Source organism: Argopecten irradians, chromosome 8, assembly GCF_041381155.1.
Source record: "Argopecten irradians isolate NY chromosome 8, Ai_NY, whole genome shotgun sequence".
In the NCBI taxonomy this organism is placed as follows: Eukaryota; Metazoa; Mollusca; class Bivalvia; order Pectinida; family Pectinidae; genus Argopecten; species Argopecten irradians.
In genome coordinates this window covers 12,643,035-12,715,123 of record NC_091141.1, presented here as the reverse complement: position 1 = coordinate 12,715,123, position 72,089 = coordinate 12,643,035, and the positions used below count along the sequence as shown (strand labels likewise).

Below are 72,089 nucleotides of genomic sequence, written 5' to 3'. Positions count from 1 at the left end.
TTCATTTGCGTACTCAACGTCCAAGTACATCTAGGTCGTTAAAGATTTTTAACAAAACAATAGCACATTGGTCTAGTACACTGTAGTCATCCGCAAAAGTGTAGTATCACAACGAAATTCCCCACCAAAGAAAACCTATATAAGTTCTTCATTGTATTTGAATGAATATGTTCTTGAAACGACATTCATGATAGTAATAAAAGTATCAGTTACACAAACCTTTGAATTATATTGTATGCTTTATTGTTTGATATATTTGAGCATAAAAGGTAAATTTAACGTTTGTTAGTGTAGTTTACTGTTCGTATTTTACAAACATTTCAAAAATGGAATCTTAGGTTTTAAATGTATTATGTCTTATTGCGGCGCTCTTAGTATAGTAAGTCATCGTGGGGATGGAGAGATTGGGGGAGTGTAAAGGGCTCAATCTCTCTCCTCGAAAAATCAATTGGCAAGACTAACACTCCAGTGACCCTTCACATGCAAATCAAAACACTCGGGGGTAATAAATAATAGTTACTTTACACCATCGTTACCGTCTTGGGGAAAATATTTAACCATCTTTGTATTAAATAAGTCACAGGACACAGCATAAATTATAGTGTTTAGGCGCCATGTTAACGGTGGGTGACAGTCTGTCACTGATACAGTAATAAATGGGTAAATAAGTATTTCTGACTGACAAATATGATTCAGGAATGATGTTAACAAGATCATTGAGGGAATTGAGTGGGGATTGGGGTGGGAGTTGCTGTGGTTGGCATTTACTGTTTTTATCTATTTTGTCAATACCGAAATAAAGGCTCTGAACCTGAGGACACAAAGGCATGCATTGTCATTCACCTAACATATTGCTTGTTATAGTATAGTCTTTCATTGTTTTTGAAGTTTAACGATCGTTAATACTTTTTCATCTACAAAGAAATCAAATAATACACTCATTATTAATGGTGTGATAACCTAATCAATCAAAAGCAAATGATTAAGAAGTCTATAAAAAACACGGAGCTCCTCCTTTATCAGATAGGACGTTATGAATCTTATTTTCTTTAGCCAAAATTAAACAAGTACGGAAATTTACTGACAACAACAACAGCAGAACCTAAAATATAGATAATCTATATAGATTAAAAAACCAACAAAAAAAACCCCAACCTTTTTATACAGTAAAATCAAAACCAACCATAATCGCAAATTCGGAGGGTTTTTTTGTGTTTTTTTTTTGTTTGCTGCTTTTTTTCTTGTGTGAAGACTAGATTATCCTTGCAGGTAGGAGACTCCAAATCGCGGGAAACAATCTATTTTTCATACTTGAAAAATGTTCTCAACCTTAAAGTTCCTTTTGATTACTGTTGTTTTTTTATATAAATATGCAGTATACATGTATTTGATATATATTCAAAATTCACCAACTAACACCGTTACAATATTAACTTGGCACCCTACAGAAAGACTAACAGAGGGAGAGTGAATGGGAATGAATGAATATGTCCTGGCAAGAGAAAGTGAGAGAAGATCTAATATTATAACAAAACTTCTTTATTAGCTGCAGTAAAGTGAGAAAGAGAACGAAAGAGTATAAATGAGGAGAATACAATCTACTGAGAAAAAAAATGAAAAGAAAAGAATAATAATAAAAAATAATAAGACAGAAAAAAATGTACAATGATGAAATGGCTCTGTGCCAGAGGCACGAAATATAACATAAAATACATTAAAAACGGGTTTTTTTAAACGAGTATTACTTATATATGATATGACTATATGTAAATATACTATGTATAAATTGTATTTAAATACATGACGAGCCAATTCTGAGTACAGCAAAAAAAGAGATAAAAAATAAGTCTATGAAAACTTTCGAAAAACTGCATAAGGCTATACTAGGGTGTTCACCAAATGAAAAAGCATTCCTTGCCTTTTTCTTCTTTTACGAAAATGAAAGAAAAATTAGGTTTAAGTTTCGGCTTCACTTCGAAAATATTTGCAAGTTTCGCCCCTTTGTTGCCATTGGTGTTTATAGGTGAGTGAATAAAGGGTTTGCCAATGTAAGAAACTATGATATGTTAATATCAATATTTATCATTATGCTAGTTTAGCATTCTCCATTCAGCATTTACTGGTACTGTGCTGTAATTTATATGAAAAATAACAGGAATGGAGCTTTAATAATTATCCTTTAATATAGAACCTACTGTGTGATACAAGAGTGTCGCCGCCTTTTATCTTTTTAAAGTCATTGCATATACAAATGTATTTAGGCCAACACGGATACAGAGTGAAAGTCTATCAGACGAAAGTGACGCAGCGGTAATTTCACGACGAGTGGATAATTAAGTATAGCGGTCACTTTGTATAAATAAATGCGTTAGTTACACGCAACTACTTCTCACTTTTGTCGTTCAATTTACTTTATAGTTGCAGAAAGTCATCTGTTTATCATTTCATTTCCATTTACAGCTATTTAAGCCCTATTACAGTTTCTTAGTTCAAGAAGCGTGGCGACATTTTCCGAGCCAAGTAAGTGATATGAGTATTATTAGGATATTGGCTATATATTTATTTGATCATGTGGGTTCAATGTAAAATAAACAGTGGCAATTGTGCTTTCAGAAGATGGTGATGTGGTTGTGATCTAATTAGACACACTTTTAAACTATACACGCATGTATCAATACAAGTCATTAACAGCCGACTAAAACTTTCCCATATGACACGAAAGGTTGTCGCTTTGCTGTTATTGAGATCGATGGAATCTCCGGAGAGTTCTCTTGTGTGCAGCGTTATTGGTCATTGTATATAAAAAAAAAGCTAACATCAGTAAAGATAAGTAATTAATATGACTCTTTCATTAGGCTACAATTATCATAAGCATTGAAAAATTTCAAATATCACAATGTCGTGTCGTAAAACCTATCGACAAAATCTTAACATGATTAGGATTTATTTGAAAATCCGGAATATGGTAATACGATTATAAATATGATTCCTGTTTTTTTATGCTTTAAATCAACTGTGTTCTTGACAGTCCATTTTGACATTTGACATACTCGGCCAAGCACCATCTGGTAAATCCTCCATTTACCTCTTATCCTTCTCGTCCTTCCTATTTACTATAAATAAGGAAGTAGGCGTAACAAGATATATAATCAATCAGAATACGATTTGACCTTAGAATGTCTATCACTGTTATTGTCCAATGTAAGTAAGGATATGACCGGTGGTTTTATTTAATTATTGGCAAATTGATAATGAATTACTAATGATTCTTTCCTGTGTCGTCGATCGATGGTAATGAAGGAGCCATGGTCAGTGTACTGTTTCAGTGCCTTGAAATAATGGATGGGTTACTAGTAAGTAGGTACATGTGTACGTATTATGGTCACCTCGACAGCATTTATCACCTGTCCAATTCATCAAATGGTGTCAGGAAAAAAATGGCCTCTCGATGGAGTCGGGAATTTATCAAGACAAAACAATGCTAGTTCTGGAAGCAAAATAATTCCTAGAGGATATCCAAATGCCAACATTGGTTCATACATTTTCATTACAGCTGAAGCGGTTTGTGGTCAAGGAGAGGTCAGTATGCAGTTCAATCACACCTGGTGGTTTGTCAAACTGATTGACAGCCAATTACATTGTAGACATTTCCTCTTCTCGCGTGTCCATAGCGGCTTTGTTCCGTGACAATGGGTCAATGATGAAGTGAAGTTGTTTGCATGGGAAGACGACCTTGTTCGTGTTTTTGTACTCATAAGACAGTACATTATTACGTCTTTGTCATACAAATGACCTGAGTTTTATATGCTTTTGTATTCACATGACAGTACATTATTACGTCTTTGTCATACAAATGACCTGAGTTTTATATGTTTTTTCTATTCATAAGACAGTTCATTATTATGTCTTTGTCATACAAATGACATGAGTTTTATATGTTTTTGTATTCACCTGAAAGTACATTATTACGTCTTTGTCATACAAATGACCTGAGTTTTATATGTTTTTGTATTCACCTGAAAGTACATTATTACGTCTTTGTCATACAAATGACCTGAGTTTTATATGCTTTTGTATTCACCTGAAAGTACATTATTACGTCTTTGTCATACAAATGACCTGAGTTTTATATGTTTTTGTATTCACCTGAAAGTACATTATTACGTCTTTGTCATACAAATGACCTGAGTTTTATATGTTTTTGTATTCACCTGAAAGTACATTATTACGTCTTTGTCATACAAATGACCTGAGTTTTATATGTTTTTCTATTCACCTGAAAGTACATTATTACGTCTTTGTCATACAAATGACCTGAGTTTTATATGTTTTTCTATTCACCTGAAAGTACATTATTACGTCTTTGTCATACAAATGACCTGAGTTTTATATGTTTTTCTATTCACCTGAAAGTACATCATTACGTCTTTGTCATACAAATGACATGAGTTTTATATGTTTTTGTATTCACCTGAAAGTACATTATTACGTCTTTGTCATACAAATGACCTGAGTTTTATATGTTTTTGCGCTACTTAGTGTCCTATTAACAACCTGGGTAACTTAAGGTCATGCTAAGTTTAAGATGTGGAGAACAATTGGAACACAAAGAGAAAAAAACCTGACATCTAGGAACTGCCCAAAATAGATTTCGAAATAACACCCAAAGTTTAGCGGACTAGTGATAATAATAGTCTAAACATTTTAACCAATCGACTAATGCAGTTTCTATTCCAGTTTCAAAACTTTCATATCAAATTGCACAACGCGTTCCTTTTCTCTATTTTAATAATACATCTTCATGTTCCATCGATATTTAGATAAAATCATTTTGTCACTGTCTTTCTTCTGTAATACAGGTAAACGACATTTAAAAACACTACACCACACCTATATATAATGGTTAATTAAAAATACATTAAGGTCCATTACCTTTCCGAAACTGCTTTTAATTTTAAAATGGAAATATTAAACAAGATTGATATTTTTTGTCACAAAAGGTGTTAGCTTATTGCTAATGCTATATTTCTCATCATCTTCTGAGCAAATCAATTAAATCAAATCAAATGTTAATATTCAAAACGCGTGTCGTTTAATGTTTCCTGCCGTCGTCCTAATTACCGTGCGTAAGTTACCTAGCCAGACGGCAAAACAGCTAAATGAATTTTCACTATTAACATAGATTACACAGGAAATCATGCCTTTGTTATCATTGTTTTAAAGATCTACAACAATTTTAAAAACAAAATTAAAAGGTTCGAATGTTGGTTTTTCACGCACAGAAGATATTAAAATTAACAAATATGAATGTTAATTTAGGGACAGGACAGATTCAATTTCTTCGAAATTTTGACAGAAGATGCATAAAAACAGATGTATTTACAGTGGAACTCGGTTAATACGAACTCGAAGGGACCGAGATAAAACTTCGAGTTATCCGAGTGTTCGAATTAAGTGAGGTCTCATCTCTTTACTTGGTATATACGTAGACCAGTTCCATGTCGTAAAATGATGTGAACGAGAGAGATGTCAAAATCACCGATTGTAGTTGCAAAATTATAACAATAAAACCGAGATATATAATTTGAAATACTGTTCTACAGCAGATTTATAGAGGAAAAAATCGGTTGATACGAAATCGGATAATTCGACAACCCGGCTTAATACGAAGTACTTTGCCGGTCCCGGCCGAATTCCCTCTTTATCTTTGTTTAAAGAACTCGGATAATTCGAATTCGGAAAACTCGAAGAACTCGGATAATACGAAGTAAATTTTGGGTCCGAATGACAAAAATCATACATAAAATGTTCTTATAACTAGAAATGAGATTTTTTGGACAAGGAGTTCGCCGAAAATGCCGATTTTTTCCTCCATAAATCTTATTTAGTTTTATTGTTATAATTTTGCAACTACAATCGGTGATTTTGACATCTCTCTCGTTCACATCATTTTACGACATGGAACTGGTCTATATATATATACCAAGTAAAGAGATCGTCAGTAAAATAAAATAAAATTTTTATTTGAAATGGACATTATTGATATATGATCAAATTGAAAAAAAAATATTTTGAAAATTATTGAAAGGTGTCATTAATATATATCAAATCAAACTGTAGCGATAGCATTCAACAATCGGAACTATATCTTCGGTCGATCCTGACTACCGTAGTTACCCAGCTTAGCAACCAACATCGTTTTAAATTTGATCACGAACATGTAAAAATAGATATATTCATGTAAATATATAGACACAATCAAAATACTGTTCAATCTGTATGTACACAATATTGAACTACAAGAAACATTTGGTGCATGTGAGACAACCACCTGAAGACACTTTTGTGTGTCAGAAATGTAGTTTGCCTTTAACCACTGGACTAGTAAGTACACATTAATTAGTGCGGTGAGGTGTGCATTCCTGACTTTGATGGGGAGTGTGATTACCGATGTATTGATTATATACCTCATCTCATTTCATCAATAGCTATCCATCTGTTGGTTAATTAGTGAAAGATTCCATGTCTATATAGCTACAGAGAGTAAAAAGTTGACGAACTAAAGACAGTAAAAGATTGACGAATTCCATGTTTATATAACTACGGACAGTAAAAGATTGACGAATTCCATGTCTATATAACTACGGACAGTAAAAGATTGACGAATTCCATGTCTATATAACTACGGACAGTAAAAGATTGACGAATTCCATGTCTATATAACTACGGACAGTAAAAGATTGACGAATTCCATGTCTATATAACTACAGACAGTAAAAGATTGACGAATTCCATGTCTATATAACTACAGACAGTAAAAGATTGACGAATTCCATGTCTATTTAACTACAGACAGGTTTTTATAGTGTTCTTGTATTTTACCACCTTTTTGGTATCTATTTAAAATAACAACAACAACAAAAGAACAACATAAATTATTAGTAAATGTAAACTTTTGCAATGTGAACGATACATGGTATTTAATAATTTCCCATTTGCACATAATCGTTCCCCTCCAAAACGTATGACGTTACGCTCCCAAACACATGGCGTCACAATCAATACCTACCCGCAAGTGCAGATAACTCTGTAATATGCAAATTCGGAATACATCGGGTCTAAACTTAGGTATTACTATTGTTTTGTAGCTAGTTGTGTTGCTTTTAAATATTGGCAAACTGAAATGTTGTTTCAGTCTAACAAGTCCACCTAAAACTGTACTTCTAATCTCAAAGGAGAATTGTTATTGACACAAGTTTAAACAATGGACGGGTTAGCGATATCAATATTGATTGAAGCTGATCTTAAATAGAATATGCATTACACCTACCACATAAAATATCTTTGTCAAGTATTTATTTAAAAATAAGGGTTTGGTGTATAAAGGTGATGGATACTTTAACGTATGATAACGGACTGTGTTGTCAGCTTCATTAGATAATGTTCGGTTTGTCATTGCTGATATATACGTTACATGAAGGACATTTTCTAATAAATCAATGATTATGCTCTTTTAAGATCCAGTCTAATTTACCCAACACATCAGATTCCCAATATATTTGCAGATAACTGAAAAATGCACAGTCATGTAGAATAACTTTAATCAAACGTTATTATAAAAATCAACCTGCTCAGCCTAGGGTCAGTAACTCCGGATCCAGTCATAGGCTATTTAATAGCTGAACGGTACTTGGTACACTGACTCGATATTTTAATAATATTTTCCAGCTATTTGTTCATTTTATGGAAACTAAGTTATTATATCAGGTTTTGCGGCTAGTGAGAAACTGAAGGTTCACTTATCTAGTGCTGAAGCTAATCCCACGTTGTAGAACTGAGTCCAGTTCAGTGCATCTATATGCAGAATGCTTAATTCTGATCTTGTTGGATTTTTAACAGTACCTGTTCTGGCCTTACTCTTATTCTATTCACCAAAACAAATATTGTGAGCGGTGCACTGTTTGTTCATGAAGAAAGGCCCACAAAACCTGGAATCGTGATCTTTTGTGCATAAATGTTGACGTATTAACCTTTCTATTGGTTTCCTATGTTGTTAGTTGAACGACAGAGTATATTCCTCGTTTCTTGAAGAATAACAGTTTTTTTCCTCAATTTCAATATGCGAAGCACGAGTGAAAAATATAAAAGTTACCATAATACAAAACGAAACATAAAAATGTTACTCTTTCGAATAATCCGCTTGCTATTTTAGTTTCATGCATACAAATTTCGAAGAAAATGAACTTAATATGTTCAAAAGCAACAAATCTATCCCCCAAATAAAATGTACGGTTAACGGGAACAAGAGCTGTTGGAGAACAGCAAAGCTCGCCTATTCAGAAGAAGTTGATGTTCAAGTATTTACTATTTAAAAATATCAAGCAGTGCCCTCAGTCTATATTATTTAAACATGGAAATATGACAAATTAACAGACTCAAAAACCCCCTAAAGGGCCCCAAATTGGTTGTATTATCACGTTCAGCATCCATAGACATTAGGAAAATAAAATCATAAACATTTATGATGACTTAAGCTTAAATAATAGACAAAATAGAAACTTGCTCAAAAACTTTAACATGGAAATATGACAAATTAACAGACTCAAAAAACCCCTAAAGGGTCCCAAATTGGTTGTATTATCACGTTCAGTATCCATACACATTAGGAAAATAAAATCATAAACATTTATGATGACTTAAGCTTAAACAATAGACAAAATAGAAACTTGCTCAAAAACTTTAACGTGAAATGGGACGCCAACGCTGACGCCGACGCCGACGCTGGGGTGACAACATTAGCTCCCCCTAATCTTCGAATAGGCGAGCTAAAATGATTTAATATCTAAAAAAGGATTCCTGCAAAAAACAATTTTTTTTCGCTGTAAATACTGTAATTGTTCAATATTGAAAATATCAAAACTTCACTAGGGTGAAAAATAGCATATTTTTACCACAAAACTTTTTATGATATTGTGAAATGTAATTATTTGTACAATGTAGTTTTGTGCATATTGTTTTGAAAATTTGCTCAATGGCTTTCCTATTGTTGTACATGCATTTGCGTGGGCCGGGAATGAGAGACTTCCTGTCTTTCAACGCTAAGGCGCGTGAGCTAATTATCACAAAGCTTTCTTGTTTCAGAAAGTGTAATTTTAGATTATCAGCCTAGCCATGAAAACTTTAACAAATTAGTATATTATCTTTCTCCGCTACTTCGTACTCAGATCACGGTGAACGATACAAACAGATAAACCTTTCTCTACTCCAGATGCGCCGCTACACGACGAATGTGGTCGGAGAGTTTCCATCGCTGTCACCGAAAGTCTAATTCTCCGATAATTTGTAGTGGAGTCAGGCCGCTTGTCTATATGCTATACTTACATAGGACAATGTGTCCATTAGCCGGTGTAAAATGCTATATCAGTCTGTCAGACAATCTATGCTAACGTGCCGTGACTAAAGAGTCCTAATTCGCCACTGTTGGAATGGATGTGTCAACGGAAATCGGAATAACAGCGGAGCGAGATGGACTTTTACCATAAATAAGTACGGTATATTGTGTTAACAGTCATGAAGCAGCGTCTAAGATTGTACAGTACTGATATAAGACACCGTATATAATGTTTGTTGAAACACGTTGCTGTTAATTACAGTGTTTTTTATCATCAGTTCTTGGCCGCCGTCTTTACACGCCTTTACCTATCACCGAACGTATTATCAATAGATTTCAAATAAATGGATTTTATCGATACATGAACACATTGGAAATGCTTGATTCGTTAGCAATTTTGACCGGAATAATCTTTTCTTAGGAACACTGGGATAAATCGATCGTGTCTCTAGACAACTGTTTGACGGTAACTAAGGATGAGATAGCGATCACGATCATTAAGTGTTCTTAGGAACATGATACAATAATCTTCGCTGTCTTGTTACATAACAATATATTGTCTTTGCCATAAGATCTTCGTTTAAATCAACTTTACGAAATCAATAGAACAAATAGCCCCTGGACGCGTTACAAAATAAGTCTGTTAATGTTGTTACTTTCATCGAAGTCATTGTTCAAAACCTTAATTCAAATCTTTTAGTGTTGAGAGATTCCACCAAGGGACACATACGATATATCTTTAGGCATGCGCAATTCTAACAGGAAATGGCCCGTTGGCAGATTAATAACATTTCCATGTTTCTATTATTAGGGTTATAATATAGTAACATTTTTGTTTTCATATTTTCTCTAATTAGTTTCTTATCACAAAAGATAACGAAAAGAATGAGCGCACGAAATCGATGGTGTGAATGGAATTAGGCGAATTTTCTTTTTTATCTTATTTCATTTTTATTTTTTGGGGGGAATCTGAATTCATCACAAATTTTAAATTCAGATATTGATACCATAACAATAGGGCCGGGGGCTTTGAAGGTTATCTGACAACATCTCATATAATATTAATAAAAACACATACAGGATTTTTAATCATTAATAATCCCCTTTTGCAGCCCCACCCCTTTGTAATTGCCCTTACCCGATGATGTTCCACACTAAACAAGCGATCTGCATTTTGGTTGGAGTAGGGTTTTGAATCAAATGGTATAAGGCACGTTGCACGGCTGAGGACGACGAACGAAGCACGATGATTATAGATCATGCTGACCCTTCAATTCAGATGACCTAATAATCTCATGTATTATGATTAAAAAAAGTATCGTCCGATATAGTTAGATAATAAATAAAATATACTGATGATTATGATAACAAGACTAATATATTTCGATTTACAATTTTTTATAAACAAAAACATATAAATATTCATTTTGTATAATTTGATATTTCCTTTCTTTTCAAGTATGTTGAAAATACAATATCGACTGCACTAACAGGGAAATGCACTGATTCCACAAGCTGTAGGCGGTTTTCCTAGTGCTTTCATCGATCACTAAAACCAGACACGTCCTTAACTGAATGGTTACATTATATACAAAGCATGAAATCAACCCCTCATCTGCTCCATCAACACAAACAATGGAAATAACAATACACAACTTACATAGCCGACTCCAGATATAACTTGGAATCATAGACAATAGGTCATCATATATAAATCAGTTAGTGAAGGTATTTAAATAGAATCCTTTTCGCTGTGGCGTATGATCCCCGTAATCATTTGATTATTTACACAGAAACCTAAAATCAGGAAATTAATATTTCTCCGTATTCTTCGGAAAATAATTATACCATCATCGACAGCACGCCAAAATATGATTTTGTCACTGAAGCGTCCTGGGAGAAGATGAGATGTTTGATGTGTGATATTATTTCGTATGTTATCGATCTTGGTATGGAGAAAAGAGTCAGCTGACCAGTCTGGGGGACAATGCATAGCGGAAACCAACGCCAGATAATTGAAATTCAATATCTGATAGACGACTTACTACATTGTACAAAGATTGAACAAATGTTTGGTACAGGAGAAAACATTTCTTTAGACTAATCTATAATCATACAGCTTCAAACGTTACTTATCTAGGTCATACAGCAACTTAAACCAAAACGAAATCTCTGTGTAGATAGTCTCTAACGTGGCATTATCAAACTCTTTTATGAATATGTCTCCTTTGAAAACGCCCATGGTGTCGCCATTGGGCAATCAGTCCTTTTTGCAGTTGAGATGCATATTAAACGATGTATTTGTTTTGTTGTTTTTTTTATCAAACTCCATATATGACAAAATGACTTTTTCGGTCAATATCCACGAAGATGGTCAAAATATCATTTTCACGAACCTAAACCGGATCTAAAATTACAACGTACGCCTTTTGTTATAATATGATTCCATTGCGTTGGTCCAACATCATATTAACATCAAGAAAAGTGCATAATTGTTTAATATCATTAATACTGTACATTTAAGAAATGTTTACTGTTTAAGGCCATACTTTGGTGAATACATGATAAACTTAATGCAATGTATATAATGTAAGTGATATCGCTCAGTTAAACTTGTGTTGTCTGATGTTCTATGGAGTTGTGTACGTATGTTTTAAAACATTTGTTTGTGTTATGTAGTGGTTTGATGGTGTAATTGGCTTTAACTGACGTTGCTATGTTGTGTTTGAGATTGCTTTGTTCTTCGCTGGTGTAAGTCAGTGCATCGCTATTATAGGCTGATATGAAATAGGTATAATTTGATGATTTCATATTCTAGATTATTTTTTGCCGGTCGTTTCAAGTACAGTTAATTTTGATGTTACTGAAGATGTTTTTTTCCTGTGGAATGTTTAAGACGTTTCCTTTTTATCATACTAATCAAGTTCCATTCAGTTTCACATATTTGCTGTATTTCAGCCAGTAACCGTTCAAACAAGTTTTCACTTTCTCGCCACATATTTAGCAGTTATTACTGCTAAAATTTTGTTTTGCATTTGGCTGTTGTTTACTAATTACTGTCGATGTTCAGTGCTAAGCTGTCAACTGCTATTTTGTTGCCGTTGCTTATATCTTTGGCAGTTAGTGATTGTGCCACATTTACGTTACTTAATTAATGTGTCTTGTTTGTCTGTTAAAGATAACTGTTGATACATGTAGCTGTCATTTTAAAGTTGCTTGCTGCTATTTTGATGTCGTATGCCGTTGCAGTAGTAGTGCTTTTACCGTTTACCGATCTAGTCTCATTAACGCTTTCTGTTGATGCTTGTCTATCTGTTGTGGTTTGTTTACCTGTTGAGTCTTGTCTATCTGTTGAGGTTTGTTTACCTGTTGAGTCTTGTCTACCTGTTGAGGTTTGTTTACCTGTTGAGTCTTGTCTACCTGTTGAGTCTTGTCTACCTGTTGAGGCTTGTCTATCTGTTGAGCCTTGTCTACCTGTTGAGGTTTGTTTACCTGTTGAGTCTTGTCTACCTGTTGAGTCTTGTCTACCTGTTGAGGCTTGTCTATCTGTTGAGCCTTGTCTACCTGTTGAGGTTTGTTTACCTGTTGAGTCTTGTCTACCTGTTGAGGTTTGTTTACCTGTTGAGTCTTGTCTACCTGTTGAGTCTTGTCTACCTGTTGAGTCTTGTTTACCTGTTGAGTCTTGTCTACCTGTTGAGTCTTGTCTACCTGTTGAGGCTTGTCTATCTGTTGAGTCTTGTCTACCTGTTGAGGTTTGTTTACCTGTTGAGTCTTGTCTACCTGTTGAGTCTTGTCTACCTGTTGAGTCTTGTCTACCTGTTGAGTCTTGTCTACCTGTTGAGGCTTGTCTATCTGTTGAGCCTTGTCTACCTGTTGTGGTTTGTTTACCTGTTGAGTCTTGTCTACCTGTTGAGGTTTGTTTACCTGTTGAGTCTTGTCTACCTGTTGAGTCTTGTCTACCTGTTGAGTCTTGTCTACCTGTTGAGTCTTGTCTACTACCTGTTGAGGTTTGTTTACCTGTTGAGGTTTGTTTACCTGTTGAGTCTTGTCTACCTGTTGAGGTTTGTTTACCTGTTGAGGTTTGTTTACCTGTTGAGTCTTGTTTACCTGTTGAGGTTTGTTTACCTGTTGAGTCTTGTCTACCTGTTGAGGTTTGTTTACCTGTTGAGGCATCCGGAAAAAGATGTAGATTTTGATGCTAATGAACTTTTGGATGTAATTAAAGGTTTTCCCAGAGGCAAGTCTGCTGGTGTTGATATGCTGTTTAACTAATACTTTATTGAATATAAGGAAATATTTTCAATGGTGTTGTTAAGGTTATTTAACAATATGTTACAAATAGGTTATTTCCCCGAGTCATGGGCTCAGGGCGTTATCATTCCCTTGCACAAGAAGGGTGATAGAAATAATGTGAATAATTATAGGGGGATTACATTTATAAGCCATTTAGCAAAAATGTTTACATCGTTGTTAAAATGGAGTACACGTGGAAATATTATATTCGCTGCTCAGTTCGTTTTTAAGCCTGGTTTTGGTACCAGGGACGCTATTTTCGCGTTACACAGTTTAATTATTAATTTTATAGAACAAAATAAGAAACTTTACTGTGCTTTTATTGATTATAGTAAGGCTTTTGATAGTGTAACGCACCACAATTGATAGTATAAACTTTGTAGTAGTGGTGATAGAGGTAGACTGCTTAATGTAATTAAATCAATTTATGATAATGTTCGCTCATGTATGAAATTGGATGGTAAATTATCTGCTATGTTCGATATACATGTCGGTTTATTACAAGGGGAATCGTTATCTCCGATACTTTTTTCATTATTTATTAATGATATGGAAAGTGATTTTTTAAATTCTAATTGTCCAAGTTATGCTCATGTATGCAGACGACACAGTTTTATTCTCGGAAGATGCTACCGATCTCCAGTATATGCTTGATTGTTAATATGGATAAAACTAAAATTGTTGCATTTAGGAAAAGGAAAAGAATGTCGCTTTCTGAAAATTGGACGTTTAAAGGTAAACCTATCGAAATTATTGATAAGTTTTGTTATCTTGGGCTGATTTTTAACTATAATGGGAAATTTACTGTGACACAAGATATATTGGCATCACAAGGAAGGAAAGCATATTATAACTTGAAAAGGAAAAGGAAAGATTTCGCCCTTAATACTGAGACAAAAAATTCATTATTTGATACATATGTTGCATGTATATTGAATTACGGAAGTGAAGTTTGGGGAATAATGTATCGCCGCAAATTGAAAAAAATCCATCTTCTTTTTCTTGAAGATCTTTTAAACATTAAGCGAACGGTCAATACTTCCATGGTGTATTTTGAAACTGGGAGATATTCTTTGTATGTACAACGTAAAATATCCATAATGAGATATTGGTTGAAAATTCTAAATACTAGTAACTGTATTTTAAAATCATGTTACGATGCATTAGTTGAGTTGAATGTAAGAAAAGCTAATTGCAAAGTTAATTGGGTTCATCATGTTAAACATGAACTTTGTAATTTGGGTTTTAGTTATGTTTGGACTAGGCAATATGTACTAAATGAAAATAATTTTTTGCAATTGTATGCTCAACGTGTCCATGGTGTATTCATTCAAGAATTACGCAGTACCTTTGATGTTTCTTCCAAATGTTATTTATATAAGCATATCGCTGATACCTTTTGTATCCAGTATTATTTATCTAAGTCAATTAACCCTAGATTTAAAAAATTATTAAGTAAATTCCGGATGCAAGGACACAGTCTTAATATAGAATCTAGGCGCTATAGTAACATTCCCAGGAGTCAGAGAGTGTGTACAGTTTGTGATAAGAATGATGTTGAGGACGAGGTTTTATTTTACTTTGTCCTGCATATTCTGATTTAAGAAGGACTTATATCAAGCAGTATCATTACCGACATCCGAGTGTTTACATGCTTATAGAATTGTTTTCATGTACAAGTGTAAAAAATTTAAATAAATTAAGTAAATATTTACTTCATGCTTCGGAAATATGGAAAAATCTCATCTCTGTGTAACGTTATAACGAATGTTGACTTAACTGTACATTTATTTAACACTTAGCTATTTAAAGATGCTCCACCGCCGACAGAGCATAAATGATATTCATTACTTGAACAATAATTGGTGTTTGATCATGTATATATATGTCTAATTAACACACAAAATAATATAAAATAAATTATTTCGCATTTGGTGCATGCGCAATCAGTACTTCCTACCATAAAGGATAAAGTGACACGAATTTTTTTCGGGATGAAATTAATTATTTTTCACATTTTTAGCTTGAGGTAAAATTAGAAGCTCAAACTTTTCAATGGTGGTAATGGTGTAAAGTAAGTAACTTTTGTAATTGAAGAAAAATACTAAATCGTCTGCTCCTATTTTTAATAGTGAAAAATACCATTTGTCAGCGGTGGAGCATCTTCAATATGTCAAGACAAAATATTCCGTCTTTTGTTTACTTTGATATGCTGTCTCTCCATTTGCCCACTTTTTATAATCTGATAATTAGCAGTATGTTGTGACAAGGATTATAGTCTATTTCAGAGAAGTTAACCTCGATTTACCTGTGTTTTACCTGTGAATTTCACCTGTGATACGCACTGTCCTGATTCCATAAGGTATCATTTATGTATAACATGTATGTAGTAGGGTCATATTTTATGTGAATTTATGTAATAAATAAAAGTGGTATAAAAGTGTATTTGAAGGATGTTTCAATATTTGCAAATATATAATTTGCAGTGAATAATAATATTAGTATGTATCTATACCGTGCCGTGTTTTACTCGCGTGCGTAATATATCGTATATATTCGCGAGCGCTGCGTTTGTCTATATGTGTATGTACGTATATGTTTGTGTACCCGTTAGTAGTGTTCACTGACGGACTTTTATGACGGACAGGACATGTGACTGTTACGGACATCGACGAAGTTGTTTGATTGGTCAGTGTGGTCAGTTTAACGTATTTGATATATATCTCTTTGTATTTCGGGAGATTTGAATTTCGTCCCTCTGCTTGGTTGGACGTTTCTTTTGCTCGGTTGAGAAATTCATTCATTTGGGTAAGTCTTGCTTTTCGGTTGTTCTATTATTTGTTCTTTATCTTGGTTAATACATTATTCTATTCTCCCAGTATGAAAATGGTTTGAATGTGATTATTATAATTTAGATATTTTTAAAATATGAAATATATACGGATAAACATGTATTGTATACATGTGATCCGATTATTGTAATTGTAAAGTGTGTAAAATGTCTAAGTTATATATTTCTGAAATTAAGTAAGAATTGTGTGTTCTTTTATATTGTAGTTCAATATGTTGTGATTGCATGGTCGTACTCATGACGTACGGAGCTAGTATACTTTGTAGTGTATACATCAATTACATTGATACACCATACGTGTTGTAAGTGTGTGTTTTTACTTTCATATATCATATCTATTTTTCAATAATACGTTTTCGGTATTGTGTGAAATGTAAAGTTTGTCTTTGAAAGTTATTCGCGTGATGCGGTGTTGAATGAATGATATGTTCTTTGAGAGTTGAATATTCTAATTGTGTTTTATTATATTTACAGAATGTTTTTAAAATGGAATAAGCATACATCATAAAGGAATCTGAACCCAGCGGGTTTGTCATTTATTAAACAAATTCCACCCGCTACATGTACAGGTATGAAAATTATACCACATGGAAAACTCTTTTAATTTTTACTTTTTTTTTGTAATATCAGTTATGTTCTTGATTTTTTTTTATATCAATAGAACACATAAAACGTAAAATCAATATTTGCTCCTAACTTTAAAACTTCAAAATTCCTTTCTCTCTTTTTGACAAACATATATACATGTACATATAAAGTTTAAAACACATAAATGATAACTATAGTTGCTAGTTGTAGTTCAATCAAAATGTACTTTCTTGGATATCGAGCTACATGTATTTAGGTACATACACGTAAAAACATTATTGGCATTTATAACAAAATATTAATATCTCTCTATTTCCCCACCTTTGATAAACTAGAGGTAGCTCAGGTAAACGAACACAGGTAAGCACAGGTAAAAATTATTATGGAACTGACTATAATTGGTTTTCTATTGTTCTCCTATACCAACACTTTTCTTTGTTCTCTAAAAAGTGGGCAAATGGAGAACACCGTCATGCCTGCCTGGGAAAATAGTTTTTGTGACAGTGTCTTGCCGAGTTTGACCCAACAAACGGAAGCTTAGGAGGACAGATATCAGACGAAATAAGTCATACGCATTGGTCTTTATTGTACAGGCTACTGACGAGATAAAATTACATACAGACGTAATGTCCAATTATCTCGTGTATTTTATTCATTTTCCAATAAACATTTTTTTTTCAATAAAAACATATCACAGACTTGTATATTTAAGACAATCTTAATTTATTTAATATCAATTTGTTTACGACATTTATAATACTAAACTCTAAACTGACAAATTTCCGGCCAAAGTGACGTCGTTAACAACTGTGCAGTATGCGGTTCTTTAATTAACAGCACCGAGGTGATCACTATTGCCCTGACATCATGTGTACTTGGTTACCCTATGTTTTGGTATTAATTATAATTACATATACACTCTGATTCTTTTTGGACTAGTTGAAAAAACTCATGTTTGTCATTATACTTGCATTTGAAGTGATGGTTCAGTAGATTTTAATTTCATTTAAAATCATCTGTTCTATGACGTCCATAATGAGACATTCTAGATTGCTAACGCCTTAGTGACGTTAATCACAAAATACTGCACTTTAATTAATATTGATCTTTATTATTTTTAACATTTGCTTTTGAATTGGCACCATGAACATATTCATCACAATATTTAACTTGTCATTGTTACTAAACGCCAAGGTAATGCAATGTTACTGCTTCAAATAACACATGACATTATTGTACTTCAAATTCCATACCCAATGGCAGTCGACAATGTGTTATAAAAACATTGTATTTAAAAAAATCTTTTCCATAAAAATACACTTCAGAGAGTACCGAGATTGCAATTATTTGTGATTCTATTTTTTGCAATGCATTGTGTAGTTCGTAATACATTTATTTTTACATAATCGCATACAAAAGTAACAGGCTTTCGTATATTACATTTTTTACCATAATTGTAAAGGTCTTATAAAGTATTTTGTATTTACAGTCGAAATGATAATGAACGCAATACGACATGTAGAAATATATATGTCATTTATGTCACATATATCTCTAATTTTCTATTATTCTCACTAGCTAATAAGGGTCGCATAAGGTTCGATATACAGATTATTGTCTCAGTGTTCCTATTTTAGAAACACCGAGTTAATGTCCCTTTTGTGAACTTCATTGCCCCTACGTTGAGTTTTTCAGGGTGGCGATCCATGGCCGTCGTTTTTCTTGTAATTAATCGGAGTATACTTCTGACTTTTATCAATTCAGGACCTTTGATTCGGTTCATATGGTGTTATACCGCCCTGGTAGAATTTGAAGAATGATTATTTCTACCATGACGGTATTAAACCATATGAACCTCAACAAAGGTCCATAATTGATAAATATAGGCTCTATTCATATTTCATATGAGATTAAGTGACACGAGTCTATATAGGTTTTATTTAAAACACAAAATTTCGAGACGACTATCATAAAATCACAAATATAAAGAACACAGATTTAAGATGCTTTTTAAAACTTAAAACTTTGAGACAAATTTTATGAAATCAAATGATTACAAATTAAATATGCTTTTATCACATAACTATATTCTACATGCCGAAGAATTATACCCAAGCCAACGCAATGCGCTCCAGGGTAGATTAAACTTGTGAAATGTGCAGTCAATTTATTACAGTCAATGGATACCAGTCGGATTATGTGATAAATATGATCTCTGAGAGTTTTCATGTTAATCCCTTGTTATTATGGCTTCTTTAACATCATTTTTGTTGTCCTCAACTGAATTTTTATATCTTGACCATAAAATCCTTCCCAATAAACCATGAACTTCTCATTGGAAGATTCGTACAGGCCATTCAGATTTGCTTTTGTACACCTCTTGTGCCACCACGAGGAAAGTCGTACCTCGGCACAACTGATTCGTTCGTAAATGTCGTTCGATCTGTCCCGAGTGGAAAACATGTAACCGCTATTCCATTCCATCGCATTACCTGTCACGAAAAGTATAATTAGGATGAAAAGCATAAATAACAATAAATATAAACAGAACTTAATGTTCTCTGCATAGCTAATGTACGGTAACAGAACTTGGAAGTATAAAGTAAATGCAACATAAGCTAAAATGAAAACATTAAAGTACTTGTCAGTGATGCATAAGATCTTCCATGTTAACTTTTTGGAGGCAACTACACGAATAGCAATGTAAGCGATGAGAACAAGTGTATACCATAAGTTTATAATATTTTTATTTAGAATTTTCTTTAGTAGTGTGGTTGATTCAATATTATGGATTTCATCAGCTGTCTTATTCATTTCATTAAGCGTTGTTGGAAAGAAACTTTCGAAATAGCTTACTGTGCGACGAAGGGAGGATCAAATAATGTGTTTGTGCGAAGGGAATAACTATAGAGTGTCTCATCATGTATAACAGTTTCAATAATATCTCATAGATAAACCGGTGTTTCGTCGTTCATTATTCGATACATTAAAATGAGTTTATATTTATATCTTTGTATTCTTATGTTTCCCACCCTTTTTATTTGTATAATTTATCATGAGATGTGCCTTTACTTAAGCCTGTTATTAATCTTGCAGCCTCTAGTTGTATTGATGCTAATAGATATTTTGGAACTCGTGTACAATTATCCCAAGCAATATCTGCATATTCAATTACTGGTCTAATATAATATGTATCTACAGTATTTAGTGATTTCCTATCAATTTTGTTCTTAATCAATCTTGATATATTTAGTCTTTAAAAAGATTTCTCATGTACATTAGAAATATGTAGATTTCATTTAGCATCATCACTAAGTGTAAAACCAAGGTGTGTATGTGTTTTGGTTTCAGTAATTGGATTATTATGAAAATGATTTTTCACAATTTTTCTGGAAAATATTACAGACGATGTTTTAGCAGGGTTAAATTTTATGTCCCATTTTGTGGACCATGCTTTCATATTATTGAGATCATCTGACAGATTTAGGGCTAATTCTTGGGGATTATTATCACATATACCATATAAGGAAGTATCATCGGCAAATAGCTTTATTTTGTTTGAGACACAATCGACAATATCATTAATAAGAATTAAGAACAGTAGCGGTCCGAGGACAGAGCCTTGAGGAACTCTAGCTTGGACCGGATTAAAAGTTGAGGAGTACCCTCCGGTAGTAACTCTTTGCTTTCTTGATGATAAAAATATTGAACCAATTTAAAAGATTACCAATAACTCCATATGATTGCAACCTGTAAAGCAGATCATTTCAAACTCTGTCAAGTGTGTCACAGAACATGTATCTTATTTCCTTATTTTGATCTATGCAAGTAACTATGTTATGGTAAATGGACAATAATCGATTTACAATTGAGTCTTTGGGAGTAAAACCTGATTGGTGTTTGGTTATAATTTTATGCGTTGAGAGGTGGCTATAAGGATTCTTCAATGAGAGAATATTCGCGATGTGTTATTATAGTGATCGTATTTACCAATCTATTCCATGGTTCATTTTTAAATGTGTGGATCACAATGCACCCTGGGATAGATTGCGTAATTACATTGAAAACCCGCTTAATGATATGTTCGCATAATGCGGAAATTCAGTGAAAGCAAAATAAACAAATGTTTCCAAACGCGAATGATTCCACTTTCAAACAAACTTTGGAGCTTGATGTTGAAAAACGACAATAACTTAAGAAGTTACCAATAAAAATGATTGAAAACATCCATTTGAATCGATTCAGCGGTTTTTGCGCAACATAGGACAAATTCATCTATTCATCACAGTTATTTTTCCTTTTCTTGATTTTAAAAAAATATTTTTTCCATGTTTTTTGTACTTACAGGCCTATCATATCATTCAACTGTGATTTTAGTTCGAAATGGAAACACAATGCTTCTTTAATATTTCTAACTTATAAAACAACGCTTTAGGCTGATGGAATCGTAAAATCTACTCTAAAGGTTTCTCTCTCTGATCATAATCCTGCTATAAGAGGTGCGTTCTATATCAATGAAGCGCGCATATGACATCGGAACCTCTAAAAATAACGCGCTTTCACAATAATAGATATTATATAAAAAGGCCAAAGAAAATGAAAATTATAAGCTCTCTGTAATTTGAAGCAATATTGTACTGATTTGTGGGATCATTTGAGAGCAAAAAATAATGAGCAACTAACAACTACTCTTCCCATGTCACATACTTACTGACATTTCCGCTGAAACCGGTCACGAATAGTCTATATTGATCCGTCTCATTAGAAACCTGGAACTGTGAGTACTCAGCGTAGCCAAAAGTCCCATTTAAGGAGTGTATCTGTATACGTAATACACACGGTGTCTCGGTCAGGACAGAGAGCTGGTCGTTCCCTGATAAGTACATCAATACAGAGGATGGTAAGTAGAGAATGGCAGGCAGGATAGATAAGTTATGTTTCCTTACAAACTCTTTATTTAAAAAGTTGAGAAGTGGTTTATCTTTCGTCGTTTTCCCTTTTTGGCCAAAAACAACGAAGACACGTCCCTAAAAATGACATGTTTATGGGGATATGCATGAATGAATATTACGAACAGACCACACATAAAGCTTGAATTTTACAATGTCAACATATGAACATATAAACATGCACTGTGGACATATCTCCCTATGACATCGTAAAATTTTGTTCTCCAAGAAAATGAATGATTTCACAGTAATTGAAAGCAAAACTGTAATTGCTTCTTAATAGACTTGTTAATAGAGGATAAAGAATATTTGAATTCGGCAAGATACATGTGTGCTTCATGATCGTCGTACGAATACAAATAAACAGTGGCCCGTTTGTTTTAAAACGTGACTAGGCTTTATAAAAAAGAAAAGAAAACAAATGATTAAACGTATTATTTTTTTTTAATTTTTAATTTTACGATATTGTATTTTTGTGAAATGTGATTATTTGTATGAAATAGCGGCAAAATAAAATATTTATAGTTTAGTTATCAAAGGTAAACCAAACTCACCTAACCAGAAGTTACCATGGAGATCACCAAACCCAGACTTGAACTCATCCCAATTCCTGTAGAAGTCAACTTCCTTACTTTGACGGTTTTGGATTACCTGTGGTATATAACGCCAAACTATGTAATTACTTGTTCGTTATTATCAATAATATTTAATCAAATTTGAGCTGCGGTGTGTTTCTGTAGACGTCAATATCTTTGTTCTGACGGTGCTGATGCCGTGAAGTTAAAGTTAATTGGTAATGAACAGTAGTCGGACATGATACAATTATCATTGGTGTAATTATATATAGTTAAGCGCACCAAAATGATCAATAAGTATGTGATTTCCTTGTGAACGATACATTTTAGAGGCAAACTGAACTATTTAGTCTTTAAGTTAATACTTTTGAAAAAAACAAGATGTTTCATTGCTATTACTCTTTTGTTTTCTTTAATCCTCTCCTATACATTACCTATTATCTAACAATCAATACTATCGTTAAAATATCAAAATAAACTTTTTAAAGAGCTGAAGTTATACTTACCACTGAAGGACTCCTTTATAGACGATGAAGTACAAATATATGTAAAATCAAACTGCCCATGAAAGACCATGTGCACTATGACCCAAATGTATGCAATACTTACTCTCTTGAAATACCATCTGATAAAATGATATTTAATTTCAAGTCTTATGTCCGTTATGGTACAAACGTGTGACATACATTCACGTATATTATAATATTACGACATTATGGCAGCTACAATCCTCTTGAACAAAGATTGTGAGTTACATTTGTATTAGAATCCTTACCCATCGAACGAACATTTTGTTCATCAGTTGACAGTTCGGAAATGGGCTACCTGGAGCAGGTACTGAACATTACTGGTTATAGAAACCTAGAAGCAGGGAAAAGGACACCACATCCATCCAACAACAGACAACGCCCAGTCAATGGTCACATCATCATCCCCTATCCGAGAGGGATGTTAGGGCTATAACCAGAAATATCAGGAGACTGCATTGTATGGTACACACCAAACCGACTAATGCCATCTGCTAGTGGCTCAGAAGGACAAAACTAAGACTTAAGTCAGGATCAATCCATCACAGTGTACAGACTGTTAACCTACATAATGTTACGTAGGTGACACAAAGATAATCTGAAGAAAAGAGTATCGGAATACCGTGAAGAATCGTCGTCGTTGGGAACACACATGAACCAGCGTCCCTTCTCCGACACATATCAAAGTTCTTTAACAGGATCAGGATGTCATCCACATCTCGGCATCCAGACCTGCAGGGGACGTTACCGCCTACCAACAGTCTATGCCAGCCTGATTCAGTCACATGACTAAAGTTTAATCCCAGTGTCAAGTCGCTAAATCTCACTCCAGATTAGTCTGTATCTCCTAAATGACCAAAGTTAGGACTGAATAAGGCAACCAGGGTCCACTTGTTTAAAAGGTGATTAGCTTAATCACAGTTTAACAACAAATTTCACATTAAGATAAAATAATTTCTGGTATTACTAACTTTACCATATTTTACAAGATTCGTACGAACTCGTTATCTACTTACTATAGTAATTACATAATCACAAAATTCGATACAAAAGGGAAACCAAATGTCACTGATCACTGATGAAGCTAATCAACTTTATAACACCTGGGCTCAGGTGGTTGCTGAAACTTACCAGTGCGTAGAGTTTATGTACTTAATCAATACTTACCTTTCAAGAATCACATTACATATTATGATAAAATGTAAGGCTTACTGTCCAAGGACCATCTCCAGTATCCATATCACAGAAGACATCAAAGGATTTCCCAGGTACAGGTGTGATACGGTATACTCCAGACGTGTTCGTGGGGTCAAGGTCATCACACAATCTCACATTTAAATCTAAACGTTATAAATAGGATTTTATAATTATAACCCTGCATTTCATTTCAAATATTGATTCTGTTACGAAGTCTTTTAGATCTTTATATATTTGATGTAATCGTCCATCAATTTAATGGATTTTATTATTCAGCGGTCAATCTAATACGATGCTACGTCACTACAAACTGATCAATTAAAGTAATTCACTAATTTCCTTTCTAAATTTTCCCAATTCAGCAAAGCATTTGATAATACGAGGCATTATGCTTGTGAATTGAATAGTTCAAATACCGTTGAACGATATAATTGTAAACATGAAACAAAAATGAGACGAGATAGCATAAACCGTTTTAACAATTAAATAGGAAATATGTTTATAAAACTATTGTAAAGAAAGTGTTTAAAAATAGGCACCGAGAGAGTAAAAAATGTATTTTGGAAACTAAGTTTTGGTATTTTTTCAATTGTTTTCCCACATTAAAGGCTAAGTACATTTTAATCTTACTTGTTACGATCATTTCGTTCGATTGATAAAGGTGTCCTTTACCTTCCCATCAACATTACAAACGTAACGTCATCGTTTGAGACGTTGCCTTTGACTCGTTCATAACCTTACCTTTTTCGATTGAAAAGTTCGGGGTCAGTTATTGCTTATTGAAGACATTTTCAAAATTGTACAGATGGTCACCTACTTCTAATAGTGTTATTATCAGAAAAATAAATTTGCTAAAACTTTATTTTGATATCTCTTGCATACTATGGAGTTACCTCTCTTACAGGTAGGTATCTATTTGACGCCATTATGTTGTGAGCGAAATATCCGTCGTTTTCTATAAAACGCATAACGTTTCGCTTGCAAAACAAGACGTCACAATGAATACTTACCTGCAAGGAGAGCTAACTCTGCTATATTCAAATACATGATAAAAGGGTAACATAGTTACATGATTCAGGCGGTTTTGCTGTTGTGCGCTCTGTAAATGACGTCACATTTCCTGGTATGACGTAGAGGCGATCCGCCTTGTCCACGTCTGTAGACTGATGAATGGTATTTAGTACATGACATTGGTGTGATAGCTCGTCATATATCGCCAGTGACCGATTATACGTCATGGTGATCATTACACACTCAATGGACGACAAGGTCAAAGTCTTCCGAATGGTATTGGTTTCGGATTGTACACGTGTGATGTTTTTGACTGTTTCTGTATCCCATATTTGTTCGGCCATTTCTAATGTACCGACGATTTTACACACTGAAATAAATGATACATAAATAGGAAAATTGTAAATATTTCTATAAATTCCTCATTTTTATAAATGAATTCCTAATTTTCTCCTACCTCAAAATTCAACAATAATGCGTTTTCTAAAATGTAGTTGAAAATATATTGTAACTACAAAACTCAACTTTTTATATGAAAGAGACTAGAACACTAAATGTCATGTTATTTAAAATAAGAATAAAAAATAATAAAAAAGTAAGACAATATAAAGTATTATTATGAAATAGGTACCTGTTAAGAACACTGTGAAAAACAAAGTGACAATCAACCATGTCATTTCTTCTGATCTCCACAACAAAACCGGTTTTGCTCCACCCATGTTTTTCTGAAGTCTTCAACGCAAAGTGTACACAAGATGTAAATCAGATAGCTAGCATTTGATATTATTGTCAACAATTCCTATATACTCAAATTATTTTATATATCTAATTTAGTCACCGATATTCGACCCATTTAAGTCATGCTACAATAGTGTACAACTATAGCATCACTTGGGTATTTAGCTCGACCCCATTTTTAAACAGGAGAGACCATATCTGAGCTCGAACCCGGGACCTCCGAACACCAATCGGATTGTCTACCGATTGAGATATCCATTCCAATCCCGCTACTATGATGATAGACATATACATGTATTTATTCCATAACTATGCGTGTTTCACAACGTAAAACCCATGTGATAGATTCAATAGCAGTTGGTTATCGTTTATGTTTGTAAACACCTACGGCGCCTCTGATTGGTCAATGCCAAGATCTCTTGATTCCGAGTGGCTCTCAACTTCTTGCTACTTTTCATAGCGCATTTTCGTTTAAATTGCATTGTTTTTACTGTTTAACAGGTAGTTGCTTATTCAAAGTATTGAACAATAGAATTTTGGCTCTCCTCTATTTAGGCACTATATTTTATGGCGGGAAGTTATCACTACTTATTGTATGGCGGTAAGTTTTCTTGAATGAAGACGAGAAAATGGTCACCACGATATAAATAAAGAGTTAAGCCATAGGATAATTAGGTTCCACAACGCGTGACTATTGAATATCATGTTTATCTAAACTCTTGTTAGTTGATTTTCAAAAGATACTCGCTAAAGCTCGTTTCTTTTCAAAATTTGAAAATTAAGTAACTGAAGTTTGATAAACATGATAAACAACAGTCACTTGTTGGGGAACCTTTATCTATACATGTATACTCACTATGTATTACCTTGGAGATAACACATATTGAGACAATATGCAATTATGGCCCTCCGTGGAGGGATATATCTAGGCCCGAGAGTAAATAACTCTTTCCAGGGAGACAATTCTAGATGTATCTTGACACATAAGGACATACTTTTAATCATAGAAAACAAAATTAAAAGAAAAAAAGAACTCGTAAAGACATTTGCTAACAACAACATTGCCAAATTCGTCAGGCTGCAAACAAAAAAGCAACATCGTTGCCATTGTTGGTTGACGTTGTAGGTGACGTCCACTTCAGGTTACTGCCACTTCTGCGGAGATTCCAAGGGGTTATTTCCCTCAGTGGTTATTTCCCTAGGTTTTTTCCCTCAGGGATTATTTCCCTTCCAAATACGGTGAAATTTATTATTGAATGTCAAGTTATCAAGTTTAATCCAATCAGAACATTCTTAATGAAAGTGAGGTATAATAATACCTGTTATTCTCATTTCTCGTCCTCGACACTTCAGATGTGATATCCACCCATGGAGGCAATTAAGGAAAAAACCACTGACAATCACAGGCCAGCAGAGATAACAGAGTAGTAACGCCCAATTTCCAAGAAACACTGTCAACCATGATATAACGATATTTAATCCTGGGATAATGTGTCTTCTGTTGCCTCCAGTTGTACTATGACTGTGTTTATGACCCCTGGAGTATCGAGGATAACCATTGACTACAGCTTTGACCAAAATGTGAAATCATTATCACAATATATACATAACTTTAATGTAAAAAAAAAAAAAAAAAAAAAAATCGACTCCACATCAATGTTCTTTGATTTTCATTACGGAATGGCACCATTTCTCCTTTTGAATTATTATCCATTGACGCTCATCTATTTGGTTTTAGAATGTTACATCCTAGATTGTGAAGAATTGTATGATGAACGACTTTAATAAGGGACGTGTCAATATATTCCGGGTTATAAAATATTTGTTACTTTGGCACGTATGATTAGTGATTTGACACGCAGATGTCAACACACGGATTATTTTTTTTTGTAATATATGTTGAATGTCCAAGTCATCATACAAATACAATACCTCTAACCTATCAAATGTCGTATATATATGGTTGTACGATCGGAGTACATAACAATTCAAATCTACTTCATATCAACGCCTGTTACTAATACAAAAAATTCAGTCAACTGCAATCTAACGACAAATCTCTTAATTCACCAATGTAAATATATATATATACATAAGTATAAATGATTTTTTTTTCAAGCTTCTACTTACTTGTATTGTCAGAATGGCTACCATCAACAACCTTAGGATTTATCAACACTTTCTGTGTATATATATATCAGTAGTTGATCGCTTTATTTGCAGTAAGGAATATAAAAACGATGGCCTGACAAGCTGGGCTACATACATAATGTATACTTTCTAGCATTTTGTAACACACCTGGGATTTAACTAAAAACTATCAAAGTAGTTAACCGTGACTTTTTTATCGGACTGATCTACATACGACTAATGAGCGACGTTAACAACGTTATCTAGAGTGCTTGTATGAAAATATCTATTTTCAGAAGTGACCATGACGCATACAATATCTATAAAAATTACTTACAGGTATCCTGTTGGAATGAAATGGAAAATAAACAATGTAGTGGAGCGAAGCTGGAGTAACGTTATCAATCTCTCCGCTCAAAGACGTCAAATTAAAAGAGACAATGTTTGAGTTTAATGTGATATATCAAAAGGAATTTTTAATATCTTACTTAACAACAACAGTTGCCAGCAGTTTGAGAGTTACATTACTTGCGATTTACGAAGAAATATTGGGTTTGGCAATATTGCTATCACTAATTAGTAAAGTAATAAATCACATAACTCCCTGATATCTTGTAATAGTTTTGCATAGTGAGATATTATCCGGAGTCATTGTCATTCGCTGACAGAAACAATAAAGTGACGTCAGAAAAAAATGACGCGTCGTCATGTTTTGTGAGGGCAAGTGACAAAATGGCGGCCATCGCTGGATTTTCGCAATACGTTTTAACTAAAATTCGAAATGCAGGTTGTTATAGTTATGTAATAAAAAGTATTTCAAATTCGTGATCTTTTCATATGAGATTTTAAAAACGTCTGGAATTTTAATTTTCAATACTGGTCAAGGCTAACAAAAACAAAAACTTCTTAGACTCGTTTCATAAAATATCATTGCCGAACCGAAAAAACAAATTTTCGAGCTCATTTCAAATTCATCAAATGTCATCAAACCCTATTCACTACATTTTAAAAAGGAAAACAACAGGTCAGAATGTCCCACCAGTTACATTGCTCGATAGATTGTCGGCCTTTGTATTGCAGTTGTCCTTTCATTAATTTGCAGCCTTTGTTTTTGTCTTTATTGTTTATCGCATAAAAAATGCAATGCTCATTTAATCAGCATTAGGAAACTCTTAATATTGGGATAAACCATACAGGCGATAACCCATTGTAATTACTATACGTTAATGGTATAGATGTTTTTTTTTCTTTGTTAATAAGGTTTAGTATAATAGTTACCTGCCATGTTCTATCGGAGGTTCCGGGATGATACAACAAATCTTGACTACGGTTATCGCTCAGCCAATCAAAAATGATTATTTTTTTGGTATCTGCTGATGGCGATGTCTAGCTAAGGCTGTTTTAATAATCTTGGGGTCTAATTCCGATGTTCGCCCACCATAAGACGTTTCCCAGCAGGAAGGATACACTTAATACAACATTTTGTTTTCCCACCGTGTATACAACGTATTAGGTTCAAAAATGTTTTTTTATTCAAAGTGCATGGTATAAAACACAACAATTAAGTGTCCTCACACAAGAGGAGATTCATTCAACGCACAACCATATATATCTCCATCCTTTTCTATCACTTTAATATTATGTTATTTTTTATGATATGACATATATATTATTTGTACCTATAGATACCTCTTAATTACAGGTGGGTTCCAGACAAAGTATAAAGGCTGATGAGATATGCCCCTACCAAAGTAGTTTTCATCCTCAACCGATAATTTCATAACAATATAATGGCATTACATAAATCACACTCTCTCACGCACACAATACACTGCGCACTTAAAATACATGTGTTATATTTCCGCCTATTTCTGTAACTGTTCCCCTTTCCTGTTACTGGATTGTGACAGTAAAATATTAGGTAATATCTTCGCTTTCTATACGTTTTGTTTTAACGTTATGCATGTCTTCCTTAATTGCAATTTACAACGTTATATATTGCCCATTGTTTATGCTTGTAAAGGTCATCAGCAGTATTTCACTTCCCCATTAAAAGCTGACGTATGCGACTTTATGGACGAAGTTGTGGTTAATGGTATAGATTTCCCCTGTGCGTATGTGAATTCAGAAGAGCAATTTATCTCTTATCATTTGCTTACTCGCTAATTTCTGCCGTGTACACAATAACACGACATTATTGGATAAGTTAGATGGAATAGCAGCCACTTCCGGGTAAGGCATTCTTACTAGCTATTCAGGAGCACGCGGCAACAAAGACACCATGGAGATATTTTTATAAAAAACCGTTCAGAAAAATGCATTAATAAGGGGATCTTTTGGTAAGTAAATATATGTAAATGTATCCTGCCTATCGTCTCATTGTATCAGCTAAACTTAGACTATATTGTTTTTTATGTGTAGGAACTAACTGCATACCATCTTTAGGAGACAACCAAGGACAAACTAGAAAACAAATGGCCATCTATATATCAATTCTCTTGGATTGAAAGGCCATTTGGTATTTAAAACACAGTGTCTGACTGGCTAGCGAGTTTGGAGTGAGTAGTTGGTTCCGAGCCAATATTTAGAAGGGAAAAGGTAGTAACACGTTAATATTCAAAGGTCTCCAACAGAGGTAATAACATAAATCTTGACGTTAACCCATTCCCCTGAAATTTTATAATGGACTGGTCTAGTATATAAATGTGTCTTCAGGGAAATATGAGTTAAACAACCAAACCACCCGACCATTTGCTGTAACTGAGTCAGTGAACGTGTATATGTCTAAACTGTTGGCGGTTAAAGTGGAGTCAAGAACTCTAAAAAAGGAATACACCAGTTTTGTCATCAACGATGTGATTGTTGAATGAAAAGATATGGTTAGCAAACCAATGATATGAACTATCTAAATCACCAAAGGGAGATAATCATTGGAACATTACATTCATCTCGAAGTGTTGGGACCAACGTAAGGAATATAATCCAAAAGCTGCCTATTGTGTGAAATATTCGACTTTCTGAAGTTCATTAGCATATTTTGTTTTATCTAATTTCACTGTGTGTTCTCCTATTTTGTTACCTTTTTCAGGCCACTTTTGTTCCAATAGCTTCCCAATACGTACTTGTTAATGCCAGAAGAAACGCCAGCAACCGGTAAGACCTGTCTGTTGATGCTCTACTACACAAACAATGGATGACAACACAGATGTTTTTTTCAGCTATCAATTTAGGTCACAGTTTTAGACTTAATACAATAAATAGAGATTATGCAACTAGTGGTTGTTAGATATGGAATTTATTACACACAAGTTAGTTACTTTTAAATGTTAAAAAGAAACAAGCAAATATCCGACTGTGAAATCAAGTCCCTATCCTATAATCCTTTCTATAAGTTGTGTGGCCTGATTCTACCACAATTAATCATCTACAACTAGGCCAGAATTATTATTTGCTAACATATGAAATAAGGTAAAGTAATATCCTTATAAGCAAATAGGCACTCTAAAATTCAATATTAAAAAAAAAAAATGTGTATTAAAAATATTAACAACAAGCATTTTACAGAACGGGCATGCGGGCATGTTTACGACAAAGTAACATCACAGGACGTATTGTATATATCAGGTCCTTATTGAGAATAACTGGTCACCTGAGACAAACTTTTATTTTTTGACTCTGCTTTGGGTACCGATACATTTTTAAAGTGTTGATATAGACTATACCGTATCCCCTAAGTGATATTCAAATTAGACTCGGGCATTTTTAATGCGCCAAACAGCACTGTTGACTGCCGAAGCGTTTATAACCTTCGTAAAATATTAACTTCTGTATCAGTGTTAAAAAAGCACACGACAAATCTGTTTCCGTTTGGCTATGATCTATGTTAATGTATATCCAGTGTCCAGACGGACTGTAACATAGGACTATAGGAATCAGCCTGACAGTATTATCGCTGTTAAAGAGACGGTAATGCTAAATATCGTTTTCATATGAATAATTAAAATAATTGCAATGGAAAATAAACAATGTAGTGGAGCGAAGCTGGAGTAACGTTATCGATCCCCCCGCTCAAAGACGTCAAATCAAAAGAGACAGTGTTAAAGTTTTATGTGATAAATCAAAAGGAATTTTTAATATCTTACTGAACAACAATAGTTGCCAGCAGTTTGAGAGTTACATTGCTTGCGATTTACGAAGAAATATTGGGTTTGGCAATATTGCTATCACTAATTAGTAAAGTAATAAATCACATAACTCCCTGATATCTTGTAATAGTTTTGCATATGTCACTAGTGAAATATTATCCGGAGTCATTGTCATTCGCCGACAGAAACAATAAAGCGACGTCAGAAAAATGACGCGTCGTCATGTTTTGTGAGGGCAAGTGACAAAATGGCGGCCATCGCTGGATTTTCGCAATACATTTTAACTGAAATTCGAAATGCAGGTTGTTATAGTTATGTAATAAAAAGTATTTCAAATTTGTGATCTTTTCATATGAGATTTTAAAAACGTCTGGAAGTTTTAATTTTCAATAGTGGTCAAGGCTCACAAAAACAAAAACTTCTTAGACTCGTTTCATAAAATATCATTGCCGAACCAAAAAAACAAATTTTCGAGCTCATTTCAAATTCATCAAATGTCATCAAACCCTATTCACTTCATTTTAAAAAGGAAAACAACAGGTCAGAATGTCCCACCAGTTACATTGCTCAATAGAGCCTTGGTATTGCATTTGTCCTTTCATTAATTTGTAGTCTTTGTTTTTGCCTTTATTCCTTATTGCATAAAAACATAAAATACTGCAATGCTCATTTAATCAGCATTAGGAAACTCTTAATATTGGGATAAACCATACAGGCGATAACCCATTGTTATTACTATACGTTAATGGTATAGATGTTTTTTTCCTTCTTTGTTAATAGGGTTTCGTATAATAATAGTTACCTGTCATGTTCTATCGGAGGTTCCGGGATGATACAACAAACCTTGACTACGGTTATGTCTCAGCCAATCAAAAATGACCATTTTTTTGGTATCTGCTGATGGCGATGTCTAGCTAAGGCTGTTTTAATAATCTTGGGGTCTAATTCCGATGTTCGCCCACCATAAGATGTTTCCCTGCAGGAAGGATACACTTAATACAACATTTTGTTTTCCCACCGTGTATACAACGTGTTAGGTTCAAAAATATTTTTATTCAAAGTTCATGGTATAAAACACAACAATTAAGTGTCCTCACACAAGAGGAGATTCATTCAACGCACAACCATATATATCTTCATACTTTTCTATCACTTAAATATTATGTTATTTTTTATGATATGACATATATTATTTGTACCTATAGATAACTCTTAATTACAGAAGGGTTCCAGACAAAGTATAAAGGCTGATCAGATATGCCCCTACCTAACTAGTTTTCATCCTCAACCGATAATTTCATTACAATATAATGGCATTACATAAATCACTCTCTCTCACGCACATGATATACTGCGCACTTGAAATACATGTGTTATATTTTCCCCTATTTCTGTCATTGTTCCCCCTTTCCTGTTACTGGATTTTGACAGTAAAATATTAGTTAATATCTTCGCTTTGCATATGTTTTGCTTTAACGTTATGCATGACTTCCTTGATTGCAATTTACAACGTTATGTTTTCCCCATTGTTTACGCTTTTAAAGGTCATCAGCAGTATTTCACTTCTCAATTAAAAGCTGACGTATGCGACTTTATGGAGGAAGTTGTGGTTAATGGTATAACTTTCCCCTGTGCGTATGGGAATTCAGAAGAGCAATTTATGCCTTATCATTTATAGCATTCACTTACTCGCTTATTTCTGAAGTGTACAAAATAACACGGCATTATTAGATAAATTAGACGGGATATCAACCACTTCCGGGTAATTCATTCTTACTAGCTATTCAGTTGCACGCGGCAACAAAGTCACCACGGAGATGTTTTATAAAAAACGATCAGCAAAGTGCAGTAATAAGTGGACATTTTGGTAAGTGAATAGATCTTGCATGTCTCATTGTATCAAGTAATCTTAGACTATAATATTTATTATGTGCAGGAACTAACTACATACCATGATTTGGAGAAAACAAATGTCCGTTTATCTATTGTTTACCTTGGATTGAAAGAACATTTGGCTATTATAACACTGTGTCTGACTTGCTAGCGGGTTTAGAGAGAGTAGTTGGTTCCGAGCCAATATTTAGAAATATTCAAAGGTTTCCAACAGAGGTATTAACCTAAATCTTGACGTTAATAATGAACTGGTCTAGTCGTTGATTTAAAACTTTGTTTGTTTGTTTGTTTGATTAATTAACGTTTCAGACAATTCATTTTACGAGAACATTAAAATTTGTATATATATCGGAAAACCCCCAGTTCTAACGGAAATTAGATCAGTCGGTTTTACTGTGATATGTCAGAAAATCCCATGGTGGTGAAATGCGTGTGAATGTTCAAACTCACTCGCTGTCCGCCATTACACATTGTGGTCGAATAATTGTATGCCGGCCCCAGTCCCTTGCTCGTAGAGTAATGCTACTTTTGTCTAGAACTGCTCAAATCGCTCTGACAGAAGTGTGTTTACCTAATTAGGCGAATTGTCTTGCTTAAAAAAATTATTATATCACATCCATAGTGGTTATGTAACGTGCGCGACTTTGGCTCGGATATGGGAACATATTGTACCTGTTTAATTGTATTGATCAACGATTTGTAATTACAACGGTATCAATTAAAATTCTAAACAATGACGTAGAATTTGTCAATATATTATGTTATATGTTTCATAAGAAAATGTAGAACAATACATTTATGAAATCTTTTGCTTCTTGGTTATGTAAAATAATTAGCCTGAGTGAATTGTCCCTTTAACAGCTATGGTCATGTAAGGACGGCCTCCCATGTGTGCGTCGTGTTGCGTATATGTTGTGCAAGGTACGTGTTTTGGGAGACTGCGGTATATTCATGTTGTGTCTTCTTGTATAGTGGAACTGTTGCCCTTTTTATAGTGCTATATCACTGAAATAACACATCCCACCCGGTCACATTATACTGACAACGAGCGAACCAGTCATCCCAATCCCTTTATGCTGAGCGATACGCAGGAGCAGAAACTACCACTTTTATAGACTTTGGTGTGTCTCGGCCAGGGGACAAAACTAGAGCCTTCCTCACAGGGGCAAATGCCCAACTCAAGGCCAAAAATGAGGCGGTGCCAAGGGAGGCATTAGGAAAGATAAAGTCAGTTAGGAAGAAGAGAAAAGAAAACATACTAAATTTAGTCGCCTTTTACGATCATGCAATAGGGGCAGCATGTACTATTCTAACCCCTTTTTTAGTCTAAATGTGTCTTTAGGTGTGTATGAGTTAAACAACACAACCCCCCCCCCCCCCCCCACCCCCACCATTTGTTGTAACTGAGTCAGTGAATGTGTATCTATTTAAACTGTTGGCGATACAAGTGGAGTCAATAACTTTAAAAAAAAAAGAATACATCAGTTTGTTATCAACGGTGTGATTGTTGAATGAAAAGATTTGGTTAGGAAACCAATGAACATTACAATTATCTCGAAATGCAGAGACCAATGTAAGAAACATAATCCAAAAGCCGCCTATTGTGTGAAATATACGACTGTCTGAGGCTCACTAGTACATTTTCCTACCTAATTTCACCGAGTGTTCTCCGATTTTGTTACCTTTGTCAGTCCATTATTGTTCCAATAGCTATCCAATACGTTCTAACAGCTACTTGTTAATGCGGGACTGCCGAAGGAAACAACAGCAACCGGTGAGAACTGTGGATACTGTACTAAACAAACAATGGATGACAACGCAGCTGTTTTTCAGCTGTTAATTTAGGTCACAGTTTTAGACTAAATACACTTTTAAAAGTTAAACAAGAAACAAGCTTTAGGGAGGGGTCTTTTGTAACATTCAAATACTAACTTTCGACTGTGAAATAAATTCCCTATCCTTTAACACCCCCCATAAGTTGTGTGACCCGATCATCTACAAAAAGGCAAAAATTATCATTTTACGACATATAAAATAAGGTATAGTGATATTCTCATAATCAAATAGGCACTCTTTTATATTAAAAAAAACAGTATGTGAATAAAGAAAATATAACAACAAAATATTTTACTGAACGGGCATGCGGGCATGTTTACGACAAAGTATAGTGGATATCAGGTCCTTATGAGAATAACTGGTCACCTGAGACAAACCTTTATCCTGCAACTGTCCCACATACTGACCGATAACTACTGCCGGATAAACTTGTGCTTTATCCGTCAATACGATATGCTTTATCCGTCAATACGATCACGTGAATTTGTTCCGAAAATAAATTCCCTATCCTTTAACACCCCCCATAAGTTGTGTGACCCGATCATCTACAAAAAGGCAAAAATTATCATTTTACGACATATAAAATAAGGTATAGTGATATTCTCATAATCAAATAGGCACTCTTTTATATTAAAAAAAACAGTATGTGAATAAAGAAAATATAACAACAAAATATTTTACTGAACGGGCATGCGGGCATGTTTACGACAAAGTATAGTGGATATCAGGTCCTTATGAGAATAACTGGTCACCTGAGACAAACCTTTATCCTGCAACTGTCCCACATACTGACCGATAACTACTGCCGGATAAACTTGTGCTTTATCCGTCAATACGATATGCTTTATCCGTCAATACGATCACGTGAATTTGTTCCATATCTGACGGAACTTTTTCTAACTTGACCCAGAACTTGAACCTTCCGGTGAATGAAACGTCATTCAGTCCCGCTAAAACGTGACGTCACATTCATCGAAATGACGTCATTTTTACGATATCGAAAATCTCGTATGGCGGTGTCGTCTTTTTCTTGGCTCATGACAAATGTATATATTGTTAAGTAATTCTTTAATGGGTATTGGTTGTTATTTGAGTATTTTCATTTCCTTTCAGTGATATATCACCCTGAATAGAATTACGGTTACTGTTTGTGAATGCGCTTATTTATTTCCCACGGCAGTAAAAAGGAGTACACTCTCATTCGGTTAAGTGAATGAATCTTTACCTCCGCATCAAAGAAGCGTCTCGCTTCGAGCGAAACAAAGTAAGGAACTGTCAATTTGCTTTCGTTTTGAAAGCCATAATGGTTGCAGGATAAACAGAATACACGGTTATTATCTTACAATACAAGTTTTATTTTGGTGCTCGACACGGAAAGCCGAGATGACTCGGCAAAGCCTCGTCATCTCGGCTTTCCTAAGTCTCGCACCAAAATAAACCTTGTATTGTAAGATACTAACCGTGTATTCTCTATTTACACGATGACTCTGCGTTGGGTACCGATACCTTTTTAAAGTGTTGATATAGACTATACTGTATCCCCTAAGTGAGATTCAAATTAAACTCGTGCATTTTTAATGCGACAAACAGCACTGTTGACTGACGAAGCGTTTATAACCTTCATAAAATATTAACTTCAACCACCTCGGTAAAATGTGTTGGAGCCTGAGTTTTTACCTTATTCTGATGCACGTCATATTCAACATTAAATCAACGTTTAAAATTATCCACAGCGTATTCCACCATAACACCTCCATAAGTGTCGCATCTTTACATTTTACATTAAACTCTCAACGACTAATGACATTCCATTAGCATTTGTTCTTGATAAGAGATAAAGTTACGAATCTCGATCACTGTTAAAATAGCACACGACGAATCTGTTTCCGTTTGGCTATGATCTATGTTAACAAAAAACGGGAAAACAGTTGCCAGTACCAATCAGAGGTTCTCAATGACATGATGTTACTGTGAAACAGTCGTATCTATGTAACATGTTCCTACCTCTGTTTGAACAAATCTGACCAGTCAAAGTACACTCGGAACGCCTCGGATGTAACTGTTGTACATTGACCTCGAATGTGACTTACGGGCATCAATTTTGAAACTTAGGGGTTATTTACATAACAACTGATTGCCAACGAGGACATAACCTCTTGTTCGTCTCGAAGGAGAAATGTTTACATTCAATTTTTAAAATACGACTATGGACATTCAACATTTCAATAACTATAAACTTTCTTAAGCGCAGTTAGGGCCTAATTAGGTTTTCCGGCGATATTACAAAATTATCTCCCTTGCCGGTGGTATCGATAGTGACGTCATTATTTTGGAGTATGTAGTAATGTTTTCCCCAATAAAGGTACATAACTTTATCGAAATGCATAATTGTTTAGAGTCGAAAAAGTTGTCAGCTTGCCATTATTACTACACTTATCCTTACTTAGTGTAAAATTTACATGAATTTCTATAACGCGCGCAGTAGTGAATATCACTGCATCGGGAACGACCAACTAAATGAAAAAATGATGCTCGAAATGGCCCCTGTGAATACAAGATAGAATTTTGACTTGGCGCTAATTGGCTGGCTAAATATGAATTTCAAAAGTATTTTTTTTCTGACATGTAATTATTCCAAGATGACCGTGATATGAATTTGGAAATTCAGATTTAGATTTAGGATCAAAACATCAATTTTGACAATGGCTACTCTAGTTGGAGTTTGAGCTGAATCCAAACCTTTTTTCTGTCTAGTGTTATATGAGAACCTAGACTATAATTATAGAACACAATAGCTAACTAATATTCTGCTGTTTTAATAATACTTTACAATCCTTTAACAAACTTTAACACTGTTGCCTATGTAATATTACTTAGTGGGTTGATCTCTGCACCATGCGGCAAACCAGCAGAATGAGCCTCCTTTTACATGGATATATAAGTGAATAATGTATTTGTTTGGTGTTGTTATTTCATCTTAGGCATTCAATTAAGATGTTTTCATGTTATAGTTGTAATTGAAAAAAAATTAAAATGTTTGGTTTGGTAGCGTATATGTAGTGACCCTTTTAAAAATATGACGTTACACTCGCGCAAACACATGACGTCAAAATCAATACCTAACCGCAAGGGCAGATAGTTGGGGATGACAGATCACAGATAAAATAAGTCTTACACATATTTTTTTCTTTATTTTACTCACGAATTAAAATTACAGACAGGCGTAATGATGGCATCTTATCTAATTTATGTCATACATTTTCCCATTAATAAATACAATAATTACCTAGGGAACTTATCATATAATTGTCATTTGAAGACAATTCGATTACATTTAACATCAGCTTTTCTATGACGTCTATGACACTGTATTCTAGATTGCTAAATTCTCATCTTATTTCTTGAAGTTTATGCAATTTTCCCCATTATTGAATAATTTTTCATCAGATATACTTGTCAATTGAAGACAATTTAATTTCATTTCAAGTTATATATGTGGTATTTTTTTTCAAATACACATCAAAAAGAGCTTTAAATATGTTATTCACCACCAAAAATACCAACAATTTGAAAATAAGAATATACATATATTTCAATATACAAATAATAGAAGCTCAAAACATCACTATATTTACGTGTACAGTGAAATGAGTACATACAGTCAAACCATGATAACAAGATGTGGTCTACTGTACATTTTCATTTCACATTTCCACAGTGTTATTTGTAATTGTAAAGTGACTTATGTGGGAATGTTTTCATCTAAACGTACATAAAGCATGGACACAAGAACTTTCACATTGCATAAATTATGTGTTGTAATAAAGGTTTAATAAGACATTTGAATTATGTTATAGTTGAATTCATAAAACTAGCATGTCACAATTTTCGCCTTATTACGGCACATATAATTTTAACATCCGTTATTCTATGACATCTATGATACTAAACTCTAAAATATTAACCTACTAGTACAAGTGACGTTATTCATAACTATATAGTTATTTAACAGGACCGCGGTGGTTAATATGTCGCCACATCATGGATACCCTGTGACACTAATTGAAGATGTGTTAATTTCCATTAAATATGACAACTTGATTTTTTAGGACTTATCGATAAAATATCGTATTGTATTTTTTTATTCGTGGCTTTTGCAAGGTTCTGATTTTATAGGTAACGTACTTTAAGCATTTTCGGTGAAAAACTGGTAGATATCAATCATCTATTTCTTAATTAAGAGCTAAACAAAGAACAATTTTTACTATTATTAGAGTATTATCTTCAACATAAAACACTTTTCAATCCTTTGTGGATGTCTTGATTTGAAAATATTTCAGTGATAAATATAAACATAGCATGTATTTTTAACATAAGAATTAATCTAAGTTCCTTTATGTAAAAGAGAGGGTGTTTTGAGCGTTATGCTTCCATGTTTATCTTTCCAGTTATATATGTTTTAGCTTCAGTATCTGTACATTATCTATTTGTACTCTCTTTTTATTTATTTTTATTCAATAACTATGAGTGATGGTGTGCTATTTTGTGGATGTTAAAAATATGCTTACATATTTACATGAAGTATATATGCATTTTACGGTATTATCATCGAAACTAGTATTACATGTACTGTCTTTTCATATAACAGATTTAGCTCCTTTGCGGGTAGGACTACATTGTGATTTTATTATTTTGTGAGCGCAATTCATCATGTGGTTTCCCGAAAAATATGACGTTATGCTCGCAAACACATGACGTCATAACCAATACCTACCCGAAAGTACGGAGTACGTATGTATCAATCAATGAGCATATTGAATGAAATTATCTTCGAAAAAAACAAGTCCCGACATATTTCAACACGTTCAAATGTGGGGCAGTTGTCAGGTATTGACCGCTAGTCGGTAATTTTTCTCTGGGTATACAAACTTTCACCACGTCTTAAACCTGGCACGTCCTTAAATGGCTGCTAATATGACGTTAAACAATAAAACAAAACGATTCCATTAGTGAGTTCCAAACGATGGTATCATATATACACAGGGTCTAAAGTTTAGCATTACCCTATTTTTTTAGATGCAGACAGTAGTGTTTTCGGTACGCACACAGATAATATACCTTTAAGATAAACGGTCGTGTGGATTTTTTTTTTATTAGTTTAACGTCCTATTAACAACCAGGGTCATGTAAGGACGTGCCAGGTTTATTGGTGGTGGAAAGTCAGAATACACGGAGAAATACCACCGACCAGAGGTCAGTACCTGGCAACTGCCGCACATGCGATTCGAACTCGCGAAAAAGAGGTGGAGAGCTTGTGGTAACATGTCGAGACATCTTAACCACTCGGTCACCGCGGCCCAAACGTTTGATTCTTAGATATATTGCATATAGTGACATATATTGAGATTTCCTTCATTTGTTAGTCGATTGTCATTTTTGATCAAATCTTCTGGTAAATGGATTTTACCGCGGTCATTTTGTAGGTTTCGTTTGCTTTTGAAATCTTCATTATTAATAGACCAAATTTTGCTGATCATATGCGCTTCAGTTATTTTCCGCGTAAAACTATAGTTCGCTTATATCAAAGTAAAACATTGATCAATCGGTACATACTGTTTCAATAATTAAAAAATAACAACAAAAGAATACATGGTAAATGACTGAATGCACATTTTTCCAATAATGTTGAGTATGACGTCACATTCGCGGACTGTTACATGAATGGGCTAAATCCCGCCAAAAATCACGTGAAGGTACCGGACAGATCGGACGAGATGGGAAATCCTAGCACTGGGTATCATATGAAATTTCCCTTTCAAAGTGCGAGAATAATATGAAGTTTTATGATGGTTCATTGTAATCATGGCTTCTTTAACATCATTTTCGTTGTCTTCAACTGAATTGGTTCTTTCTGACCATAAAAGTTGAACCAAAAAATCATGTAACTCGTGCTAGGGGGAGCGTCATACACGCCGTTCAGATTTACTTTTGTACACTTCCTGTGCCACCACGAGGATCGTCGCATTTCGGTACAACTACGTGAGTTGACGTCGTTCCTTCTGTCGGGCGTTGAAAACATGTAACCGCTAGTCCACTGCATCACATTGCCTATCACGAGAATGACATGCGTATATTAATATTTATAAATAGAACTAAAGTGTTTTAAAGCTACAGGGACGAACTAAAATATTTTGGAAATCAATTGCTGTATTAGAAATATTGTAAAGCACAAGATTAATGTAATTACTATATTAATCTCAAATAAAATAAAACAAGACAATTTTCTCAAATTACTGTTATGACCTTTAAAAAGAACTAGTCATTGATGCAGATCTTAAATATTAATTATGAGATGCGACTACATGCAATTCTTCAAAACGATCAAAGCAAACAATAACGTTTAATTTCCAAAGCGCTAGATTATATCTTTCGGGCTATTTTTCATAGACCGAAAGAATTGTAAATAGAATATTATGACGTCATACATATAGAACGTTTTCGTTTTTCATTGGCTGAACTATTGGATATGATTGTGCCACAACTGAATTTGTTTTATTGTAAAAGAAAATAAAAGCACGGAAACGAATGCTTTATTAGTACCTCAGTGAGTTATTCAAAATATTTTGGGTTGTAAAGAGAAAGAGCGGGGAGGCGTGACGACGAGAAGCAACAAAATGAGGAGGAGTTATGCAAGCGTGAACTTTAGGAAGCCGAGAGAATTGGACAGTTTCAACTAGAAAAAAATGAGAATGGAAAATGACCTGTAGTTAAACAGATTTTAGACAGAGCAAGAAAGGAACGAGAGGTCAGGGTCACATACAGAGGACTCAAGGTCAAAGTTTGCGACCTAAGCTACTGAAGTATAATGAATAAAAGGTGATATAGATGCGTTTCTTAAAGGTTTTGAGAAGTTTGCCGTAGTACAAAATTGGAGTGATGACATCTGGGCAGTGAGCCTTAGCCCTCTGCTTACCGGAAAGGGCCTTCAAGTCTATTCGAGCATACCATCGACAAAGATCAACGGTTATGAAGAAGGAACTTCTCAGAAGACAAGACAATAAATTTAAAGGTCAGATGACATAAATCTGTGGGATTTGTGAAGGTAAAGGTCATGCAGACGGAGGCAAGATCGGATCAAGGCCTTACAAATAGGTCAGAGTAAGGACACCAACAAGGCGGCACTTAAATATACGCACAAGAAAAGGATGGTAGCAGACGTATTAGGAGTTAGATTCACAGTAAGAGAGAGCCAAGTACAGCTATGATAATGGGACGTTTACGAAAAGATTACAGTGAAATACCTGTACAGCTTGGAAACGGGCTATAGCTATCAGGAAAGCACTGGTAAAGCTTGACCAGATGTCCGACAGAGAACTCTAATGTACACTGATTGATGACACAGAGCGGATGTTCAGACTGGCAAAGATTGATGTTGATGCCCTTTTCTATGTAGGAGAGTTGGAGGTAATGTACAGAATCCAATCTACGATCTCGTAATGTGGACGAGGAAAAGTTGACAGAGGAATAGTGAAGTCAGCCGCTGTAGTGACTAAAGCTGGGGCAAAGTAGGTGAGACAAGTTATGAGGCCGTTTAAGGAGCTTGTTAGATTTGATGGACAAAACAAAGCCAAAACGGCAGACAAGTCCCTGTAAAAGTGGCGACAGATAACGCAAATCAAGGAAGACAAACACGGTAATAAATACCGAATGAAGATGCAAAAACAACATATTGTATCGTGTCTAAAAACATGAGAGAGAAAAACTAATTGAAAAGATACGACAGATTGCTGATCCAGATATTTATACAGAGCAGATTATTTCACTCACACATGAGTGAATTGTTACCAAATATTAACCATGTCATACGCTTACCGACATCCCCGCTGAACCCGTTCACGTATAGTCTATATTGATCCGTCTCATTAGAAACCTGGAACTGCGAGTACTCAGCGTAGCGAAAGGTCCAGTTTAAGGAGTGCATCTGTATACGTAATACACACGGTGTCTCGGTCAGGACAGAGAGCTGGTCGTTCCCTTATATCAATACAGAAGATGGTAAATAAAGAATTTTCATCAGGATATATGTGTTATGTTTACTTATAAACAATTTACAGTAAAGGTTAAAAAGAGGTAGTACTGTGGAATTATTATATATCGTGGGGTTTACTCTTCGTGGTTTTCGTTTTTTACCTCAAACAACGAAAATACGTCCCCCTGTAATTTGACATTGTTCATTTTGCGATACTCCAGGGGTTCCGATCACCTACGATCTCTACACACCTGGACTATCTCAAAGTAAAACGGGAGGCAACAGAAAAGAGCAGGTAATTTAGAGTTTTTCCTCTGAGCTAGACTATGAGATAGTCCAGGAGCGTAGAGATCGTAAGTGATCGGAAACCCTAGAGTATCGAGGATTGAGATAGTTAAGAGGTCATACATGAACGAATGCTACACATTTCTGTTAACAGTAGTATGCTAGTTAAAAATAAGAATATGGATGTTTTAATCGAAGCTAAGCTTGATATAATTGCGGTTTTACTCAAGGTCATAAATAAAGCTAAAAGGTCCACTTCGTCACATATCAACTGTGTACCTGGCTTCCTTTTGCAAATTTATTTCCAAAAGAAATTTTAAAATTTGTCTTCCACGAAAGTGAACGATTTCACATTGGTTGAAGGCAAAATTGTGCGTCTTAATAAATTGTAAGAAGAGAAAAAGGTTAAAAATAGGTAATGGCAGAGATACGTGATCTTCATACGAGCATAGAAAAATAACAAGTTATCTGTCCAAAAATTACACTAAGCAATGTTGTTTATGTTTTGATTTTGATGAAAAATGTACAATGTCTTAATTCTTGCAAAATGAGATTATTTGTATGAAATAACGGCAAACAAAATAATAAAAAAGTAAGTTGCCTTGAAAGGTAAACTCTCACCTAACCAGAAGTTACCATGGAGATCACCAAACCCAGACTTGAACTCATCCCAATTCCTGTAGAAGTCAACTTCCTTACTTTGACGGTTTTGGATTACCTGTGGTATACAACACTAGACTATGCAGTTACATATTCTATATTATCAATATAAGGAATGGGAATTTGAGGAGCGACGAGTTCCCGTGAGAGATGAGATACCGTGAAGTGAAAGTTAATTGATAATGAACAACCGGACATGACACGATTCGCAATTATCTATCTTAGGATATTTTAGAATAGCAAAACGCATCAAGAGTGATAGATTAGTATGTGTTTTAAGCATTGATTTCTCTATGTTTTTTTTACTTCATCGGGTTATCAAAGAAAGTTTGCAAACTGTGTGAATCCGCGCACTAAACCTGCAGTCAACTACCGCCGGTCTATTACCAGCCTGATATAGTCACGTGACGTTAATCGTGTGATTGATTCCCTCTCCATGTCCGTCTGAAGCTCCTAACCGACCACAAAAAGCAACCAGGTGGTTGTTCAAAGCTAGCGGTGAGTAGATTAATTGTTGAAAGGCTGTGTTTAATTTCCATCTATTACATATTATGAGTAAACGTATTTATGCAAATTTAACCATTCCCATGCAACATTAAAAATGTATTACTTAATTATGCAGATGCACGTATCACTTAAACCACAGTATGGACCGTATGATAAAATACAATACTCACCGTCCAAGGGCCTCCCTCAGTATCCAAATCACAGTAGGCATCAAAAGATATCCCATGTACGGGTGTGATACAATACACACCAGACCAATACCTAGGGTCAAGGTCATCGCATGTTTTCACATCTAAATTCATAAAATATCATTATAGAACAAAATATAAAAAATACATTTACAATTTAGATCAAATATTGATTCCTTTGTGAATCCTATTGGTATTGTTTCGTTTCTTTCCAAATGGACATTATTGTCATGACGTGGAAAGCTATTTATCAATTATCCTTCAATTTCGTGGATTTTACAATGTAGAACAAGTGGCTATGTTCAGTATCAATCTAATAAGATGCCACATCACAGTAAACTGATCGGCATGAGATATTCATGGCGATTCATCAATTCGATTTCAGTAATTTACTAATTTTATTTCTAAATTTCCCAAATTCTTCAAATCGCTAGACCAAGCCACAGGGGAATACGAGGCATCATGCTTGTGAAAGCAACCACAACTTTGAGCTAAATTGAGAGTAATAAAGTTTATGCTAAGAGTGATGAAATGAAATAGAATACTACCCCTGCGAGACGTTCATGAATAATCATGAACATTCATGAATAATTCATGCATAACATTCATGAATATTCTTCAATCATTCGTGAGTATTTTATGCAATTCATGAACTTAAAACTTCATGAATAAATCAGGAAAAATATTTCATGAACACTCATGAATCCTTTCGTTCGTGAATTCATGAACATTCATCATGAACAACCTATTCATGAAAATTCATAATAAGTTCATGAATATTTTGAGAATATTCATAAACTTAAAAACATCATAAATAATCACGAACTTGAGCCGTGTTCATGAAGTTTAATGAATGCAAGTTGGAGTAAGCGGCATCTAAATTTCATGAACTCTACTGGGGGTTCATGAGTGAAATTTTCTATCAAACCAATGGCAATTCTATTGCAATCAATTCAATATTTGTGAACACAAATTCTTATGACATTAGGTGTAATTCATATATTAATATGGAAGAAGAGTTTAACATGAATTCATCAACAGTTTACTGTGTTCATTATATTTTCATACTGCCACAGAAAAGTGGTAACAAAATCTGTTTTCAGGGATATGCAGCAATCAATTTCATGATACATTCCAAGTAAATTAGTATTCGTCCAAAATAAACCTATAGTTGTAAATCATGATAGTTTCTATGGACAATTTAATTCAATAACATTTGACAAAATTTCACAAACCAATATCTATGCATAATCAATAACTTTGTTTGTTTGTTTGATTATTTTAACGTCCTATTAACAGCCAGGGTCATATAAGGACGGCCTCTCATGTATGCAATGTGTAGCGTGTGTGAAGTGCGAGGTGCGTGTTTTAGGAGACTGCGGTATGTTCGTGTTGTGTCTTCTTGTATAGTGGAGCAGTTGCCCTTTTTATAGTGCTATATCACTGAAGCATGCCGCCGAAGACACCAAGCAACACATTCCATCCGGTCACATTCTACTGACAATGGGTGAACCAGTCGTCCCATTCCCTGTATGCTGTGCGCTAAGCAGGAGCAGAAACTACCAGTTTTATAGACTTTGGTGGGTCTTGGCCAGGGGACAGAACTCAGAGCCTTCCTCACAGGGGCATGAAATCAGTTAGGAAGAAGAGAAAAGATAAGATCCTAAATTTAGTCGCCTTTTACTAGCATGCAATAGGGGCAGCAGGTACAATTCTGACGCCCTACCTACAGGGCAGATCACTATATCAATATCAAATTTCCTTAAGCACAGATGATCACTTTCAGTAAGTTTTGATTTATCTGTAGTTCTTTTTCAACATGAAATCGTTGTACACTAATCACTATATATCAGTTTTCATGTTGAAAAAGAACTCTGCAGATAAATCAAAACTTACTGAAAGTGATCATCTGTGCTTAAGGAAATCCAGGAATGGAATAATCCATTCAATAATGTGCTATTTTAAAATGAATAATGTTTCCTCTTACACACGCCAGCAGATACAGCAGCCATTTTGGATCGTGACTGTTTTGGCGGGAAATGTATATAGAAGTCATGTGACTGATAAGGTCATGTGACAAGTCATGTGACTTCAGTGGATATTCATTAAAATTCATCAAAATGAATGAAATAGCATGTCAAGGAGCATTAATTTTGAAGAATTTTAATGAATATCAGTCATTCATAAAACTTCAAGAACAATTTTTAACACATTGATCATGAACAATCACGTTTGTTCATTAATTCATAAAACTTCATGAAGAGTAGTTCATGGTAGTCAATTGATGAATATTCACTCTCAGGACATTGTATAAATATGCTGGTTGTTGGATAAATATATCAATAATCCATTAGTTAAATATAACTTTCCGGACTTTTGATCGGTCGACATTTTAAACTTTGACCCGAACTATTATTTTCTCAGTTTCACGTCACAAATTGTCAACGTCAGCAGACATCGAATGACGTCATACTACCGTTATCGATCTTTGCAGATGCAGAACAAACCGCTGTTTAAATCGCATGTGTGACAACATCGGAATGCATTCTTTTTTCGAAGCATAAACAATCGACCTGACCATCGACTCGATTCTTCTGAAAACGTCAGCATTACTACAATGTTGTTCCGATATCTCTAGCATATTACGGAGTTACAGAGTAACCACTCTTGCAGGTAGATTTTTATTGTGAGCGAAAGTCACGTCGTTTTCTATCAAAAGCATGAAGTTACGTTCGCAAACACATGACGTCATAATAAAAACCTACACAACTGTACTAAACCTATATGCAAATACAGCATAGAATAGAGGTGTATATAATTCAGTCACATTTATTGTCGTGCGCCCTTTAAATGACGTCACATTACCTGATATGACGTAGAGTAGATTTGTCTTGTCCACGTCTGTAGACTGATGAATGGTATCTAGTACTCGACATTGGTGTGATAGCTCGTCATACATCGCCAGTGACCGATTATACGTCATGGTGACCACTACACACTCTATGGACGACACAGTCAATGTGTTCCGAATGGTATTGGTTTCCGAATGTACACGTGTGATGTTTTTGACTATTCCTGTATCCCATATTTGTTCGGCCATTTCTATTGTACCGACGATTTTACACACTGAAATAAATGATGTCAAATATTTCTATAACTTCCTAGCATGGTCAGTCATAGATATCTTATTTGATCAAACCTCAAAATTTAACAATAATGAGTTTTCTAAAATTTCATTGAAAATACATTGCAACTCAAAAACTTTACTTTTTATACAAATTACAAGAGATGAGGTAGCAAAACAATATAGCATCATGAATTATCTCGATAAACCTAACCTATATTGGTCTTAGGCAATTAAATTGTTCTTTTTATTTTCAAACATTTAAAATTAGAAGATTTTATTTCAAAAAAGAAAAAAAAAAAAAAAAAAAAAAAAAAACAACCATCGGAAAATCTAAAGTATGATACTGTTGTGGAATAAATACCAGTGAGCAACAAAGCAACAATCAACCATGTCATTTCTTCTGATCTCCACAACAAATCCAGTTTTGTTCCACCCGTGAGTTTCAATGCAAGGTGTATTCAAGAAATGAAACAGATAGTAAATAAGATATTATCTACAACATTTCAAAAACATTTAGTTTTTGTTTTTCTTATTCGGTCACCGATTATTGACCCAGTTCACTCACGCTGCAATAATATATATTTATACTATCATCGTGTATACTTTAGCTCACCGACAATTTGCAACAGGAGAGGCCAGACCAGAGCTAGATTATTATCAATCTCATGATATTATGGGACAAGGAAGTAAATCCAACCGTGTGGACAAAAAAATGTCAAATTTTCGAGGCGATCTGCCCCTTTATTAAGACATACAAAATGAACAAGATTACATCATAGGATACGAACAGTAATGCGGGACAAAGTAGACAAATATTTAACTATACAGCACCATGGAGCGCAATTTACCCTTCGGAGAGTGGCAGCCAAAGGCCAGATCTACCAAAATGTATCCATGCTGTCATGATATAAGATGTACCCAGACTTTGTATCTGAACACAATATTGATTCCCGTACCGTTAACCTTACACACTGTCAATACTAGATGTATGGCCAGATGGTAAAGTCCCATTAGGTTTTCGTAATATTTTTAATCGTAAAAAATAACAAATTTTGCCGAATGATAGAGTTGATAACCTTATTGGGATATTTCTTTATAAAAATGCCGTAGTTAATCGGGATTGTAGCAATGATGCGGGGGAATCTCAGGGGATCCTCTTGTTACGCTCTGTTGGTGCCACAGTCCACACGTGGGTAAACATTATACATGAGAGCCGCTTTTATAAACTTTGACCAAATCTATGTTTGTCAACTGATAGATGTTGACAGACGACGCTAATGCATTGTCATCTTATTTTCGTAGTTTTTTTTTATAAGTGAGTCTATATAAACATTAATTAAAATCCTACTTGAGATCTTCAAATCCTTATAAAACCATAATCAGAGATTGATTACATGAAAACAGTAACGGTTAACCAAAAAAAGTCAATTATTTGGAAATAATCAAGTATTTAGTGAACAAACAGTTTTGCAATAGACCATACAAAGCACTCTATACACGTAAGACGAAGCGAGTACACGCGCTCAATAGAGAGGCATCTGAAGGATTACTACTCCGGCCTTTTGTAGTTTTCGCGTACAAATACGTTTTAAAGTCGTCAGAATTGAGTATATAGTTCTACTGAAGTAGTGTTTTTATTTTGGAAAGAAGAACTAGTTTTATAAGGAAGAATATTGTAAACCATTAATTTTTTTGAATATGTCCCCAATTTCCCTGTATATATTTGAACAAAATTAAGTAAAGATAAATTCATAAGGATCACCGATGTTTACTTTGTAAACATCAAAACATAATGGGACTTAAAAACATGAGTATCCATGAAAAAAAAAAACCCATAATACCATTGAATGACTACAGCTTTGGCAAAATCATGAAATATGTTTAAAGATGCTCCACCGCCGACAGAGCATAAATGATATTCATCATTTGAACAATAATTTGTGTTTAATCGTGTATATATATGCCTAATTAACACAAAAAATAACATAAGATAATTTATTTCGCCTTTGGTGCATGCGCAATCATTACTTCATTCCATATAGGATATAGTGCGACGGAATTTTTTCGGGATGCAATTATTTATTTTTCATATTTTTAACTTGAAGTAAAATTAGAAACTCAAACTTTTCAATGGTGGTAATGATGTTAAGTTTGTAACTTTTAGAACTGAAGAAAACTACAAAATCGTCTGCTCCTGTTTTTGATAGTGAAAAAATACCATTTGTCAGCGGTGGAGCATCTTTAAGGAATATGTATGACTAAGAAAAAAAATAATAAAACATTTTCGTCAATACATTAAGGTTCTTGATTCTATCTCTTAACGAAGTGATCACATTTCACGTTGACGCTTGACAGTTTGGTTTTAGAAGGTTACGCCCTCGACTGGTTGTAAAGTATTATATGTAGGCTTTAGTAAGGAAGGTGTCAATATATTCCGGATTATATCAGACATGTGTTACTTTGACAAGTATAATAAATGGTAATTTGACCAGGAGTGTGTACTTTTAGATAATACCACACACTAATCTCTTTTTATATTAACAGTGACGTTAATACATTGCTTAATCTTATGCCACATGTGTTGAATAATGATTTAAAATCAGATCATATTAGAAACCGTTAGAATTTTAACTTTAAACTTCGTATGGCTTCGTATCGAACCATACAACAACCTAATTAATAACTAATTCATGTCTACACGATGTACTTCATACCAACGCCTGTTACTAGCATTTAACAATAACTCAAATTCACAAATGTTAAAAAAGAAATTGAGAGAAAAAATATACATCTTTATAAAGGTTGCTTTGAATAGGTTTTCTCAAGCCTCTACTTACCGATATGGTCAGAATAGCTGGAATCAACCACTTTTGGATCTATCATCACTTTCTGGGTTTATACAATAATACTTGGTTGCTTGAATTGAAGGGAGAAACTGGTGAAGCGATGACCCAGCAGGCAGAGCTACATGCATATTTCATCGAGGTAGATAATATTTATTTGACATTTCTTTATCGTGCTGATCATTATTTGACTAAGAGCTACTTGAACAATGTCATCAGAGTACATGTTTAATTATATATATATATATATATTCTGGGCAGTTGCCATGACGCATACATAATTACATATTTATAGAGAATACATGGTTAGTATCTTACAATACAATGTTTATTTTGGTGCGAGACTTAGGAAAGCCAAGATGAATAGGCTTTGCCGAGTCATCTCGACTTTCCGTGTCGAGCACCAAAATAAAACTTGTATTGTAAGATACTAACCGTGTATTCTTTTATCCTGCAACCATTATGACATTCAAAACGAAAGCAAATCGCCAGTTATTTACTTGGTTTCGCTCGAAGCGGGAAGCTTCTTTGATGCGGAGTTAAAGATTCATTCACGAACCGAATGAGAGTGTACTCCTATTAACTGCCGTGGGAAATAAATAAGCGCATTCGCAAACAGTATTCGTAATTCTATTCAGTGTGTAATATCACTGAAACAAAATGAAAATACTCAAAAAACAATAAACACCCATTACAGAATTACTTTACAATACATACCTTTGTCATGAACCAAGAAAAAGACGACACCGCCATACCAGATTTTCGATATCGTAAAAGTGACGTCATCGGTGAATGTGATGTCACAAATTTAACGGGACTGAATGACGTTTCATTCACCAGAAGGTTCAAGTTCTTGGTCAAGTTAGAAAAAGTTCCGTCAGATATGGAACAAATTCACGTGATCGTATTGACAGATAAGCATTTCGTATTGACGGATAAAACACAAGTTTATCCGGCAGTAGTTATCGGTCGGTATGTGGGACATTTGCAGGATAAATATATTAGTGAGGGAGGAGAAATAGGTTCCCATGTATCCCTCTGGCAGATTTTCGAAACATGTTTTTTTAGAACCGGTATGATGTCTAGATTCATTTTAAGCTTGTTGCCATTGACAACTAATGTCCCATGGGGTCATATGGCGGCCATCTTTGATTTCAGCTATCAAAAATGGCCAAAATGACACATTCGCATATATGCGCATAGATAGAGAACCAGACAAAAATCAGAGGCAAATAAACACATGTTTTAATATGATTGAAACATGTTTAATACGATTAAATCATAATAATAACGTTACGTCTTCTCATTTTTGTGAAATGACGGGAAAGCAATGAAATTTTCAGCTTTTTTCCCTAAAATATCGATAAATGTCATAATTTACATCAGGAGTAAAAACAGTCATCTCGAATTACACTAACCCTTGTGTAAATATATGTGTACTATAAAAAGATAGATCGCATCAATGGAGTAGGAAAAAGAGAGGGACCCCCAATAAAAAATTATCAAAAAATGGCCAAAATGACACATTCGTATATACGCGCATTAATAGCGAACCAGACAACACACAGAGGCAAATAAACACATTTTAAATATGATTGAAACATTCTGAATACGATTAAATCATAATATTGACGTTACATCTACTCGTGAAATGACGGGAAAACAATGAAATTTTCATTTCCCCCCAAAAACATCAATAAATGTCATAATTTAAATCATAAGTAAAACAATTGTTGGACAAAACACCTTGTAACAGTTATTTCGAATTATACTAACCTTTGTGTAAACATGTGTGTATTTTAAAAGGATTTTATGTTTTAAGCAGAATAATCGGGGATATCCCCCTCCAAATACTACTCATAGAGAGAAAAATCTAATAATTATTATTACATAAATTACATATTCTCTGATCTATGATTCAGACAATTCCCAATTACAACTACATTTTTAACAGCGAGGGTCACGTAAGTATGTGCCAGGTTTATTGGTGGAGGAAAGGCGGAGTTCCCGGAGTAAAAAACACCGCCAGCAGTCAATACCTGGCAACTGCCCCACATGTGATTCGAACAAGCGACTCAGAGGTGGAGGGCTTGTGGTAATATGTCGAGACATCATACCAATATGCCACCGCGGCCTCAATTACAACTAGAACGTGGTTAGCACCGTAATAATTCACTCTGTTTTAGTGAACAGCTGGAAACATAGAGTTTTACATAAATGATCGGCTCGTGACAGAACGAAACGTACAACTGTTTTCGAATTATCATCTTTGATTTTTTTTGTTCTGAAGACACGATGGTATAGCACAGCTCATTACAACAAAACTAAATCCTTTCGGTCTCGCGACTGTTCTTTAAATTTTTATCAAGCTGCTGCAGGTTGGCGTAGGATTTCAGCACTCCAGGAAAATAAATGTCCACATCTATTTCGACGATTCCCTCATACTCCACCTAGTCTAGGAATCGTTGGAGCGGAACGCCCGTCTGGTCCTGAAACGTTTGCTCAAAGTCGATGTCATTCCCTCCAGAGAGAAGTCCGAGGTTTTTCTTCTCAGGACTTTGTCATCCTGGGAAACCGTTTCAACACAGTTCGGGGTATTGCCCTTCCATCTTTGGAGAAGTTCCGAGAAGGCCAGAGATCTTGCTCTGACCTACTCTTGACTGGTCATTCATCCAGCGTTGATTTCTCAGTTTTCTGGGTAATATCAATTCCCTTGCAGATGTGGTCCCCCTAGGGAGACATCACATCAGACCTTTCTAGATGCTCTTCCTCGCCAGCAGGGAATGGAAGGCGTGGCTTCCTTTCAACCAGTCCATGAAGGAGTTTGCTCGGTGGTGGACTCTGAAAGATTATGTTCTCTAGGGTTCCGTTGTCCAAGTCAGCTTTCACAATGACCTTGTTCACAGATGACAGGTTGGGGGGGCTTGCCTCGACAGCCATTGCCAGTCGGTGAAGTGCTGGAGATAAGGGCTGTTCGGTTGGCTCTGCAGGCTTTTCAGAAGATTCTACATTCCAATGTGGTTTGTGTGACTACGGAAAACTCTACAGTTGTCACGTATCTGGAGAGAAAGGGTGGGGGGGGGGGGGGGTGTGTGGCAAAGTCCCACGTCCTTTTTGCCCTCGTCATTCGTGTTCTTCTCTTTTGTCAGGAAATGCGGTTGACTCTCTTAGTCAAGGATTATCCAGATAGGTTGAATGTTCTGTCGGATACTCTTTCCAGGCGCCGCAAGCTGGTTGTGACAGAAAGGCAGCTAAATCCCCCGATCTTCAAGGGCATTTGCTAGGTGTGGAACAGACCTCATATAGACCTTTTTCGCCACTCTCCTGAACAACTAGTTATCCACTTTTGTCTCTCCGGTGCCAGACCAATGACTTGGGCTGTGGATGTTCTATCTTTAGATTGGGAGGGGATACATGCTTACGCATTCCCTCCATTCAACCTGGTGGGCAAGGTTCTAATAGAAGTTTCGGGAGCATCATTTCCCCTCCTTCTGATAGCGCCCCTGTGACCGAGACATTTCTGGTTTCCGAAGCTCTTGTCGTATCTGTTGGTGAATATTCCTCAGGTTTTCCCACTCAGAACCAATCTCTTGCGCCTGCCTCGGTCCCGGAAGATCCATTCAAGAGCGTGGAAGCTATCTCAGGAGGTCTCGCTCAGTCAGGCTTTTCTTGAGACGTGTCAGCTCGCATCGCCCGATCAATATGGTCTTTCTCACCTGCTGTCTAACAGTCATGGAAGATCGTCCGTGATTGGTGTATCGACAGGAAGATTGATCAGGTCAAGGCCTCTGTCCAGCTGATTGCGGATTCCCTTCTCTATTTGTTTAGGGAACGCAAACATTCCTCTGGTACTATTGCAGGCTATCGCATGGCTATTTCCAGTGTACTGTATTCTCATGGTTAGGGTCTTCCAACTCTTTGTCTGCCTTGATTTGGTGGTTCAGTCTGGACAGGCCTATGGTACGGCAGTTAGCTCCACAGTGGAATCTAGCACTTGTGTTACTGAAAGGGGCTCCTTAACAGCCACTGGTGTCGTTCGCCATTAAGGTTTTACTTTTGACTTCCTGCTTGCTCTTGTCTCATGCAGTAGGAGGAGTGATATCCATCTATTCACTTTTCGTGCTTCGTTGGGCCAGATAAAGCTCTGTTACCCTACTCACTGATCCTGCCATTTTGACAATCTCTATTAGTTGAAGGAGATTGATCGGCTGCTTTGTCCCAGTCGAACGCTTAGGTTTTCCTTGATAAAACAAGGGGCGATGTACCATTCTTGCCTATTAAACAGGGTCCGCAGGATTTCTCCCCCCAGTACATCTCCAGATGGATATGTCAGTTGATCAGGATTGCTTATGAGCAGTCTAATTATCAGTCTGGGGCGAAATGCAAGGAGATGGATCATGAGGTTTGAGCCCTTGCGGCTTCTTTGGCTCTCCATAATGGGTCCTGGTTCCAGGATATCATGTCTGCTGCCTTTTGGCGTGGTCAGACTTCTTTCACTGACTTTTACCTCCGGTCACTGTCCTCTCATTCTAATGAACTGTTTTCCTAGATCCCGTTGTGGCGGCACAGTCTGTGACTGTTCCTGCTCAGCAGATATTATAGTTTTTGTATTGTATTAGACTTACTCGCTAATTTTTATTTTCTTATCTCACCACAAAGAAGGTGAATGATTCTCTTTCTCTTTTCCTTTGTAAGAACGTGCAAAGATTTCGTGTAGCCCGTCTTTATCTAGGGTGAGATAGAACATTCTCTTACCCTAGACAGGGATATCCACAGTTTTACCAGTGTGACATTTTTCTTTCTCGTACCCCAGATAGTAATATCCACAGTTTTACCGGTGTGAGATTTTTCTTTCTCTTACCCCAGACAGAGATATCCACAGTGTTACCGGTGTGAGATTTTTCTTTCTCTTACCCCAGATAGGGAAATCCACAGTTTTACCGGTGTTAGATTTTTCTTTCTCTTACCCCAGACAGAGATATCCACAGTTTTACCGGGGTGAGATTTTTCTTTCTCTTACCCCAGACAGAGATATCCACAGTTTTACCGGTGTGAAATTTTTCTTTCTCTTACCCCAGATAGGGATATCCACAGTTTTACCGGTGTGAGATTATCCACAGTTTTACCGGTGCGAGATTTTTCTTTCTCTTACCCCAGATAGGGATATCCACAGTTTTACCAGTGTGAGATTTGTCTATCTCACCCTAGGGTAAAGACAAACTACACGAGATCTTCGCACGTGCCCAACAATGGTATGACGTCACGACAACAATGAAATGACTTCACAAACACTGCGACTCAATGCGGTCACGTCATCCTCGCTTGCATAAGTGACACGTGTATTAGAGACACAAAGTGGTGCACGGGGTAAGAGAAAAAGAATCATTCACCTCTTTGGGGTGAGACAGATCTCATCCTTCGGGATAAGATTCTTAAGCTGGCAAACACTCGGCAAAGCCTCGTGTTTGACAACTGAAGAATCTTACCTCTCGGGTTGAGATTCTCCTGTCTTACCCCAAAGTGGATGAAAGATTCTATTAATCTCAATCTAGGGTAAAGACAAGCTACACGAGATCATCGCACGTGCCCAACAATGGTATGACGTCATGACAACAGTATCATGACGTCGCGGTAATAGTATTATAACGTCACGACAACAATGAAATGATGTCACAAAGACAGCGAAGACGGCGACTCAATGGGTCACGTCATCCTCGCTTGCATAAGTGACATGTTTATTAGAGACACAAAGTGGTGCATGGAATAAGAGAAAAAGGAATCATTCACACTCATTGGGGTGAGACAGGAGTTCACAACCAACGGGATAAGATAAAGCCTCGTGTTTGACAACTTAAGAATCTTACCCCTCGGGTTGAGATTCTCCTGTCTCACCCCAAAGGGGGTGAAATATTCTATTATTCTCACCCACACGAGATCTTCGCACGTGCTCAAGTTCTCAATAATAGCATGACGTCATGAAAACAGTAAGGGAAAGAGGTAAGAGAAAAAGACTATTCACTCTCTTTGTGGTGAAACAGGAGATCTCAACCCTCGGGATAAGATTCTTAATAATCATACCCCTCAGGTTGAGATTTTCCTGTATCACCTCAAAGGGGTGAAGATTTTATCAATCTCCCACAGGTAAAATTGCGGATATCTCTCCTGGGTAAGAGGAACATCTTTCTTACCCATCGGACAAATGTATCTGCACCTTCGCCGAGTGTAAGATTTCTCTGCCTTTCCCAGGGCAAGATAGTCTGCACGCTTAGTACATAATCGCGTGACAACCCGGAAGATGTTAAACGTCAATGCAAATAAACATTGACTTGCGCGCTCCAATTGAACATTCTACATTACCTTTGACTTTGAGCTAGTACTTCACGCGCGAGCTCAACTTTGATTTAATGATCATCGCAGATGGAAGTCAACTTACCTTTCGGTGATGTTTACCTTGAAAGACTGTATTTTAAAAATGACTTGATACAATATGTTCTATTTCTTTGACGTTAAATGTTTCAAAATGATTTATATTCTTGTTTGCCACGATTTCAACAAAGTTTTTGACTCAGTAAATAATAAATCTCAGTTTAGTAAATGAATAATTGTCTTCAGTTTTTGAAATTGCGTATTTGTAGTTTTTACTTTTTTGAGAAATAATGGTTATAACCAACTTAGAGATTAGGACAGGGAATATATACCATCAAATGAGGCCATGACTGTGCAACCATCGGAAAGCATCGAGCTAGACTTTGGTGAATCTCCTTCTATGGTAGATATTTCTCAAGGGAAAGGTCATATTATTCTCCCATACTTGACAAGGTCATCCCGCGGTTGCAAAGGGAAAAGTAACTCACTTTGTTTTTTACCGTGTCTTTTCACACGCCCTTGACAATGACGTCATCGATACAATCGGAGACTTTTATCGAGGACCCCATTGTTTTTCAGGACGCATTGCGACGTCTCTTTGATGTCGACACTATAAATATAATCATAAAGAGCTGAATGTTCCTTTGCAATATGAAAGAAATATAATCAAAAATTGTTCTGATCAGTGGACAGGGATATCTCAACCCGAGTGAAAGATTTCGGATGGTCCACCCGAAACTTGCGGCCAAAATCCACTTAACATGTTAGATTTCAATGTGAGATTCTATTAGTCTGTAATACATGGTTAACCTGCGGTTGCTAGAGAAATGATAACTCTGTCTTTATCAGGTTAAGGAAAGGACAGACCACGCAAGCTAGACAATGAGGTGACGTCATCAATGCATGCGACAAAAATTGTCGACGACGTCAATGTGATGAAATTTTCACCATTTTTCGTTAAAGTATTGGAAAAAAAATCAAACATTGGTCTGTCAGGTAAACAGAAATACATCAATCCTCGTGAAAGATTTTGAATATCAACTCTCGCCAAATCCCTAGTAGAGTGGCCAAAAATGTTTCACTCGGGTTGAGATATCCCTGTCTTTTTGACAGATCCATATAAGATTATATCAAACTAATACAGGGTGGTTGACAGCTACGTTAGCAAATATGACGCGACAGACAATTACATAACATGAACTATTTTGACTTATAATGACGTTCTTATAATAGCGGCGTGGTCAAAAGCTGGAAAGCAACTGGGATTTTATAGTAGTATTATGATTATTCACTGGAGAAAAAGAATCAAACATGGATCTATCAATTGGACATACTGATGCTACAAGCCAAAATTTTTCACTTGGGTTGATATATCCCTACCCAATAGATAGACTCATGTGAGATTATATTACTATACCTTTGCTACTTCACGTCATATTAGCATTAAATATATCACAAACACAACACCTACGTAAGTGTCGCATTTGTTCACTCAGCTGGAATTTGTTATTACACATTTTACATTAAACTCTCAACGACTAAAGTCATTCCATTAGCATTTGTTCTTGATAAGAGATAAAGTTACGAATCTCGATCAGTGTTAAAATAGCACACGACGAATCTGTTTCCGTTTAGCTATGATCTGTGGTAACAAAAGTCGGGAAAACAGTGTCCAGACGGACTGCAACATTGCCTCTAGGACTGTAGGAGGAATACAACAGACAGTGTTATCAGTGTTATAGAGAACAGTGGTATTATATATGGTTTCCTGGTGTCGCATATGAATCATGAGTCTCGTGATCAACATTGAAAAGGAGAAGTACGAATTGATATAAGCGCGTGTGATTGTGGTATGTTATGAATTTCCATTTCTTACTCAGAATATCCTGTCTATTGAAACTGATAAGCGAAGTATTCAATATTAATCTGAAATGGCGCCGTTTCGTCTATACATTCAATGGGTAGCAATAATCTCCTTCAGGAGATAATATATATAAAAAAGGTTTTCTTGTGTCTGCAGTTTTTTTATGTGAAAAATACAAATCCCCATCTCATATTGAATGAGTCGTTTTACTAGTTCGGATATCGATATTTTGTCTTTGCATTTTGAATACTTCAAGTATCATGCATATCTTATTACGAACGAAGATACAGAGAACAAAGTATTACCACGCCTTTACTTGTAGCGAAATTGAGATGATTAACTTCTAACTAAAAAGTAGCATGTGCCAAACTATTGATGGCATATTTATTTTAGATATCGATAGAACATTATTATCGCTCAAAGCTGTTTATCATTCCTGATATTAATTCAGATATGTTCCCAGCATACCAGCATCACCATAAGTGGTGTGGGCTGATGAATACTGTGGTAAAGTATTTGGGTCTACATCGTCAATTCGTGACCTAAATTTACATGACGACTGTCGTTTCCTGTACAGTATGGGGCTTTTCGAGGTTCCTATATAATCAAACAAGCATACTTATTCATTTAGTTTCAAGTGTTTAAAATGTCCCGCCATCTTATCACATTGTTAATCTGTGGGTCCAGAGTTCGAATTCCATGTTAGAGATAATCGTCTGTTTCTGACTCTACTGACCGTTTGCATGCGGTTTTTCTCAAGGTACTCCTACTTTTCTTCACCTCGCCTTCCAAACGTTAAATGACATTGGCTGTTAATAGGACATTATACCGATCAAACCAAACAAAATCATAATACATTCTACACAATACAAGAAGGAAATGACCAAGTGAAATGCCAGCTCTGGAAGACGCCTTCACAAATGTTATTTAACACTTTGCTTCATTAATTCTTTCCTTAGTCGTCTATAAACACACTGGGCTCATGTGGTCAAATACTGCATGAAGCTAATTGGCTTTTATTTGATTTCCTTGTCATTGAACACTAGGTTTCCTAAATCATGTCAAATACAACTCTTCCCGACAACTCCAACAAAAGCTGATGACTTCATATGACATTTGGGTACATCCAAATGAGCTGGTCGCAGATGGTGATAGGGATTTGAAGACCATGCTTTTTGAGAAAGTCCAATGTCAGAACTAACCTTTTTACTAGCGTACTACTCCAGATCTCGATTACTTTACAACGACAACAAAGACAGTAAACAAAAAACACTAAATATTAAACCAAAAGTTAGTAAGAAAGGGTTAAGATGGAATTCTGGGTTTTTATATTGAAATTCAATATAGTGGTTTGATTTATGATTGTGATTTGTAATGTTTTAGCAACAAATTGGATTTCCTTTAGCTATTGGAGAAAACCGAGTTTTTGTGGAAGACGATTTCTGGCAAGCACTGTATAACGTCTTATTTTTGCGGGGTAAAAAATAAGTATTGGGAGAAATTGTAAGAAATAAACGTTCACATTCTACATATAAGTTTATGATAATTACTTCTTACTGCATTGACTGGAATTTCACTATCAAACATTCCTACTTCAAGAAAACTAAATATTATACGATAGCTTGAAAATGTTCATCTTTTGTTTAGACCTCACTTCCTAGATGTAGAACCAAATGGAAGATTAACAAATACTCAAATAACAATGGGAATAGACTTCTGTAAAACAAGAATAAAATGTGTTTTTAATAAAAAATGGAAATAGATATTTTGTAAAGTGCGAAAGTAGATTTTCTGAATGTTGAGACTGTAATCAATAAAATGCATAATCGTACAAGAACTGCCAAAAAGCCACAGATAGAATTGAATTAGCATACTTTAGAACACGTTTACCCGCACCACTGGATATGCTAGAACACCCAATGTATGTTACACACCAATGCATGTCAAACATGTGACAGCCAATTATTAAGAACTTTTAATCCTTACGCAGTAAATGACATTTTGATATGAATACGTATATAAATACACATTAAAATACGAGATTACTGCCTAAGGGAATTTATTTTCGTTCGACACAACAGACAGAATTCAAACACAACCAGTTACAATAGTCCTTTGCTAATTATAAACGATCAGAAAATAAACAGGACATTGATAAAAATGGTATTCTACAATCTTCTGCCATTAATCCAAATATATTGCACGTCTGCTTCCTGTTTTCTATATGTCGTGCATAGCATGTTTGTCCTCCAGCTTGTTATTGGGGAGCCATCCTCTGCATACATAATAGTTCGTATTTTTATTGGCTATTTTCTCAAAACAACCTAATTAATGGTGGGCTGAGGAGACATAACGGAAGTGTAGGAAAATGGTGGTATTAATTATTAGTACCACGCTACTATAATTATTTAGAGAATATGTTCTGTGAAGACAATTAAAACCAAAACTGTTGATGCTTCCAGAAGGAGCTTTAAATTCAAGAGTAAAAATATTGAATACCGACATTACAACATAATATTCATACTCAAAATTGCGCAAACAATAAACAAAATTTGCCTAAAAAACCTGACGTGTTTTGTTTAAATGCCATAACTTTCTATATGAACATAAAGCGGAGAGAATGTCATTCATAGAACAAGATATACAAAATATCAATTACAAGGCAGGGAAAAAGTGACTAGCCACTACCAGACACATTCAAACTTGTTCCTACACGAGTCAAATTCACTTAGTTCATCTACCAAAACAATTATGTTAACAGTTCGTTTACAACAAATTTAATTCACAAAATTGACATTAATAACAAGGCCTTTGTCAGATCATCGGGTTTCCTTGCCTGTATTATTAATTTTTGCCATTCACATATTCCACACAATCAGTGTAAATGCCTTGTTTTAGCTAAGAACATTCACTTTCGCAGTGAATATGCTGACACTTTTGCAAGTGCACGATTGTCAGCATTTTCACTTTGTGGCGTAAATTCTAACAAATCCCCACAATAGGGGAAATATTTTGTAATAATTTGTAAATTTTGATTTTTTATCTTTATTTTTAGAGTCTCCAGTTACAATGTATGTGTTAATTGAATATGGAGTACTAATTATTATAATGTTATGACCATTCCATTATTTTGTATGTATTAATTGATATCTTTCATGTGATTTTTAACATATTACATGGTTTACTTTTAATAAACCGTCATCTTATATAAGATGTTATAATTTTTATAAGATGGCCATTTTCAATTCTCATATTTGTGTCGAGTTTTAGCTAAGGACATTCATTTTCGATGGTAGCGATACGTATCGTAAAGTTACTGTTATGTAGGAATGGGGAATATAACAGAAATAATTGCTATCTGAGTGTCAGATTTATGTTTTCGTTATGATAAAAGAATCTATAATGATATTATACTCCACGTTTTGTTTATGAAAAAATGTTATCCATCCCACGATTATTAGGTTTAGGGAAAAAGCAAGTATCAGTTTGTGTCTCTGTGAAGAAATATAGGATCTTATAGAGTGTTCATTTCATATGAGATTTTATGAAACGAGTCTAAGTAGTTTTCATTTTTGCGAGCCTCGGCGATGAGTTTCATAAAATCTCATATGAAATGAACACATATTTATGATATTTTTTATCACATACATCTAAATACCTACATAATAAAGAATTTCACGTCAAAATATATTCCGAAATACTAGCAAAGGCCGCCATTTTGTCCATCCATCCTCGTAATCCTAACGTCATTTTTCCTGACGTCATTTTTTTTTGTTTCTGTCTGACGTCACAATGAATTTCCAGCCAATGAAAATCGCTTCAGGTCATATTACACTAGTGACATATGCAAAAATATTACACGGGCGAAATCACTGGATATCAGGCGGATTATGTGATAAAGGGATATAGGCGGTATACGAGACAACGAGACAGTGTGATTGATTATAAGCGAGAAAATAACGTATGGATTTTGAACAAACGAAAACATAATTATCATGTAGGAAAGGCGATATATAAGAGCCATCTTAGTTCTTGACCTATTGTATTGCTGGTAAATATTTCAGTTTCAAACCTTTATTTTCTTCAGTAGAGTACATTACATTGAAGATGTTTTCGAAGAAATTGCTGAAGTGTTGAATTATTCCATGTTTTAAATTATTTTACAACAAAACAAAAGATGATTGATAAAAAAAGACAAGACAATATGATGTGATTTAGTTTTTTTATTCCTACCATGTGGTCAAACTCATTTACGGAAACAAACGTTGTTTTATAACTGTACCGGACGTATAAGGATACCATATACATTCTATATAAGATATATATCATCACTCTTTGCAACAACATATTTTGAAGCACTGATAAGTCTGATAGCTTTATACAAATCACAAGAACTCCACTATCGCAAGAAGACACAAGACCATTATACCGCAGACTCCCCAAATATAAGACGTTCATACACGCACAGCGCATTGCATACAGGGGAGATAATTCTTGATACTCCAGGGCTTCCGATCAATTACGATCTCTACACTCTAAACAAATGAAATGGCCACCCGAGAGCCTTCAATTTTGCTATAGGATAGTCCAGGGGTGTAGGGATCGTAAGTGAACGGAAGCCCTGGAGTATCCAGGATGAGGAGAGGTCGTTCTTAAATGACCTTTTACTGTTAATGGAAGTTAAAGGGGACAATTCCGTCTAAGAGTGCATAACAATTTGCTCATATATATGGAGACAAACCAGTTCTTATAGTTCTGTCTAGAACTATTCAAATCGCTCTGAACTTAGTGTGGTTACCTTATTAGGTGTATGCCTCCCTTGTCTGAAAAACAATTCCATCAACTCCACGGTGGTTACGTTTTTTCATTTCTTGAGCCTCGTGATATCGGCCTGGGTATGGGTACAAATACAATTTAGATTTTCAGCATTATGAATATTTTGTTTTCGTTTTATGGCTTTATGATTATATTTTTCTTCGTGGTTATGTAACAGAATTAGCCTGACTGTATTGTCCCTTTCGGCCCAATAAAACCAAAGTCATCTAATATTACGTTATCCATTCAATACTTGAGACTATTTTAACTCTAAGAATTAATTGAAGGGCGCAGTTATAATAAAACATACATCGCATACCCTTTTGTAACGTCTGGTGCTGTTATATTTGCTCTCAGTAGTCTTATTTGAAATTTGTTACATCGGTATTTGCTATGGTTCCTATGATATAAATAAGAGATACTATGTTGCTTTTATTCTCATATCCGTTTTTATTATTGGTCAAATAAAACGCATATTATCTGACTGGTGAATTTTGGTGAGGATGCTTGCTGTAAGTGTTAATCATGGCTAAGCGTTATTACATATTCTAACTTTTATAAGCGAATGTTGATAAAATAAAATTCATTCATTTTTGAATATCCTACCTTATACGACTTTCTCTTCGCTGTACAAAACATCTCGTTTTTGTAATTTGATACTTTCATCACATTTTTTTGCAAATCCCTAGCCGTTTTATTTGAAAATCACCATTGAAGTAAAAATCAATATGCTTTTGTTAATGTTGTTTGCAATTTCCCTTTGTCAACTAAAAGTCGAACACTATCTGTGTGCTTTCGTAAAGGAGTTCTATAATCGTAATTATGCATTTGATATTAATGCGTTGACGAGATTGCCTTTTGACGTAAATCAATTTTGCGGAAAAAATGTGCCTAGAAACATTTGACGCTATTCTAAAAGGCACTTTACTGTACAATCTCTGACATTGAAAAATTGTTTGAAATGCTATATTGGCATGCAAGTCAAACATTAAACTCAATTTTTACTGACGAACTAGAAAACGGGGAAGCGTCGTGTTTATTTTTCCCAATGCTCTTAACTGAAATATCCCACCCACAAATGGAACCGCAAATCAATGAACTTTATCAGAAACCTATTTACTTCTTACTGCTATTTTTGCTCCTCTTTTATTGTTTTATATACTTATATCAACCTTTAAAATACAAATATACATTATACATCGGTATGTCACTTTACATGGCGACGAAACTCAGCAAGGGAAAGGATGAAACTGAAAAAAAAAATAAAAAATAAACGGACAATAGAAATGTAAGATAATTTGACGAACTTACACTTAAGAGGTTTTTATCTGGCAAAAATCACAAGCGATTTGTCTGTAAGGCATCTACGATAAAAAGGAATTCAAATACCTCCACACTGGAAATTTCCTCAGCATAGAGATCGGCCGAGGGAAGTAACTAGCTGTAGAATGTCTTCATATGATAAATTCTACAAATTGAGAGACCATAATTATCTTTAAAAAAAAACTAAAAAAAAAACCTTAAAGGGACAATTCAATGAGGCTAATTCTGTTATGACATAAATGTATTGTTCTGTGTTTTTTTGAAACATATAACAAGATATATTGACAAATTCTACGACATTGTTAAGTATTTTGATTGATACCGTTGAAATTCCAAATCGTTGATTAATACGATTAAGCAGGTAGCATGTGTGTAGGTACCCATGCCCGAGCCAAAGTCACGTACATTAATCAAATGCAATGCATTACCACTGAGGAGTTAGTGAAATCACATTTAGACAAGAACATGCACCTAAGAAAGTAAACACACTACTGTAAGGGTGATTTGGGTAGTTCTAGACAAAACATTCTTTACTACACTGACAAGGGCCAGGGTTCGGCATACAAGACGTCCGACCACAATGTGTAATTACGGACAGCAAGCGAGTTTAAACATTTTGTATACATTTCACTACAGTGGGCTTTCCTGGCATAACACAGTAAAACCAACTTATCTTATTTCCATTAGAACTAGTTTGTTTCCGATATAGATGAAAAATTTATTGTACTCTTAGACTGAATTGTCCCTTTAATGAGTAAATGATGTAAATATTACTTTTTGTTTTCTTTTTTATAGCATAAATAATCAATATTGATGTCATACAGATAAGAATGTCCATAAAAATGGGCCTAGATGGTTAAATAAACATCATAAATAAGTATAAAAGAGGCTTTTTGTTGTTTTTTTGCTTGCATTTTGTTATATTTGTTGTTTGCATGGTGTTATAATCGATAAATATTGGTGTATTGCGAAATAAAACTTTGGTGGACTTCAGTGACAACATGAATATAACGAAAATAAACAACACACTAAAACTAACGCCTTTCAGTATAGACATCGCTCAACCGCTAAATTTAACCACGGTAAATATGTTGCGTATAGTAAAACGCGAAATTTTGACTCCGTGAATTTAAAGCGGTATTACCAGCTGTAGTTTAAAACCTACACGAAGTAGTTGTCATATAATTATTGCAGGTCGATGATTTTTTTTCTCCGGACTACTCAATATACCTTCAATACCTTCATTTTGATCTATCAGAGCTTCATCCCTTCGTTTCACTCCGCCAGTTATGGCGACGGGAAACTAAGGGAAGTAACTCTGATAGATCAGAACGCGATACCTTCTAAGTCTGGCACGTGTTGGAAATGACTTTGGCTATTTAAAGAAGATATACTAAACACAAATCCAAACTATTGAGAATATCGTTTTGTTAAGTGGTCGTCCCTATCTAGAAAATAAGGTAAAGAAACGATTGTATTTACTTGCAGTGTGATTGATTGGTACAGTAGCAAATAGCTGAAAATGAAAGGCAGACTTTGATATAAAACTTGGAACCAAATGTTGAGATTCCCCTTTCCAGGTATCCATTACCTTTTGTATATTTTTGTCTTTGTATCGTAATATTTACAGTCAGTGGTGAATTGATAGTATAAACCCCGTTGATTTCAACCAAAGGCTACTCAACTTTATTTCTCGATAAATTGAGTATGTCACGCGCAATTTGGAGCCGCGCGGATGAATTTATGATGGTCCAAATCAGAAACTTTTGGTGTTTTCAGTAACCGAACGTACGTTCGATGAACATGTACATGTATCAAAATAGGTTTGAACACTTATACATGTATGTGTGTGAATACAAATGTAGAAAAGTTACATTGTTTATGTTACTACCGTACCTCTTTGAGCAATGCTTCCGTGCGTATGATAAATAAACAATGTTGTACAATGTACAGTTTTGCACATTCCGATGACGTCGCAATGTTTACATGTTGTGTGTCTGTGAATCTGTGTTGTTCTCTACAACATGTAGCCTAGATCTACATTATATTCGCATTTTTAACATCTTTGGTTGTACGCGAATGGATAAGATATGTCAGAACAACATCAGTATTTGAGTTGGATAAGTGTAACCAAAACGACCTAGCACGACAATGCATTTTTGTTCACCTCGGCGGACAGACAAGTCCTGTACGTTATCTAGAATCTACTGTGAATCGGCGAGAGTAGGACTTACATACACAATGTACGTTTGGGTGTTTCGAAATATCAATGAAACGGAATCCTTCAATTGTAGCTTTACAATACTTGTAATAGACACCTCTAATATTTATTGAAGTGTTTAAATCAACAATATAAATATAGCTAACATTTTGAGAGCGGTACAGTAAACGTTTACAGTAGTGGGCCTACCTGTGTTTGTACAAGTTCCTCGAAACGACGTCCGATACATTTGAAAATCTCTAAAATCCGGAAATAATGACATGGAACTATGTAAACATCCGTGTATTCAAGAAATTTCAAACGTGAACTGATTAAGTAGAACTCAAGTGATCACAAAATTGAAGAAACTCTCTGTTTGTCACACCTCCTTGACACAGGCGGGTTGAATCGGACGCCGCGTCACAACTACGTTAAATATCCTGCCACGTTATGAATTGTGTAAGCGTGTGAAATCATACGAAGCAAAATATTAAAACCAAACTGCTTTGTACCATGGTGTTTTTAACAACAGATAAATAAAATGATTTATAGTTCCATACCGGGAAAACCTCAGATATATGCTTCATCAGACGGAACTCATTTTATTGGTATGTTCATTGATAAATTGGCGGGAATTTCCGCCACTTCAAGTGGCTGTTCGAAATGCCTGTCGGAACCAAACGATATAATTCAATTTTAGTCTTATAAATGCCATAAACACTATTAAGGGTAAATTTTGAGCTATGAAAATAATAGTTAAGACTGTAAATATAAGGATTAAAGTCTCTTTCTGGTGGTTCTATCGAAGGATAAAGTTGAGTAGGGTATCGATATTTGTTTCATGGACCGCTTCGCGGTCCATTCCAAATATCGATACCCTACTCAACTTTATCCTTCGATAGAACGACCAGAAAGAGACTTTAATCCTTAAATATATTGATTTTATTTTGTTATTATGCAGCTTGAACATCTACATTTCAATTGGGTCAAGTTTGTGTCATAGATTTATAGAATCCTGAGTATTTATGGTTTTATGCGTGTATGCTTACATATTAACAGTGTGTGATAAAATAACTCGGTAAAAGGTAACTCTGTTCACTAGACTCAGCAATGATTAACCTATGATCATCATTAATATATCATGTTTCATCAATGTCATTAGTTTTATAACCTGACAAATAGCATGTAACGTGATTACTCTGCTATTAGTTGTGTTTAGCTGGTTGTTTAAAATACCGAATATCTACATACAAAGGGCCTGTTTCCGGTAACATTAATTCTACATAGGAGCATGTCCCCGTATAATAATGACCACTACTGCCAGTGCTCAGATGGGCAGAGAACGATGGGAATGTGTGCGCACAAGTTTGAAGAAAGCTTGAAACTTTGCATATGGCTTCTTTAGGACATAAGGTTTCAGGATGAAATTGGACCCCAAAAACTCACGGCCCCTGGCTATTGGTTTTCAAAATGACAATCAAAAACCACCTTCTGCGACCCATATCTCACGTTTTATACCAGCTAGACCAAATCTTTAAACATCCTGGTAGCTGTATAGTGTTAAACTTTATGTAGAAGGACCGCCATTTTGTATTTCATAATGTCCGCAAAATATGCAAGCTATATTTGCATATAATACATCTTATTGGCTTAGCTGACTTTAAACAAATAAAATGACCGCCGTTTTGAAATCCAAGATGGCCGTTTAAATAAAAGTTGTTGCATAATGCAAAAATGATATGTAAATCGAGAAGCATTCCGACAAAAAATGAAGATGGACGTGGTGGTTAAAGTAAGTGAACTACATGATGTTTAAATGGAGTTTCTACAAAGTAATTTGAATTACAACCTGTATTGCAGTATAGCAAGTACTGTCTTTTTTAGTTTCTTTGCTACTGTTTATGAGTCATAGTATTTAATTCTGAAAATATTGTGCACATCTAATTAGATTTATGATTACCTTTGAACAGTTTTACATCCGACGATTTGCTTTGGATGCTTTATACGTAGTCCTTTATTTGTTTTTCGGTTACAGTTTTGAATTTACTGGGCTTGTTACACACAGTACTACTGGTTAGTATAGTTTATTCTGACTCTTGTTTTGGCAAAGTAGTATCCCTAAATGTAGACGAACTTGTTGTGGGCATCTCTAGGGAAAAGAGGTCGGGGTCGGCTGGAGTTTTTAGTAGTTCGGAAATTGATTGAAGTTCAACCTCAGATATAACACGGAACCCGCTAGCTAAACTCCAACATCAATTGATTCCAGTAACGTGTCCATGTCTTCACCATCTAAACAATCAAATTCATCGTCGTTTTGTTCATTAAACGAAACCTGAAAGTTTCCGAATGAATACATTGCCTTTTCAAAGTGGAATTCCTCGGAGTCGGATGACATCGTTGACTGATGTTGACTGATGTTTTTAGCAGGCGACAATATTGATGATATAATTATTTATTCATTTTTTAACAAAATTCGAAACGGAAAATACAGAAACTACTATGATAGTATATTTAGTGTCTAACATGTAAAAAAAAGAAAGCAACAATATAGTATCAATAGATAATATGCCATTATTTAATTGAGTGTGAAAATGCAGAGTATCTATAGATTAACAAAAATTAAAAAATAAATTATGGGTACGTCGATGTGTATTGATAGAATTGGCACCAGGCCAAGTTTTATTGCTGTCGCTGTCAACAATGTATTCTTGCGCTGCAAAGCCCTGCGTTTACACAGTGTAAACAATATCTCGGTTGGTAAGGTTATATTGCAAAGAGAAAAATGAAATATAAATATTTGCCGATATATTTATTTCCCTTAATAGGCAGAAATTTATACATTGTGCTATGGGGACATTTTTCAAAAGTTGTCATTTGATATATTACCCTGTCACATGAATATGCAACAAAGGCGACTCGCGATATTACAGACTACGAATTTTCTAATAGTAAATCGTGAAATGTCGCACTCAGAAAAGTTATCAACTACATTTTGTATATAGTATTTTCCTGTTGTCTCAACAATAACTTACACTCTCTTGTTTTTTTTAACCAGCTATACAAGACTTTAATGAAAACCAACATGAAAATAACGGGCAGTACGGTACCGGTTTTTTTTACAGAAGGACTTACATACTAAAAAAGTTACTTTCAGGGTGGATACTTGAATAAAATAATTATTTTAATATTCGTTTACAGGTTTTATACATTTAATATTTTAGTAATTTGGCATTTTTTACTGTTTCTCTTTACAATATGATACCAAATAACACTTATTTAATGCTCCTAATACCAGTCGGGATTCTGTTGTCGCAGTCCATCCTTATTATATGTGCTTTTGTGGAGGCAGAGAAAGCTCACTTTTCGGGATCACCCTTTTGTTAATGCTGCCTCAATTTTCCATGCATATCTATAGTATTTATCACTTATTACGTTCCTCTTACAATTGATGTCTGGGTTTTGTAATACGGCTGTAAACGGAGTTTTAGGAACAGTCATTGATGACAAAAAAGTGCATTTATTTTGTTATCAGAATCTTTATAAGAACGATAGCATCCTTGTCCTCTGGTATCTTATTTGTCCTCTAGTTTATTTTAGTTCGCGACTGCTACACCCTCCCATTCCAATCAAACAGAGTTATACTTTATGGAGTGAAACGAAGGGAAGTAACTTTGATAGATCAGGGCGCATCCTCATAACTTCTCAGGTTTTATTTTCTTTGCTTGTTTTTTTTTTTTTTTTTTTTTTTTTTGGTAAAT

At 35.0% G+C, this 72,089-nt stretch overlaps 3 protein-coding genes across 3 annotated transcripts; all 3 read right to left on the bottom strand.

The window, feature by feature from the left end:
- Window positions 1–12,658: 12,658 nt before the first annotated feature.
- On the bottom strand, window positions 12,659–13,564 carry LOC138329004 (110 kDa antigen-like). The gene has a single exon (XM_069275704.1). It carries the CDS (start codon window positions 13,562–13,564, stop codon window positions 12,659–12,661), a length of 906 nt encoding a protein of 301 aa, XP_069131805.1.
- Window positions 13,565–19,226: 5,662 nt separating this feature from the next.
- Window positions 19,227–26,578, bottom strand: LOC138329001 (microfibril-associated glycoprotein 4-like). Its single transcript, XM_069275701.1, has 6 exons — window positions 26,509–26,578; window positions 25,441–25,752; window positions 24,387–24,514; window positions 22,627–22,723; window positions 21,835–21,996; window positions 19,227–19,615 (listed from the first exon to the last, which is right to left on the bottom strand). Exons 1-6 carry the CDS (start codon window positions 26,576–26,578, stop codon window positions 19,368–19,370), a joined length of 1,017 nt encoding a protein of 338 aa, XP_069131802.1. The 3' UTR covers window positions 19,227–19,367.
- Window positions 26,579–41,079: 14,501 nt separating this feature from the next.
- On the bottom strand, window positions 41,080–48,776 carry LOC138329000 (angiopoietin-related protein 7-like). Its single transcript, XM_069275700.1, has 5 exons — window positions 48,659–48,776; window positions 45,776–45,897; window positions 45,060–45,156; window positions 43,997–44,158; window positions 41,080–42,232 (listed from the first exon to the last, which is right to left on the bottom strand). The coding sequence occupies exons 1-5, from the start codon at window positions 48,774–48,776 to the stop codon at window positions 41,985–41,987; spliced, it is 747 nt and encodes a 248-aa protein (XP_069131801.1). The 3' UTR covers window positions 41,080–41,984.
- Window positions 48,777–72,089: the final 23,313 nt, after the last annotated feature.

What these genes read in the sequence shown, in the direction of transcription:
- LOC138329004 (XM_069275704.1), bottom strand. Translation starts at nt 13,564, where the DNA reads ATGCCTCAACAGGTAAACAAACCTCAACAGGTAGACAAGACTCAACAG.
- LOC138329001 (XM_069275701.1), bottom strand. Translation starts at nt 26,578, where the DNA reads ATGAAAAGTAGCAAGAAGTTGAGAGCCACTCGGAATCAAGAGATCTTG. An exon ending in AGCAAAACCGCCTGAATCAT is followed by an intron (nt 24,515 to 25,440) that starts GTAACTATGTTA and finishes TATAACGTTTAG; the next exon opens with ATTTAAATGTGAGATTGTGT. An exon ending in CTGGAGATGGTCCTTGGACA is followed by an intron (nt 22,724 to 24,386) that starts GTAAGCCTTACA and finishes TATATACCACAG; the next exon opens with GTAATCCAAAACCGTCAAAG.
- LOC138329000 (XM_069275700.1), bottom strand. Translation starts at nt 48,776, where the DNA reads ATGACGTATAATCGGTCACTGGCGATGTATGACGAGCTATCACACCAA. An exon ending in CTGAGGGAGGCCCTTGGACG is followed by an intron (nt 45,157 to 45,775) that starts GTGAGTATTGTA and finishes TGTATACCACAG; the next exon opens with GTAATCCAAAACCGTCAAAG. An exon ending in CCATGGTAACTTCTGGTTAG is followed by an intron (nt 44,159 to 45,059) that starts GTGAGAGTTTAC and finishes TATTGATATAAG; the next exon opens with GGAACGACCAGCTCTCTGTC.